The sequence below is a fragment of the Papaver somniferum genome, chromosome 10, assembly GCF_003573695.1.
Source record: "Papaver somniferum cultivar HN1 chromosome 10, ASM357369v1, whole genome shotgun sequence".
Taxonomy (NCBI): domain Eukaryota; kingdom Viridiplantae; phylum Streptophyta; class Magnoliopsida; order Ranunculales; family Papaveraceae; genus Papaver; species Papaver somniferum.
The window spans coordinates 61,879,255-61,951,343 of NC_039367.1; the positions used below are offsets into that span (position 1 = coordinate 61,879,255).

The window sequence follows — 72,089 nt, forward strand, 5'->3', positions numbered from 1 at the left end:
GCGGATTGAACACCAATTGCTCAACCCATAGGGTCGATGTTATATCTGTAATGGAGACAACTTCGGCATGTAAACCCCTTAGCAGATAAGTACACAATAAATATCACGTGAGTAATTTCAAAATAAGCGCAGCAATCAGTAACAGTCACGCGTGCACGCGAATATTCATTTACGGCGAGCCACCGACAAATAAAATCAAATGTCCAAATTAGTCCTCCAACAGAATTTAACTTTAAGCAAAACAAGGTGAAATAATAGTCAAACTTGGAGGTCATTTATACAGTTTAGAAAATATTTTCCTAATCTAACACGCCAAGTTCCTCAACCTCATATTATCACTCCCCTCAGTAAAAAAAAAACAAAAAAACAGACAAACACAAAATCTTCTTTCTCTCTCTTATCGAACAGAAAAATAAGAATAGGAGTTGGAAAAAAAATGGCGACTCCACAGTTTCCAGAAGACTTCAAATGTCCAATTTCATTAGAAATAATGACAGACCCAGTAATCCTTTCATCTGGACATACTTTTGATCGATCTTCAATTCAGAGATGGTTAGATTCTGGAAACAGAACTTGTCCAATAACTAAACAACTTCTACCTCAAAATCCATCTCTTATACCTAATCATGCTTTAAGAAGTCTCATTTCTAATTTCTCTTTTACTTGTTCATCTTCACAATCAAAATCATCACCTCAAGAACCAGATCCGCAAACCCTTATATCTAATCTCACTTGTCGTTCTTCAACTCCTTCTCTTCACTCGAAAATTTACTCGCTTGATCAACTTAATCGTCTCTGTAAATCAAACCCTTTCTTCCGCCAAAGACTGACAGAGTCTGGTGCTGTTTCAACGGTATTGAATTTTGTTGGTTCTGAAGATTCGAGATTACAAGAGTCAGCTTTACTGTTGTTATTGAATCTTAGTTTAGATGATGATAACAAAGTTGGTTTAGTAGCAGAAGGAGCAATTGGTAGAGTTATATCAGCTTTAAGATATGGGAAACCAAATTGTAAAGCGTATGCTGCGACTATGTTGACGAGTTTGGCTATGGTGGAAGTAAATAAAGGAACAATTGGTGCTTATCCGTTTGCTATTGAGACCTTAGTTTCTCTTCTTAGAGAAGGAAAAGGTAGAGAAAGAAAAGAAGCTGCTACTGCACTGTATGTACTTTGTTCATTTCCTGATAATAAGAAGAGAGCTGTTGAATGTGGGGCAACTCCTATTCTGATTGAAATGGTTAATTCTGGTATGGAGAGAGCAATTGAAGTTATGGGTTTATTGGCAAAATGCAGGGAAGGAAGAGAAGAAATGGGAAAAATTGATGAATGTGTTATGGTGTTAATTCAAGTATTGAAGGAAGGGAGTAGTAGGAGTATAATTTGTGCTTTAGCTGTTTTGAATTCACTTTGTTCTCATAGTGAAGAGATTAGTTTGGAAGTGAGGAGAAAAGGGGTTTTAGAAATTTGTTTGGGGTTGGCTGAAGATGATAATGATAAGATTAGCAGAAATGCTTCCAATTTGGTTCAAACTCTAAGGAGGTGTTTATCTAGAGCTTGATTTTGTTGCGAATTTTAACAAGAGAAGATTAAAGGAATCAATTTTCTGTTGTTGTTGTTGGTGGTGGTGGCGGAATCGTCTGTCGAGGTATGTTTACGGTTCATTGGTTTTGTCTCCTATGTTGGGTAGTTCATGTATATAGAATGGTTAGATTTGGTTGGGGGTATGGGGACATGTTGTAATCTTGTACATTAGGGAATAAACGAGAATGGGTTCTCTGTTGTTCTGTTCATAGTGAATTTTTCTAATTGGTTATCTGAAATATAATCATGTTCATTCGGAATTTCAGATCATATTACCAATTATCTATTATCAGAAACTTTAGCCATTTTTAATAAGGGCTAGAACTTTTTGAGTACATACACTGATTTGCAAAGCTCGATACTACCAACAGAAGGGGACTTCAGGAAAACAACAACTTAGAGCTTAAGTGTTAATTGCATAGGTTACAAATATGTGAATTACCTCTATCGCTACTTATGAATTAACATAAAACATTTAGAATTGTTACTTCAGTTTTGTGGTTGAAAAGAAGGCATCCTACTACTATATATTCTATTCTTAGTTTGTACGTATAGGCTATAGTAGTGCAGTTGATTAGGAGAAGAGAATGCCATAGAATTTTGCATATTCAATATGTATGCTGGAATCAGTCACTGGTTGTGATCAATATTGGACATAGTTTAGGAACTTCTATGAATTTTGACAGCGTGATCTTTGGTTTCTTCTTATGTTCCTCTTAAGGAATATAAGCCTAGGCCACTGGTGGAGAAAGCTTAACAACTTGATGAGAGTGCTTTCCGTAACTGTTTGTATTATATGTCGCATCTTGCAGTATAACCTATAAAAAAGTGGAATATTCTCCTTTTCTTTTTCGAATTTATTGCTGCTGACATTTATTGATTTAGACCTTCAGCTTGATGGGCAATTATGATTATGAAATAACAAATAGTCTAACCAATTACCCTTTGATTGGTCTTTCTTACTTTGTTTGTTAGTCAATAAGAGGAAATTGATATCATCATTTTCATATATATGTAGATGAGAGTATCTATGATATTCTGGTGACAGTTCTTTTTTAAGTTAGGTTATAGTACGATTTTAGATTGGAAACATGGAGTTAACTTTTTCAAAGAGTATGCTTTTAGTTTCACCTAACTGAGCAATTTTGGGAGTTTTTTCTACTTCTGATAATGCAAATTTTAGCATCTCGTTCAACTTAATCATATGAATGGTTTATGTTCACAAATGTTAAGAGAACAAAAAGCACTTCTGGAGACACGTAATACTCGTAAGTGCTATTGTAGCAACATCTAGAAGTAAAACATCACCTTGCTTTTCTGAATTAGAATTTGAAACATACAAATTGAGAATATGGTAAATTGGTTTTTAATGATGTCATATGTAGTCTAGGTTTCAGTACTTTTGGCATCCTCCTTTCCTTTTGCTGAAGGGAGGAATCAGACATGGAATTGATATGTCGAATGACTGCAAATAGAACAACCTCACATATTGAATTTATTATAACCTTAACTGTTTTAGTATTCCTTTCAACACCTAGCATCGAATCTTTTCTGTATCTGAATAGTATTGTTCTCCAGTATATAAGGTATGTGATGTCGATACAACTGACACTGCCAAATTGTATGCTAAGTAAGTATATGTCTTACAATAGAATTTGAATCAGGACAGCTTTGATCAAATTTGATGTAGACTTAAAGTTATTATGGGGTGTTTAGGCAGATCCTCTGCTTAAGGAATATGTTGATTTTTCATCGGTCTCTGTCTTTGTTTTTTCTAGTAAAAGTAGACAAAATAACTTTATAGAAGATTCTCATTTATGTATTTGCAAGTCTTAATCTAGTATTCTAGTGTTCGAATGAACTTGATTTAATTAAACTCTATGGGAGGCAAGCAGTTCAACTTCTAGAGCTCCAGAAAAGCTCATGTAAATTCCGGGGATGTAACCCGCAACATATATAAAAAGTATGGTTGTTTTCTTGTGTTGATTAGGTCAGGAGGCGGTTGCCGGCAGATGGTCATTTAGTTTTTTTTTTTCTTTAATTTAATTTATAATGTCTAAATCTTTGATTAGGTACAGGAAATTGAGGTCAATAATTCAGAGATTTGGTTATTAAAAGTTGTTTTCAAGTGATAATTAGGTGAGTGCCTGTTGCACTGAAACTTCCCCTCTCTGCAGTTTGGTTTGTTCTTGCCTACCTGACTTTGTGGGTTGAACTTGGACTGAATATGATATAATGGTGGTTGAACTTGAACTACGGTTTTGTGCATGGCTGGTGATTAGGCAAGGAAAAGCCTTAGATAGTGAAGTTTCATACTGTCATACGTCCTAACATAGTATTAGGAGATAAAGAAGAAACAAAGAAACTGCATACAAAATCCTTATTGTATAGTGTATTATAAGCAACAAATGCACGTGCAGTGTTGTTGGCTCCCCGTTTTCCCTCGCCAATAAGAGAAGAACGAAAGCTGAAGCGTGGATGATTGGATGATGGTGGAGAAGAAATAAGTGGTAGGCGACAGGAAGGAAGTATGGGGCATCCCAGAAGATATCATGGCGTTATTGGACTCGTATGAGAGTTAGTGAGGGAGTAAAAAATAAAAGAAAAAGAGTCGTATTCCTTGATCATTTTGTTTGTAACAACACAATCATATCTTTTTAACTCTTTCCCCCAACTTATTCGTTCCCGTTCTGTAGGTTCATTTCTTGTCAAGTTTTAGAAAGTGGCTGACAGAATATGCACAAGCACACCGCGAGATTGTTGGATCATATACGTTGGTTGTGCAGTCCATTGATTCTATGGATGCCCTCAATGTGTACCGCAAGCCTCTCTCATGAAACAAAACAAGGCATGGGAAGAATCGGAAGATACACCAGGCTGGATAACTTATTTCGGACAAAATTTAGCTCATAGATGTCTTATGTTGCCCCAGATAACTTCGGAGTTTGAAGAACTATTTTATTCCCTCACGTGCAACATTTCAACATTTGGTTTTGCACACCCATCCACGAGTCTACCACCTTCCTATGCTCTCCCACTCCAACAAAATATCGAGTCCAATTACGAAGTTAAAATTGGCAATCGACAAGCTCACAATGTGAATTAACTGTGGAACCGGCTCTACTGTAGCATTTTTGTTGGCTTTGGGATCACTACGTCACCGCTCAAAAGTAGTAGAGGGTAGAGAGTTAAAGACGATAAACAAAAGTATCACTTTGGAGGTCCGAGATGCATTTTTAATGGCGACTAATGAGCGTGAGTATTACGTACGAAAACTCAAAATGTTTTTCATTCGATCTGTCCTTTGTAGCAATCTGCATGTTTCCGTAGATCATGATCTTCTTCTTATCTTTGGCAGCTTTTTGCATTTTTTTGATTCATTTGGGAATTCACTTTCCTTTTTATGTCTTTCATCTATTTGTGGCATTGACTAATGCGTTCTTGTCAGGATACCAGTGGCCATTTTCATCGTGTCGGTATCCTCCTCAGATTCGTAATTTCTCGGTTCTCACAAATACAAATATCAAACTATAAAGTTCAAATCTAAATGGTAGTTGGAATAGGGTTGTATCCGAATAGCTGGTCAATCAAATAAATCGGAATCTTTCTTGTGCCCTTGAGGGCTGAGTGATCGTTTGATTATACTGTTAGAGCAGACAGTTGGTGTCGAAAGTCCTAGGCGAAGATCTTAGAACATTTTTTAAGAGGGTTAATACACGTCGTAAACATTTAATACGCGTCGTAAATATAAATTTTTGTGAACCATCTGTATTAGTGTAGGGTTTTGATCTTAAGATCTTTTTATGTAGACAAAATTTAAATGTTTTAAGGAACTAATACGCCAGCTAAAGAGTCAAATCCTCGATAAAGTCTAGCTAACCTCAAAATTCGGACTTATACAACCCGAAGTGCAGCTTAAATTATTATTCACCTCACAAGTATAAAATTTGTGGAATCAACAAAGTTCGAGATGAAGAAAACTTTGATGATTTCTATGTATCTTGGTCGAGTGTGCAGCCAACAATCGATCAAGATACACGAGTTATCAAGGAAAGATAACTGGACCTGGCTTCACTAATCCCTATGAAGTCTTTGTAGTCGCTAAATCCTAAAAGGATTACGAAAAGGACGACTCTAGATACAACTAGGACACACCAAAAAGTAGTATCGGGATTCAAAGATCCTAGTTGCTTGAAGTTACCCTTTTATAGACGTTCAAAGCATATGTTGCTTTAGGTTTAAGCTAAGATAGCTTTGTAACCAAGTAAACAATATCCACCGTTAGATGAATCTTTGAATCTGATTTTCATAAACAAGATGTACAGTCTGGTTAAGTGAAACCGTAACCGAACCGTGTACAAAGACTATGTTCAAGGTGGTTAGCCGAAACTACCCAATTTGAACTTAAAAGCTTAATACTCATCTTCATGAACACTTAAGACATTAATCTTGAATCATAATCATGTGATCAAATAAGTCTATTATTTTTAGAGAATTAATCAAATGTTAATTGTCTCGTAGAAATAATTTAATCGCACTTGAAGATAATCGACATGGTTAGTAAATGCACAAAATACAAATAGCATAGCCGTTCGTGACTCAGGTCAGTCAGAGTACGTGTACCGGTTTGTAAACATTTAACCAAACCAAGTTCCAGAGTTAACAGAACAGTTTAGGTATGCGTACCGGTTTGGAAACCTTAAGACTACGACCGGTTCCGGAGTCCACATAACTATTTTGGTTTGCTTACCGGTTTGGATACTTAAACCAAGTTCGGGAACACATAATTATTTTGGTATGTGTACCGGTTTGTAAACTAACCCAGTTCCGTAACCACAGTTCCTAAATGGTTTGCATACGAGTATGCTTACCGATCCAGTTCACGAGTTGACCAGATTTTTCACATGATATACATAAGAATATGCGTACCACAAATCTGCAAATTGATATATAGTTACCCCGCTACGTGTACGAGTACATGTAATACGGGTTCAGACTTATAACAATTTTTCCAGTTTGTAAGACTGACAACACTGACTTGTATCCGAATCGATAGTAGTTCTATATTTTTCTCTAAATCGATTCGAAACATTCCCGAATAACATCAATGACACATATCATTGTTCCGGACTATTTTCGAACGATAAAACTTGAATCATGATTTTGATTCCGAACAATAAATTTTGCTTAACCGAAATTCATAAAGTATGAACAAATGTTCATTAAGCTTAGTCATTATATTTCGAGAACTAATTATCAACATAAACTTGACTCGAAATTCTTGTCTATGCATAATAGTCTAATTAGTTATGCGACATCGTCTCAATGATAGAAAAGTGAATATAACTTGAGAAATTGGTGGTCCAGTCTTCACTTACCTTTGTTGATGAAGTTCTCCAAAAGCTTCGGTTGATCTTTTCCTTCAAACGGTGGAACGCAATGATGATTGCCGTGATCCACTGTTTCTCAACTACAGTTCTATCTTAGTCCGAGACTTAACTAATTGTAAACTAGAAATCAACATATACTTTTGACAACTAAATTTGACAACAAGCTTGAGATAGCAACACTTGTGAGTTCGACCGAGCAATGCTCCAACATTTAAGATTTTATTACTTTGATACCAATTGGAATGCCGAGAGTAGCGAGTACACTATAATCTTTTCAATATCAACTTATACACGCACGCCTTGTATAATCTTACAGAAACAATAACTTCCAAAATATTATTTCAACAAGGTGTACTAGCTATATATATAGTTAAAGTCTAAACGGAATTAACTATGGGATCGTACCAAGTGGATCATACAAGTATATCAACTTTAATTATAAAGATAAATAACATACTACAGAAGTAAACTAAATCACGCAAACACGCAAGATTTTGTTAACGAGAAAAACTGACTGGCAGGTCAACCCCTTGACCTAGTCGAGATTTGAATACTCTCAGAATTAAGCCTTTATACAACTCGACTACCGCAACTTCGTATGGTTGAGACCAAGTAAACACTCATTCGTTACGCCGTCCCTTTAGTGTCCATGCTCTTAGAAGAAATCTGGTCCACACACGTGAATCCCAAAATAGACTCCACTATCTTGGGTTGCTTCACCTTCTGTGAAGACTTCCTATCTCAACTCCTTTGGATCGTAACCCGAAATCGCATACAACTAAATCTGTTTCAGTAACCAGCTCACTTATCAATCTCCCAAATTAAGATTTCAATCAAAGCTAAAGTAGAGTAGAGGATCTTCAATTTAATCAATATAAACTCATTTGGTCAAAGATCAAACCAAGACAAAGATTATCGAATAATCAATCTCAGCGAACAAGCTCTATCCAAGCAACTAGACAATTTGTTCGATCGTTACACAAGTCTGGTGTCTATCAAGCCAAACTACTTGTTTGGATCCCAGATAATCAAGTTTGTAATAAGTAACACAAAGATCAGAAAACAGAAAGAAAAGTCTTCAAGTCTCCAATCTTCAAAGTAACTGTTGCACAAACACACTTGAATCCACTCACACATAACAAAGTCTGTTAAAGTTAATTGGTCAACATTTCCATATACAAATATTGAATCACGAGATCTCTAATAGTAAAATCCTCAAACAAACTTGAGTGACCTTATATCATAAGAATATGACTGCATAATAAACAAGCTTGATCAATCAAGGATAACTATACCGTTAGTTCTTGATCAAATCACTTCACCGAAAATCTAAAATAAATGATTTAGTTTCCCACCAACGATACTGATAAAAGTCTTTTGATCTCAAAGAAGACTTTAAAACAAGGCAACACAAGATGTTTCATCTAATTAGATTACTCTCCTCTATCAACGGGTTGGCTTCCTACACAAACGGTTATGCAGTGTGTTAAGGGATGATTTAGTAAGAATTCAAGCTCCACCATTTATAATGTTATGACCAAGGCTTGATTGGAAAATAAGGTATTATCAATTTCGAAAATCTTTAAGATATGCAATGATTATTTATTTTCGAATTTGACAAATACCAATTCTATTCCAACTATTAAAATGATTTCAGTCATATTTGACAACTAAGATTAACTGCCATACATCCATATAATTCACTAATATACTAACTAGAGATATGCAAACTCCTGGGATATTGTAAGCATATAATTTTGATATCTAAAATGATATTAAAAAATCGGTTTCAGGATCATGTCTTTAGTATCAAAATAAAAATACTTGAACATTAAGATATTAGGGTTTATCAAATTATCCAAAGAATATTCCCAGTCGAACACATATCCACCTCGATATATCTAGAAACCTGAAAATAGTATTCATATCGATAATGTAAGTTTTGGTCATACATGTATGGATCGATCCTAACTTAGATCCTTCTAGGGATCGGACCATACTTAGATCCTTAGTATCGATCCTTATTAGGGATCAGTCCAAGTTGACATCCTTACATGGGATCGGTTATTAGAATAGATCTTTATTGTCCTTATAATAGATTCTTAAATCACCTTTTTAACCATGAAACAAGTTTCGCAAGTTTAATTCCTTAAACTATGTTTTTAAACATAATTTCAAGGTATGGATTTATCTGGTTGTTCAACACATTAAATAATAATGAAGTATCAATTAGTCAATACTGGTACTACGAAGTCCGTCGATAAAATATACTTCGTAACTCCATATACTTAAGTTATAGAAACAACTAGTACATCATTCCTTGATACATTGATCTTAATATAATGACCAAGCCACCAATATTAAAGTCATTATAAACAAAATTTACTTCTTATGTATGTTTTTAGTAAATACTGACTTGAAAGAATAAATGATACAATTGGAACAAGTAAAGTCTGTAGTTTTTAACCTCAACTAAAGGATGATGTCTTCGTTGTTGCTGATACGTCTTCAGGTTCTTCATGAATAACAAGAGTAATTCTCAATATTTTTATGTTCCTAGTCTAACCTAGCAGAGTTGACTCTATTAATCAAATCAAGTGACTCCGAGTTTTAGAACTAAACTTGACATACCAACGGTTGGTGGGTTCAACCGAGCAATGCTCTAATATACAATTAATGAGTGTTCCTATCAAATTTCAAACACACTCTATGGTTTAGAGCCATTTGATTTGGAAACATAAGGTCACCAGGAACTTTTCCATATATCATAGTGTCTGGATCCCACAAAGATATGTAATAAGCACATACATATGCTGCATTTCATTTCTTTTGAAACTACTAATCTAACTAAGTTGCAGAATATTATGACGTTCATTACAAGAGAATAAACAATTCTAGGTATTTTTAAAAACCTCGCTCAACAAGGCGAGTCTTTATACTTGAACTTCGTTCTCCTCACTACACTTTGCGGCAAATAATCATATATGTCCCACAGATTTTACAATGAGTTGGTTAGTATTACCAGGCCAAATACATGTATATAGTAGAACCTCTATATAAGAATATCCTAGGGACCACAAAAAAACATTCTTATATGGTGGTTATTTTATATGGAGGTTTACCTTGAAAAGATCAAGAAAAATTCGGTATACATGTTCCTAAAAAAAATACGTAATTACGCACAATAAGTATCAAAGTGTACCTAGGAAATAAAAATACACTAAGTTTTCTATGTAAGACAATCCACGCAAAACGCAATCACGATATGGAAAATTCACAAACAAAATAATATGACCAAAGATAGTTGTATGAGTCGTGCAAAGAAAAAAAAACATCATACCCATTAAAAAGTAAAAGGATCTTGAAAAATGGTTGAAAGAATATCTTTGTATTAAACTTTGACGTATGGTAAGACCTATATTTATTTATATAATAATTTCGATTGTTCTTATATGGAGGTAAGTTCCTTAAGACGGGACTGGAAAAAAAACATGACTTATACCAATATGGAGTTTATTCTTAAATATACCTGGCCCAAGTTGGGACCATAAATTATATTATTATATGGAGTATTCTTATATATAGGTTCTATTGTATTTCTCTAAGAACCAAGTTATACTTGGATCGTTTAGGCCAAATTGATCGGCCATTCGTTGTCATAAAACAATAAAAAGCGTGTTCGATGTCATCGTGCTTTACTTTCTTGAGCAATTGTATACGCAAATATGTCATCAGTATGCACGCATGGTCTTTCTATTAATTCGTGCACATTTTCATAATCCATTAGAATTTCATTGTTCTTCAGAATTATATTAAACTTCTGAGCGTTCTCCAGTTTTGATTCATGAACATAGTCGGATACAATCTTATAAGATGATTTTATTAATGATATGAATTAGGTTGTGGCTTACTCACTCTCACTTCCTTGCTAGATGAGCATCGAGAATGATCGGTGGTTTCTAATTTTCCTTTGTGGAACCAAGGCCTCAACCACCTTTCCACCGAGTGTGTATACAACACCTTAACTTATGGTGATGAAAATCCTTTATTAGGGATTTCTAATCTTGTAGGTACATTTTGTAGCCGGTATGTGTGATTTCGTCACTTTAGCGATATCAGTATACATTCTGAAGATCGATTATTCATTTTCACTTCACAGTGAAGTATGAGATCAATAAGACACAAACACAGGAAGACAATTTCTGTTTCTAGAACATCGCGTTCGATACAAGATTTTGAATGCCAAGAATTGGATTTAGGGGTAATCTTACTCCTAGAATTGGATTCCTTACTCATAAATATAGTGATTGGTTGGAATAATCGAATTGAATCGTAATCTAAACCTATAGCATTACGTATGCACCCTCAATTCTCTGAAATCTAATTCAATTCCTCCGGTGGACCAATGGAATCTAAAAAGGATATTTTGTGGCTATTGAATTCCAGAGGAATCCGGTTATGAGCGGGCGAGTACTGTTCGGTTGGTTGTATTGGCCCAATTACCCTGTAACCGGATTACTGGACTTGCAATTCTCTGAACCGAACGCGGTAGAACTGTAAAGAGGAAACCCAACAAGGATTGCAGTTGGAGATACACCACAAAAACGTATGATTTCAAAATAATGAATATTCTTAACCTTCGGTTTTTGTTCTACTTCCATGAAATATTGGCATCATAAGATTTTTCTTTTATCCTTTTTGGAAATCAAACTCTAAAGTTTCAGATTAGTTAGTATTACACAATTAGCTAAGGACTTGTAGCTTCAAGAGCTCGAATTATTGGAAAGAAATGTATGGGCCGATGCCACAACGCCATTTCGGTGCATAATTTTGTGATTCTAAGAGCTAAGACTTAAGTTGTAACACCTCTCACTCGCCCTTTTTTTTGAACGATTTTTTGGGGACCATGATTTTTTTGGGGGACCATGGTTTTATTTTGGGTAAAGGCATTAGAAGTAATTTTAGGTCACCCCGTATCTAGTTATTTATTTAATACCTAATCTACCCTCTTAATTAATTTTAGGTTATGATTAGTGAATGATTTAGTTAAAAATAATTAGTGAGATTAAATTAAAAGATGGGTTTATTATTAGTTGAGTAGAATTATTGAGAGAGTAGAGTTAGAGAAGATGAAGGAGAAAAACATGGAAAATATTTTTTTTTTCCAATTCACTAAGTTTGAGTATTCAAATGATGAAAACTCATCTGATTCTTCATCTCCATCCTCTCCTAGAATATTTGTTAATCTTCAAAATGATCCGAATTTGACCTGGATTTTGAACAGTTCGGTTACTTTATATGAAGAACAAGTAACCGAACTCATTTGAAGCTGTAGTTCGGTTACCCCGTGAGATGAACAAGTAACCGAACTCATCTGAAAGTGTAGTTCGGTTACTTGTTCTAAACATGCAGGTTACCGAACTCTCTAATAATTTCTAGGAGTTACAACGTTATGTTCGGTTGGTTCTCAACTAACCGAACTTTGGTGTACAAAGTTCGGTTGGTTCGCAAACTGCATGCACTTTTGATCTAACCGAACTTTACGCAATATAAGAGTATATAAGTTTACAGAGTTCGGTTCTTTCGCAAACTTGAACCTAACAGCTAACCAACCGATTTCTGAGTTCGGTTTCTGCGATAAAATTGTGAAGTTACCGAACTTAACAAACAAAAAAAATGTGAAGTTCCAGCGTCTATTGGCTAAGTTCGGTTACTTTGTAGTTTTAAAATTTTTTGCGAACAAACCAAACTCTATTGGCTAAGTTCGGTTATTTTGGAACTCAACATAGTGGCCACAACAACACAGTTCGGTTAGACTGGATTTGTTTTTTTTCGGTTCTAAGGGTGGAGTTCGGTTACTTTGTAATTTTAATTTTTTTTGCGAAACAACCGAACAGAGAGTTCGGTGACTTAGTTTTAAATCCAATAGAACCGAACTGTTCTTCGTGTTCTTCATTTTCAAGAAGTTCGGTTAGTAAACTAGGGTTTTTTGGAAAATCGACCTAACCGAACATGGCTCTGTAACTCCTATTAAAACCCTATTTTGATGATTTCTATTCGATTAAAGCAATCAAAATCAAATTAAAGCGAAGGGTTTGTTGGAAAATACCTCCGAAGTGGTCCCATGGCAGAATCAGGTTGCGGCTGGCGTCTTTTATACTCGATAAAATTATTATGTAACCGAACTTAATTGTGATTGCATTGATGTTGTTACATTTCTTAAATAGGCGGTGGTGGTGGGAAGAGGTGGTTGGTGGTGGTGATAATCGGAGGTGGTGGTGGTGGTGATAATCGGAGGTGGTGGTGGTAATCGGTGGTTGGTGGTGGTGATAATCGGAGGTGGTGGTGATAATCGGACGTGGTGGTGGTGGTAATCGGCGGTGGTGGGGGGTGGTGGTGGGAGGAGGTGGTGATTATATATATATATATATATAAGTGGTTATTAGGTTGGTTTTAAATTAAATTAGGTTAAGGATAGGTTAGTCATTTCAACGTTTTAGGACACCCCTTATCACTATAGGGAAGGTGGCCTAATAAAACCATGGTTCCTCGAAAAAAAAACCATGATACCTAAAAAATCATTCTTTTTTTTTTTTTGAAAATAAACCTCCCACTCACCCTGAAGCCCAAATTTCGGAGCCCCTAATCAGGGGAATCGATTGACCCATAGCGAACACATTATTGCTCTTTTATAAAGGATTCCTTCTCTTGGGATTTTTTTGGGCAGGATTGTGGTGTACGTCACAGCAAATGATGGTCATGAAAACATATGCAAGCAGGTTGAGAAATATGGGTAGCTAAAATGTCGTGCCTTTGTTCCACGAAAGACGTAAGTGCAGATGTGCAGATGCGGCATTAAATGCTGGAAATTTTACTGACTACGAGTCTGCGATACGTATACAAGTTATTTGTGTTGGAACGACTACTTAACAGACGAAATTGGATCTTTAACTGGACAATAATATTGACAATTAGATCAAAATCTTGCTTATGAAGATAGGAACGGAGTACTTAAAGTAAGACTAAAGACTAGACTACAAATAAAACTCTTTCAAATCATTCATGTTCTTGTTATTATAAATAACAACAACGATGCTGTGATTCTTTTCGATATTTCTTTCTGTCTCTTTTAATTGATTAAAGCTAACTTTAACTACAGAAAAAAAAAGAAAAGAGAAAAGCAACTAGAAATCAAATTCTCTAGCCTGCCCGTCATCAAAAGCAAGAATATAGATTCCAAGGTTCTTAATTAGATACATGGCATATTAATGCAGCTCTAAAGATCAACTCTAATTAAAGTTAGCAACTTAGATAATGTATATTATAGGATGTTAATCAAGCAAATCATCCTCATTTTCAACATACTTAACTACTTTTACGAAATCATTATCAATACTTAATGGTAGGGGTGCACATACCCTACCCATACCCGCCAACCCTACCCTACCCGCCATTTTTTTAACCGTATCCTATCCTATCCACTATTTGGCGGGTAGGGTGGCGGGTAAAGATTTTCTTAACCGCCAGTAAACGGGTAGGGTGGCGGGTAAAGCTCTAAATTATCCTATCCTACCAGCATACCCGTCTATTTATACTATTGATCTCTGCCGTTGGTCGTTTAATCTCTGCCGTTGATCTTTATACTATTGATCTCTGCCGTTGGTCGTTTAATCTCTGCCGTTGGTTTTCGTTTTCCTCAACCTAAAAAGTAAAAACTAAAAACTGAATTCATTTCTCAAACCAGAAGACTCTATACGCAGAGAAACTCCCAGAACGCAGAAGCATAATCAAATCAAAATCAAATCTGTTAACAGATCTCGTTTAGGACCCTTTAATCGGTTGATTCAAGGTAAGATCTAACTTCAAAGTTGATTTTGTTTCATTTTTTTGTGTGTGTTAAATTGATTGAAAAATCATAGGGTTTCATGCATGTTGCAGGATACGAGGAATCTGAGTTTGCAAAGCTAATGAAGGGTTTAGTGAGTGGTTCTTCCTCCTAATTTAAAATCCAAACTAATTTTCAAAGGCATGAGTAAAACCCAGATTCCTTTTTTTACTTTCTTTCCCAGTTTACCTCTTATATCACAGATTTTTAATGTTTATTTGAATCTTTTGATGCAGAGGGGTCAAATTGGAAACCTTGCACAGATAGAGCAAGAAGATAGAGAGAATGGGTATGCTTCTAACAATCCAATCCCAGTATCAGGTTTAGGGAGTAGTACGAATTCTCAAACAACCAAAAGAACAACAACAACTACTAATAAGAAGCTTAAAAAAGAAACCCCACCTTCAGTTGGAGCACCTGTCAAGGTAAAAAAATTCATCTTTGCATGTCATCAAACTCTTTGTAATTAGTCTCATTAAGGATTTAGATTTCATAAATAGATATTTTATTAGTGATTTTGATAATGAATCGACAGGTGAAGAAAGAAAAAATCGGAGAAAGAATTGCAGCATTGCAACAACTAGTCTCACCATTTGGAAAGGTATAATCAATTTTTATTTTTTTTCAATTTCAGTAAAAGATAATAGGAATTTTGTTTCATTTTTTTTTTGTGTGTTAAATTAATTGAAAAATCATAGGGTTTCATGCATGTTGCAGGATACGAGGAATCTGGTTAAGGACACCGATTGATATGGATCCATCTACATTTGGAGCTGAAGAGAAGGAGGATGACGTCTTAGAGTCAGGTATACAACTTTCCTACATTGATTCTCCTACATTTGTCAAGTCTCTGCTGTTTTCAGTTTCTTAGAATATAGTATAACCATATGTATATTCCCATTAGTAAGTATACTGAGACCTCTTAATCAACATTTGTTGGTTCTCCTTCGGTGCAAGGATTTCTATTTTATCATGTTCTTGTAATCAAATGCCATGTAGCTTGAAGTCAGAATTGCTTTACAGTTCGCAGTGCCTAAATCAGATCTTTTGATGACTGTAAAGGATGATTCAAGCATATAAATGCATTGTATTGTATTAGGTATTGTAGAACTACCTGGCATGTATCTCATTAGGAAACCGTGAAGTCGCAGATATAGCTTTGGTGTCTTTTTATTGATGTAGTGGTGATATATGAAAAGAGATGTGAACTCAGAAAACAAAAAATACAGAAATAATTGTTCCTGATAGATCTTAACTTTTTAGCAACCTGATTAATAAGTACACTCGACCTTCTAGATATTTCCATGTCGGACAGCCAGGTGCCTCTTGGACACTTCGACGTCTACTTGAACATGATTAGAGTTAGGTCTCTGTCATTATTCCTGTGTATGCTTGCACATGGTTTTGTTTGGCCATAATATGTTAAGTGATGAGTGCCAAATATTGTATATTTTTATCTCTTTTTGTTGGCATTTTAACTCATCTTTTGGGCATTAATTCTACATTTTATCCCATATTCTGTATTTTCATTGTTTTCAAGAATAAATATTTTTATTAATTAATTTTACATTTTTAGGTAATAAATAAAGTTCGGATGAGTCGCGAAGCGAAAAGAGCAGAAAAGTAGTGAAAAGCCGGGAGAAATTACGCAAGGAAGCCGCGAAGAATGGTGCGCACAACCTCATTTTCTACACACAAAAGCGCCTCCGTTCTCAGCCATCAGATCGGTTCTCAGGAGCATCCGACGGTCGCTCCTTCATAGAGCATCAAAATCTGAAGTCTCTGCCAAGCACCACAGCGCTGAAATTCCAAGCCTTCAGATTAGATGGTAGTTGAATCCAACGGTCGCTTCCTTGCTGTGCATCGAAGATTGATATCTCCGCCTTACACTACAGTACCTAATTCCATCAAGTACCGTTCGTTTCGTTGTATCCATTCATCCGACGGTCGCTCCTCGCTTGCCTCCGCGTCACCGTCCGATCTACCTACCATCTTCGCATCTCGCAGCTCAGAGTCACAGAACATCAAGACTCGATACGCCCGTCTAACACCCTAGCAACCGAATCATTTAACCTCAACCAAACATCTCCTCCTTCCTCTCCATCGACCTCACCCCCTCTGCAGAGACACCATGTCCTGCCACCACCAGAACACCACCTCTGCCACTGCCGCTTCACCACCACACTTCCACCATCATCACCCCTATCCTCCACCATCATTACCCCCTTTGTTCTAGCCTCCTATTATATAGTTTTCTCCCCTAATTTCTCTCTAAAAACCTAGGGAAGAAATCAATAAAATAGGACGAGTTGGAAAGACGTAATTGAAGCATGGGAATGGAGCAGGAGACTGAGGAGAAGAATGGGTCGAAAGAAGACTCGTCAAATCACATGTTAGGTGAGTTCAATTTCAATTCCTAATTTCTCTGTAATTTGGGGGTTTTTTCTAGAAACCCTAATTCATGTTGGAACCGTACCAGGAGAGAATTAGAGTAGGGGAATGGGCTCAAATTAGACCCATGACATTAGATAAGCAGTAAACCTAATTGTACTGTTATATTGTGGCATTTTGGGAAAATGGGTGATAACCCTAATTTGATGTATTGGGTAATAACCCTAATTTGATGTATTGGGTATAAAAGGGAATTGTGGGTGTTTTTGTAAGACATGCTTGGAGTAGCCAACATCCAGGACTTTCATGTCCTGTTAAATGATAATGTGTTCTGCTTAATATTGTTTCCTGTTAATTGTTATGCTCCTGTTATGTTTGTTATGTTATGCTATATCCTGTTGTGTTCTGTGTGTGATTGTATTATCCATGTTATGTTTGTCTTAATTAGTTTGTGTGTTTGTTTCTACACATGAGCTTGTAAGTCCCCTGTTTAACTCACATGTTCTTATTCTGAGTTTTGATGCTTGACAACCATGAGGACTCTTAACTGCAACATGTTCTAATTCCCCACTAGGGTGAGAGAACAACTGAACCATGATGGTTAGCTATTAGGATGGTTTTTGCTGAGCTTAAAATAGCTTAGGCTAGTTAGACTCCTAAGTGCCCAACTGATTTGTGATTAGTGGTGCTGTAAGAAGACCACTAATGCTAGGGGTCAGTGGTGGCTCTAAGGAATTAATTAGCTACATTAGTTAGTAAACCACTGCCTAGTTAGTCTGTGATTGGTTGTGCCTTAAACAGACAGCCAATACTAGGGTTAGCTAAGGCTGTAAGGTTGGTTAACTAGATATTTGACAAGAACTTAACCTAGGTGAACTGGCTAGGTAAAGGAAACTCTCATCCATCTCCCTGCACTTCCCATCCACAATTTCTTTTCTATGTTTGTTCTGTTAGCTTCACCACAACCCTGCCCTTGGCCTTAGGCCTTGGTTCATTCTTGTTTTGTTTTGCTTTTGTTTGTTTTTGTGTTAGTTCTTCCATTGCTTTTGCCTTGTTGTTTCTTCCTTGCCCTGCAGCACTTCTCCTTTTGCTGTTGCTGTTGGCCTTGCTGTGCAGCTCTTGCTCCTGCTGCAGCTCCACTCTCCTGCTACAACTCTGCTGCCACTTCTTCTGCTGCTGCTGCCCTTCTGCTGTGCAGTCCTGCTACTGCTGCTGTTGCAGCCACAGTTCACTAAGCCACAAACCCTCAAGTCCAGCCACAGTCCACGTAGCTCAATCCCATTGAGCCCAAAGCCCAGAGCACAATTTGAGCTCATCTGAAGACCAAAACCAAAGCCCAAATTCATTACTGAGGCCCATTTCATTAAGGCTCAAAGCCCAGTTTAGGTTAAGGTTGAAGGCCAATCCAATCCAAATCAACTGAGGGCTTAACCCAAAGCTCAATCGAAGGCCCAAAGCCCATTTGCATTTCAAAGACTAACTGAGCCCAAGCTCAGTTCATTTTATTGTGAACAAACCCATTAGTACTCAAGCCCAATTTAAGCCAAAAGGCTTCTAAGCCCAAGCAAATCTAGGAACCCAATTAGCTAAATCACTTCCAAAACACCCGATCTCTGTGGATCGACCCGTACTTGCACGAGCTACAACTGACGACCGTGCACTTGCGGTATTACTGTAGGCCCCCGTTTTTATCGCTTCAATATACACATCTCCGGGCCCACCATTAAGGTTATAAGATAATGTCCTGCTTATTCAGCACTTTTAGATTTAGGATAACATTATTTCTGAAATATAAAGCAACGTAAAGCACATGGTTACCAAGTCGTGTAGCATGTACCACTATGATCATGTCTGGGTTTCTGCCTTTTCTAGCTCTCCATACTGATACCGGCACATGTAACGGTGTCATTGTTACAATGTGGAATACAGTGCTCTGAGTTGCATGTTAGTTCTAAAACTATCAAAGGAGCAGTTTCTTCTTCTTCTTCTTCTTTGTTCTGTACTTTTTTTTGAAGTATAGTTGCTATCTCAAACTCATAGAATTTAGCAATTTCCTAGCCTCTTATTTTGTCTTTCAAACATTAACAGATACAAAACTTGTTGTGATATTATTACTTGATGTTGGTATTATGACTGGACTTTGCATCAAATCATTCACTATTATGACTGAATCTAACAAGAGATAACTTGTATGCAGATTTATTTGGTGATCTTAGTACTTATTCCATCATCGTAGATGATGATTGAAGAAGAAGGTCAATATGAAGAGATTTTGGTGATGATATTGTTATATGAAGAACAAGGTCACGTGAAGAACATGGAATTGGGTTAGGATTCATCGTCTATTTCAAAAAGAATAGAACTCTTTTCTTGAGAATACTTTTGTTTTATCTGTGTTTTTCGTAGCTATTTTGTATTTCATTGCATAACATTTGCATCTGCATCTGCTTCATTTCATTTGTTGTTGGACCTGCCGTTCTGAACCTGTTTTTCCTCTGCTGGGACGCCACCAAGGAAAAGAACCAAAACCCAACTGGGTTTTTGCAACAATATCAGAGCAGCTGGGCTGTGCTAAAAAGGTAAGCCTAAACCCATTCCATTGAGAGAACCCAACCTGTGGGCTTCCAAATTTTTAATTGTGGGCTTGTAATAATTAACCCAATTTTTTGGGCTTTTTATTTTTCTATTTTGGGTTTGTAATAATTTATTTGTGGGCTTGTTTGTTTAATTTGGGGGCTTGTATTTATTTTGTGTGGGCTTGTTTAAATTCTTCCATTGGACTTGTATTTTGGACTCTGGGTTTAAACCCAGCTGAGCTTATAACTGGTTGTGGACTTGTAAGTGGACCTCGAAACCAAAGTTTTAAAACAAACGTCGGGCCTTAACCAACTGGGCCAAATTAAACTTTCAAAAATTAAAACTTGGATTTTCGTAGGCCGCAGCCTTCATTTCATTAGAGGCTTGCACAGTGGGCTTGCTCCCATTTCAAAAACCAAATTTTTATTTTCTTCTTTTTATTATTTAAAAAAAAAAAAAAAAAAAATTTACTTGCTCCCAGATTTTAAAAACCAAATTTTATTCTGCTCCCACATTAAAAACCAAAATTTTTCTTTTTCCCATTAAAACCAAATGTCTCCCGCCAAAACCAAATTTTTCCCAACAAAACCAAATTTTTCCAAAAAGTCCAATCCCTTAAAAACCAAATTTTGAGCTTAGAGCCCAATCATGTATAGATCTTTTTCTACTGTTGGGGAATACAACGAATCCCTTAGAGAACTTGCGTATGGACAAACTTCACGTTATGAACCTCCCACAGACCATGATGTCAATAGTTATAGGAATTATTATGGACATTTTCAAAGTCCCGAGCCGCAATACATGAACCCTAATGACTATTCATACATGCATCATTTATCGCAACGTGAAAATGAACATTTTGCTAGTGCCTCACTCACACAATCATCTCTGATGGATCAATTAGAAGCTCGAATCGCAGCTTTAGAAATGCAATCACATGAGGAATCTGTCACATCTAATTTTCTTAGGCAACCTGAAATCTATGCATGTCCCGCATGTGGTAGTTTAGACCACCCTGTTGAGCATTGTCATATTTTGCATAATTTTAGGCCATCAAGAGAAAATCCAATGTATGAAATGCCCATGAATTGTGAGAATGGTAGTCATTGGGACCATAATCAATCCTTTGAGGGTTGCGATCAATATTTTGTAGACCCTAATGACCATGCATACATGTACCATTCACCACAATTTGAACATGAAGAATTTTGTACTCCCATGAATTTAGACTCCACCACAGAAGCTTTAAGACTTAGTGAGCAAAACTTCGATAGATCTACATCACGAATTCAGGCATATTTAGATCAGATTTTGCTTCACCTACAAAAGGAGGAAATTCATGAGGAAATGTATGTTGTCCCTAATGAAGTGTCTAGTCCCATTCATGTAAATGATGTTGAATATGAACCTAATTTAGAGGAACATGAATTGACTAACGACACCACCACTGTTAATGAGGACCAATATGCATGCTACCATGATGATGATTATGATATGATATGTTAGAAGAACATGAAAATATTGTGGAACCTGTTGGTTCAAAAACATATGGCTTCTCGCCCTCGACCTTCATGAATGTTGTTTTTTCTAATACTCATTGTAATTCATATGATTTTGATATTGACATGGGATTCGTACAATTATTCTGTGAAGATGAACATGACATAGGAATAGTTGAATCTTCTGTAGACACTAATATGCATGAAAATATATTTGATGTGTCTGATTCTCTACCTAGGTCACATTGTGATATTTCTCCTGATTTGCCAATGCATGAGAATGAATTTATTGATGATGTTGATGATTCTGAGTGTGAACTTGCTAAACTGTTTGATGATTGTGAGCATGTTGTGACACTTGTAGAAGACTTAGGAGATGTTGATGTGATTAGTAATGATGTGCCTATCCTCCTACACGAGTCACAATCTGTTGGCCTTCCACCCAACCTAGATTTGGTTTGTACCAACATTGTAAAACCAATTTTTCTGAAATTCCCAACCTAGGTTTGGAACTGTGTGCTTCCCAAGTCCTCTTGGACTATTTGCTTCTAAGTATAATACATCTGAGGAACCACAGTTGGAATTAGCATGTTTGCCCGTCCCTAGCACAGTTCATTTCGAGCTAGACCTTTTGCATGATGAACCCCCGAAACTGCGCGATTTTGTTTTCAAAATTATATCTTCTGTAAAATCCAGGTTTGGGGGTAGCTCATTTTGTTTCACAGTTTCACTTGCGTTTTTTCCTGTTATATTGTGTGAAGCTGTTGAAATGTCTACACTTTGTCTTTTGGGTTGATCCTCAACTCTTTAGATTGTTAGTGTATGGTGAATTTTTTGTATATAATCCAGTAGATAAAATTTTAAAAACCCTTTTGTTCCTTTTGTATATATTTTGCTAATCCAATATGATCTCGGCTGAAATATGTTGGATTTTTGCCTTGAATAAACGGAGTTTTAATTCTGCTTTCGCCGAAATCGGGTATTCTCTCTCCTTTTACTCTACTCAGCATGTCCCTTTCCATATGTTGCATTTTAATTCTTTCCATATTTTGAAACATTGAGGACAATGTTTAGTTTAGGTTTGGGGGTATAGAGTAGATACCGATAATTTGCCATAATTAAAAACGAACTCCTTCTTCTTTTTGAAAAAATTGAAAAATTCCAAAAAAAAAAAAAAATAAAATTCAAAAAAAAATTAAAAAAATTAAAAAAATCATAAAAATGGAGCTCATTTACCTTGAAATGTTGACTCTTGTGCAAATATGTATTATTAGGAGTCTTAGTCTAGATATTATAAGGCACCCTGATTCTAGCACAATTCACATAGTGATAAGAAATTTGCACGCGCACGATCTACCAATACATGTATGGCCTCGATCTTCAAGGTGTTTGATAGGAAGTTACGATTGCCAATCACTTTAGAATACTGAACGAAACTGGACTAGCTTGTTCTTTGGTTGGTTGGGATAGAAGGTGGAGGTTACATTAAGAAAACAACCATCGAATTTAACTGGGTGCATCAAAAAGGGCTACCTCTTGCAAAGTGTCATGTAATTTTTGTTTCCTTTTGTAATGTCAAAAGTGTTCAGTCAAAAAAAAAAAAAAAAAAAAAAAAATCGATGTATATATTCAGAAAAAAATATCAGAAAAATACAAAAAAATCAAGTATTGTTCAATTCCATCCTCTCTTGTTCCACAAATAAAAGAGTAGTCAATGTAAATAAGAGTCATGTAAATAGTCATCTTTTGTTGTTTCGTTGTAATAAGCAAGGAGGGTGTATGCCATTGATGTACAACGCGAGAAATTGTGAAATACCTCCAACTCATTCACAATTCTCGTAAAGTCCGGACAGCTAGCTAGATTTCGACCTCAGTTCTTAGCCTGAGAAACTATCTCTTGGTGATTAGTAGTCATGACTTCAGATCTTTCTTTACACATGTGTAGATACACTTTACACTCTTATCACATGTCCTTATTTATTATCAGTGCTAGGATTGTGCCTTCGATAGCTAGATTGACATCTCCATTTTGCTGTGAGCTTAAACTGTTTTGCACATGTCACGTTTGATGGAATCTGAGCTTATATTTGTCCTTAGGTTTTGTAGGCACACCTCTGGTAAACCTTCACGAGACTTCAACTCGTCCACTAGGGACACTTAGTGGTTTAAAAGGCTTAGTGCATACGCTAAATGCATTCGAGAGACCAGCGACAGTGGTATAGTTAGGATTTCCTTAGTTTTGTTTTACTTGAGGACAAGTAAAATTCAGGTTTGGGGGTATTTGATGAGTGCCATATATTGTATTTTTATCTCTTTTTGTTGGCATTTTAACTCATCTTTTGGGATTAATTCTACATTTTATCCCATATTCTGTATTTTCATTGTTTTCAAGAATAAATATTTTATTAATTAATTTTGCATTTTTAGGTAATAAATAAAGTTCGGATGAGTCGCGAAGCGAAAAGAGCAGAAAAGTAGTGAAAAGCCGGGAGAAATTACGCAAGGAAGCCGCGAAGAATGGTGCGCACAACCTCATTTTCTACACAAAAACGCCTCCGTTCTCAGCCATCAGATCGGTTCTCAGGAGCATCCGACGGTCGCTCCTTCATAGAGCATCAAAATCTGAAGTCTCTGCCAAGCACCACAGCGCTGAAATTCCAAGCCTTCAGATTAGATGGTAGTTGAATCCAACGGTCGCTTCCTTGCTGTGCATCGAAGATTGATATCTCCGCCTTACACTACAGTACCTAACTCCATCAAGTACCGTTCGTTTCGTTGTATCCATTCATCCGACGGTCGCTCCTCGCTTGCCTCCGCATCACCGTCCGATCTACCTACCATCTTCGCATCTCGCAGCTCAGAGTCACAGAACATCAAGACTCGATACGCCCGCCTAACACCCTAGCAACCGAATCATTTAACCTCAACCAAACATCTCCTCCTTCCTCTCCATCGACCTCACCCCCTCTGCAGAGACACCATGTCCTGCCACCACCAGAACACCACCTCTGCCACTGCCGCTTCACCACCACACTTCCACCATCATCACCCCTATCCTCCACCATCATTACCCCCTTTGTTCTAGCCTCCTTATATAGTTTTCTCCCCTAATTTCTCTCTAAAAACCTAGGGAAGAAATCAATAAAATAGGACGAGTTGGAAAGACGTAATTGAAGCATGGGAATGGAGCAGGAGACTGAGGAGAAGAATGGGTCGAAAGAAGACTCGTCAAATCACATGTTAGGTGAGTTCAATTTCAATTCCTAATTTCTCTGTAATTTGGGGGTTTTTTCTAGAAACCCTAATTCATGTTGGAACCGTACCAGGAGAGAATTAGAGTAGGGGAATGGGCTCAAATTAGACCCATGACATTAGATAAGCAGTAAACCTAATTGTACTGTTATATTGTGGCATTTTGGGAAAATGGGTGATAACCCTAATTTGATGTATTGGGTATAAAAGGGAATTGTGGGTGTTTTTGTAAGACATGCTTGGAGTAGCCAACATCCAGGACTTTCATGTCCTGTTAAATGATAATGTGTTCTGCTTAATTGTTTCCTGTTAATTGTTATGCTCCTGTTATGTTTGTTATGTTATGCTATATCCTGTTGTGTTCTGTGTGTGATTGTATTATCCATGTTATGTTTGTCTTAATTAGTTTGTGTGTTTGTTTCTACACATGAGCTTGTAAGTCCCCTGTTTAACTCACATGTTCTTATTCTGAGTTTTGATGCTTGACAACCATGAGGACTCTTAACTGCAACATGTTCTAATTCCCCACTAGGGTGAGAGAACAACTGAACCATGATGGTTAGCTATTAGGATGGTTTTTGCTGAGCTTAAAATAGCTTAGGCTAGTTAGACTCCTAAGTGCCCAACTGATTTGTGATTAGTGGTGCTGTAAGAAGACCACTAATGCTAGGGGTCAGTGGTGGCTCTAAGGAATTAATTAGCTACATTAGTTAGTAAACCACTGCCTAGTTAGTCTGTGATTGGTTGTGCCTTAAACAGACAGCCAATACTAGGGGTTAGCTAAGGCTGTAAGGTTGGTTAACTAGATATTTGACAAGAACTTAACCTAGGTGAACTGGCTAGGTAAAGGAAACTCTCATCCATCTCCCTGCACTTCCCATCCACAATTTCTTTTCTATGTTTGTTCTGTTAGCTTCACCACAACCCTGCCCTTGGCCTTAGGCCTTGGTTCATTCTTGTTTTGTTTTGCTTTTGTTTTGTTTTTGCTGTTTAGTTCTTCCATTGCTTTTGCCTTGTTGTTTCTTCCTTGCCCTGCAGCACTTCTCCTTTTGCTGTTGCTGTTGGCCTTGCTGTGCAGCTCTTGCTCCTGCTGCAGCTCCACTCTCCTGCTACAACTCTGCTGCCACTTCTTCTGCTGCTGCTGCCCTTCTGCTGTGCAGTCCTGCTACTGCTGCTGTTGCAGCCACAGTTCACTAAGCCACAAACCCTCAAGTCCAGCCACAGTCCACTGTTAGCTCAATCCCATTGAGCCCAAAAGCCCAGAGCACAATTTGAGCTCATCTGAAGACCAAAACCAAAGCCCAAATTCATTACTGAGGCCCATTTCATTAAGGCTCAAAGCCCAGTTTAGGTTAAGGTTGAAGGCCCAATCCAAATCAACTGAGGGCTTAACCCAAAGCTCAATCGAAGGCCCAAAGCCCATTTGCATTTCAAAGACTAACTGAGCCCAAGCTCAGTTCATTTTATTGTGAACAAACCCATTAGTACTCAAGCCCAATTTAAGCCAAAAGGCTTCTAAGCCCAAAGCAAATCTAGGAACCCAATTAGCTAAATCACTTCCAAAACACACCCGATCTCTGTGGATCGACCCGTACTTGCACGAGCTACAACTGACGACCGTGCACTTGCGGTATTACTGTAGGCCCCCGTTTTTATCGCTTCAATTATACACATCTCCGGGCCCACCATTAAGGTTATAAGATAATGTCCTGCTTATTCAGCACTTTTAGATTTAGGATAACATTATTTCTGAAATATAAAGCAACGTAAAGCACATGGTTACCAAGTCGTGTAGCATGTACCACTATGATCATGTCTGGGTTTCTGCCTTTTCTAGCTCTCCATACTGATACCGGCACATGTAACGGTGTCATTGTTACAATGTGGAATACAGTGCTCTGAGTTGCATGTTAGTTCTAAAACTATCAAAGGAGCAGTTTCTTCTTCTTCTTCTTCTTCTTCTTGTTCTGTACTTTTTTTTGAAGTATAGTTGCTATCTCAAACTCATAGAATTTAGCAATTTCCTAGCCTCTTATTTTGTCTTTCAAACATTAACAGATACAAAACTTGTTGTGATATTATTACTTGATGTTGGTATTATGACTGGACTTTGCATCAAATCATTCACTATTATGACTGAATCTAACAAGAGATAACTTGTATGCAGATTTATTTGGTGATCTTAGTACTTATTCCATCATCGTAGATGATGATTGAAGAAGAAGGTCAATATGAAGAGATTTTGGTGATGATATTGTTATATGAAGAACAAGGTCACGTGAAGAACATGGAATTGGGTTAGGATTCATCGTCTATTTCAAAAAGAATAGAACTCTTTTCTTGAGAATACTTTTGTTTGTACATTTTTTATGGTTATACTTTTGTTTCTTGAGAATAGAACTTGTTCAGAGTCTGAACTTCAGACTTCAGAAAGTCATGGAAAAAAAAAAGGTTATACCCGCCACCCTACCCTACCCGACCCGCCAGAGAATGGGTTGGGTAGGATCTTACCCTTTTAATGGCGGGTAGGGTGGCGGGTAAAATTTTTCTTAACCGCCAGTAAACGGGTAGGGTGGCGGGTATAGGCCATATCCTACCCACCCTACCCGTTGTGCAGCCCTACTTAATGGTATTGCTTAAAATTTAAGTGTCTACACTCATCGTCATATAATCCCTCGTCTGTTTAACCGTCGTATGTAGCACTGTATTGTTACCATTTGGGGTCCCAGCTTTTTGAGGCTCCAAAAGAAAATCGAAGGGATGAGAATGTTTCATAACTTTCCAAACAAAAAAGAAAAGGGAATATTTATGGGTAAACTCCACTGTGGAAGAAAATATCTCGAATGTTTAGCTTTTAGAAGGTATACTAGACATAACGACTCTTTTCTGGATACTAGCAAGCTTATACATGTACCGAAGAGGTTTGAACCTCTTCCGGATGGAAGGTGATGCTGCACGCAGAGCCTGTATCGGTGGTTCAGTACAGAACTTCACCTCCTCATCATGTATTAATATTGTAGTACATTATTAATCATAGATGTGTTGAAGGTGGAATCTACTCAAAGATAATTATTGACATCGTACATCGTATTAGAGATATACAAGTGTGTCAGTCAAGTGTTATAGTCTATCTGTGTAGATAATCTTCACATATCTTTCTGTGTACATAATCTTCACATATATGTCCTGGTCTAGTAGTCAAGTGTGTGACAAGTCAATGAGTCAACATTGAATTGACTTATGTTTGTGTGTCATGTAATGATAAGATAATAAATACCCTGTAATAGCAATACAAAAAGTAAGTCTGAAAAATATTTTCTTTAATCAATAATATTTTTTTACGAGCTTTCTCATGGTATCAGACAGATGATCCTGAGCTAAAACTCTTCAAACCCAATTTTTTTTTTCTGATTCATCTTTTTCATCGTTCAACAAAGAATCAATCAATATTTCATATACACTTTTCAACAATTCAATACTTGTTCTCAGCAACTTTATTAATATTCTTTATCATCAGATCTGGTTCTTCAACAATTTTGTTTTCAAAATCTTTACGGATCCAGTTAATGTCTACTACAACAATTGTACAACCGAAGAAAAGATATGGGTACTAATTCGAATTCCGCTGCTCAAATGGGTAATTCTTCTGACTTTGTTTTTCCATTCACCAACATCTCTAATTTTGTGTCTACAAAATTAGGACCAAATAATTTCTTGTTATGGAGAGATCAGATGGAAACTATCTTGATTTCCACTGATTTGTATGGTTATGTAAATGGTGAGATTCAAGAACCTGCTAGACAGGTTGAAATTGATGGAGATTTAAAGATAAATCCATAATGGATTCTTTGAAGAAAGATTAACTGTTTTGTGGTTAATTGTATGAAGGCAACTTTTACAGATTCTGTTTCTGGTGATGTTTTAGGATTGTCCTCTGCTAGGCAAATTTGGGAATTACTTGAAATAAACTTTAGAATCCAATTCATGGCAAGAAAGAATATGCTTAGAAATCAACTTCATAATTTCAAGAAAGGCAACTTAACTATCTTGGTCTACTTACACAATGTCAAGAATATTGCTGATTCTCTAGCAGCAATTGGAGAAAAAGTTAGTGATATAGACTTAGTTATGTATGTCTTGAATGGTCTAGGAAGAGAATTTGACACTTTTGTTATAGCTGCTCAAAATAGAGAGAATCTTTTTTCCTTTACGGAACTAAAACCAAGACTGTTAAATCATGAGCAATGGCTTCTTGAACAGCAAACTACTTCTAATAATATTTATGATACTCATCACCAATATGCTTTCTATAGCAAAAATGGAAACACTAATACTTTTAGTGGAAATGGAAGAGGAAAGTCCAAGAATAATGGAAATTTTAATGGAAATTTTAAGCCTAATTCTGATTATAGTTCAAGAAATACTGGGAATGGTTATTATCAAGGCAGTACTTCATCTCAGGGAAATGGATTTTATCAAGGCAGTACTTCTTCACAGGGAAATGGTTCTTCTAGTCAAGGTAATGGAATTGGTTCAAATGGAGGAAGAAGATATTTCTCTTCAGTTGATTGTCAGATTTGTCGTAAAAAGGGACACTATGCTAGCAAATGTTATTTTAGATATCATCCACCCACTTTTTCAAATTCAGCAAATGAAGCTCATCGTGCTAATCCTCAACAGGCATTTACTACTTTAAATTAAGAAAGTCCTTACTGTGATCCCTCTACATCAAATTCATCCCACTGGATTTCTGATTCTGGTGCAACTGCACACATGACTGGAGATGAGCATCTGTTGAACAATACTTCTAACTATACTGGGAAGGATCATGTACAAGTTGGTAATGGTAAGTCTCTCCCTATTACTTCAATTGGTACTTCACATATTAATACTCCTACAACTAGTTTCATGATGAATAAAGTCTTGTTAGTCCCTGTTATGAAACACAATCTTCTTTCAGTAGCTAAATTTACAAAGGATAATTCTTGCTACTTCAAGTTCTATCCATATGGATATGAAATTAGGGATTTATAATCTGATGCCGTTCTTGCTCATTGTAAAGTAGTTAATAATTTGTATCCAATTCTGCATATGCCCAAACCTCAATATTCCTTTGCTGCTACTTTATCTGCTTCTCCTTCTCTGTGGCATTCTAGACTTGGTCATCTATCAAATCAGATTTTGCAACGGTTACATTCTGACAATAAAATTGTTTTAAATTCATCTCCTTCTTCTAATTTGTGTCATCCATGTCAACTTGCTAAAAGCAAAAAGTTACCTTTTCAGCTTTCAACTTCTTATACACAAATACCCTTAGCTCTAATACACTGTGATGTGTGGAGACCAACTATTCCTTCTCTAAAAGGTTACAAATACTATATTTTGTTTGTTGATGATTTTACTAGGTTTCATTCGATTTATCCTATGGAAATAAAATCTGATATCTCTCAATGTTTTCAACATTTTAAAGCTCATACTGAAAATCAGTTTTCCACAAAAATCTTAGCTTTTCAAGTTGATGGTGCATCTGAACTTGTTAAAGGGCCATTTCAGGCTATATTACAATCCAGTGGTATTAATGTTAGAATATCCTGTCCACACACACCAAAACAAAATGGCCTTGCAGAAAGAAAGAACATGCACATTACTGAAATGGGTAATACACTCTTGTTTAACTCCTATTGTCCTAAAGAATTTTGGTATGATGCATTTCTTATTGCCACTTATCTCATAAATAGAACTCCTACTAAGGTTTTAAATTTCAAATCACCTTTTGAGGTCTTCTTTGGTGTTTCTCTAGATTATTCTTTTCTAAAACCTTTTGGTGTCATTTGTTATCCTAATCTTGCTCATTCAAGAGCAGATAAAGTCTCTCCAAAATCAGTCAAGTGTGTTTTTACTGGTTACAGTCCCCTGCATAAGGGTTATAAATGTTATAATCCTTTAACAAAAAGGCTTTATATTTCCAGGCATGTTGTCTTCTCTGAATCATAATTTTATTATGCTCCTTCGACTGATGTTTTAACTTTACCATCTTCTTGTTCTACTGTTTCTGAAGTTGAGTCTCAACTTGTCACTTCTCATGATATTGTTCCTTCTTCTACTATGGTAACTAGGTCTCAAAAAGGTATTTCAAAACCAAACATCAATCCATATTTTGTTAGTAATTTTTCTGTAAAACATCCTATATCTGCCAATCATACAACATTGTTAACTACTTTATCTGAGCCTAAGACTTTTAAGGAAGCTGTGAAGATTCCTGAATGGCAATTCTCTATGAAAGATGAATACACTGCATTGATGGATAATGATACATGGAAGTATGTTTCTCCTGAACCTCATATGAACATATTGGGATCAAAATGGGTTTATAGGATTAAACAATAATCTGATGGCACTATTGATAGATTTAAATCCAGACTGGTAGCTAAGGGGTATAATCATGATGGTATTGATTTAAATGAAACTTTTAGTCCAGTGGTTAAGTCTCCTACAGTTAGAATACTTCTTTGTTTAGCTATTACTTACAATTGGCCAGTCAAGCAGTTGGATGTAAGTAATGCTTTTTTACATGGATTTTTGGATGAAAATGTTTACATGTCCCAACCTCAAGGTTTCTTGCATCCTGATTATCCTTCTAATTATGTGGGTCATCTTCAAAAGAGTTTGTATGGACTTAAACAAGCTCCAAGGGCTTGGTTTCATAGGTTCAGTTCTTTTCTTATCAAGCATGGTTTCAAGAAATCAGTATCTGATACTTCAATGTTTGTCAAGTCATGCTCAACTAGTATTCTTATTTTGCTTCTATATGTAGATGATATTTTATTGACTGGTAGTTCTGCTCAGTTGATTGATAGTATCATTAAATTATTAAAACAAGAATTTGCTATGAAAGAATTAGGAGGTTTAGCCTTTTTCTTGGGAATAGAAGCAGTTAGAGATAGTGATTCTATCACTTTAACTCAAAAGAAATATACATTGAAATTGCTATCTAAAGAAAATTTATTGGATTGTAAGCCATGTGATACACCCGTGGTTAAGTCTAGTAGACTTTATGTTCATGATGGTATTAAGCTAGCAGATCCAAGTACTTATAGAACTCTGGTAGGTGGATTACAGTATCTCACTGTTACTAGACCAGATATCTGTTTTGCTGTGAATTATGTATCACAATTTATGCACTCTCCTTCTGATCTGCACCTTCAACTAGTTAAAAGAATTTTAAGATATCTAAAAGGAATAGTTGGTATGGGTATTACTTTAAGAAAGTATGATGTTACATGCTTAAAAGCTTATGCTGACTCTGATTGGGCAGGCTGCCCTGATACAAGGAGGTCAACATCTGGTTTTTGCAGTTTTTTTGGGTAATAATTTAGTTTATTGGTCTTCTAAAAAGCAGCCCACAGTATCTAAATCTTCTGCAGAGGCTGAATATAAGTGTCTTTCTGCTGCTGAGTTAAAATGGTTCTCTTACTTATTAGTTGATCTGCAGATTATTGTAAATTATATTTTGTTGTTGTGTGACAATACTATTGCTTTGGCTTTGGCATCTAACCCAGTTTTCCATGCCAGGACCAAACACATAGAAATACAATATCACACAGTCAGAGAACTTGTGGAAGAGGGTTTCTTGAAGCTGCAACATATTTCTTCAGAGGATCAACTGGCATATATCTTCACTAAAGGATTATGCTCACCTACTTTTTCCAGATTACTACATCAAATACTACAGACATCTTCAGCTGCAAGTTCTAGTTTCTCTACAGTTCAGTTACAAGAACTTTCTTAGTTTTTCATCTGTTTCTTGTTCTTTTGTTCTTGTTGTTTGTTCAATGTGATTCTTTGTTTCTCAGCATCACATTGAAGGGGGTATATTAGAGATATACAAGTGTGTCAGTCAAGTGTTATAGTCTATCTGTGTAGATAATCTTCACATATCTTTCTGTGTAGATAATCTTCGCATATATGTATTGGTCTAGTAGTCAAGTGTGTGACAAGTCAATGAGTCAACATTGACTTGACTTATGTCTGTGTGTCATGTAATGATAAGATAATAAATACCCTGTAATAGCAATACAAAACGTAAGTCTGAAAAATATTATCTTTAATCAATAATACTGTTTTACAAGCTTTCTCACATCGGCATGTTGAGCCCCCATGGATATGCTACATATTATTCTCGCACATATTTCATTGGAGAAGTTATTAAAGGATTTAGACAATCCATGTCATATTAAGAAGAAATATTGTCAATATTACTGTAGTACAGTAGTAAAACCATTAGGTAACGGTACCACTGACTTGAGTCGAAACTCGTAAGCACTAAATTTTTTACCGATAAAAAAAAGAATTAAAATTTTTAAGAATAATTGTAAAAAAAAATGTATTAATTACATTCTAGGAATCGCTGATATTTCAAAAATGATGACGTATCCGTATCGGCGCGGTATCAATATTGGATTAGAATATTTGGAGAATCAGAAATTTCATTTAAAGTATTCCCATCTTTTAATTACGATAAGTAGGAGATATCTTGGAATACCTCTCGGATATTTTAGGAGGAGATACTTCCTGTAACTTGACATATATTTTAATTTACAAAATCTATATCTTTAATTTTGTATAAAAAACTAAATACTTATAGATATTTGTACTTACCACCACAATATCATATAATTATAAAAATATCTAATCCTAGGAATTTGTTGATTATAAAGAGAGAAAATTTGGTAGTTATTTTACGGTGCTTCAGCTCCAGTGTTATAAAATTTAACTTCTTAAGGTTGCTTGGGCAACCATGTTCCTCTTATTGTTCAGAGAGTAATTGGAGTTGGAGCACCTATAATTTATCCATTCGGTAAAGAGAAATAAGGTTGAATCCCAACGTGCTTAGGATCTAGTGTTTGTTTATAGTAATTTTATCTCCTTTCACGAAAAAGTAAAAGTTATACGAAAGGAAAAAGTAGAATATAGGATATTAGTGGAGATGCATTTGATCCACTTAACGATGTAGGAGAACTTGAAGTTGCAAATCTCTTCACTTGACGAGCCAGAACTAGAAGAGGTGTTATTTGATGAAAATAATATTGAAGAGTAATGGGTGAGCGAGATGTCAGATAGTTAATTTTTTTTTATTTTTTTTAACTAAAATAAATTCAATATTCATATTTTTATTTCAAATAACTTGTAGGTATCCTTGTCACCAGCTGGGCACCAACACCCTTCTGGATGATAACACCTAATCTATGAAAAAAGAAATTACATTTCTTAGCGTTAACATCAAACCTAGACAAATGGTTGTGCAGTCTTTTCAAAAGTTCCACCAAATCCTCACCAAGTTCCCCAAATGTCGTGAAAGCCAAAGTACCAAACTCAAAACCTTGAGCCAAACACTTGTCAAAATATTTTTTATGTTTACGCATAACGACATTGCTCAAGGCTAATCCTGGCTGAAATGCATGAACCCCTCCCCCAGTAAAAGACGACACCCCAGCCACATCTAAACAGACGTCACGACTATTGTCCCAGTTTTACACCATAATATCTGCAGGTCTCAAGGCCTCACCATCGTTAGACAAGAAACCCAAATCAACCTCCTTCCCAGCCGGCACACCTGCAGGATTACACACATCAGGGATGGTGTCTCTGACAAGATCATGTCGAAATTTGAGTCCGACTTCATGAGCATAATGTAAGGCATGGTCCCCAAAATAATCCATATATCGATCACAAAAGATACAATGACTATCCGCGGAAAATAGAAGGATACCCAGCCGATAGAAAAGAACTGCACTAAATTGGCGCGCACCAATCCTCTGGTTGAGCCCCTCAATAGGTAAGGCTTTGAGAAAATCAGAGGCATGATTGGACTTATTACATTTCCAGAGGGCACATTCACGAGCATACATGGAAAACTTCTAGGGCATTTCTTTCATGACAACCTCAAAATACTTAATATTCCGAGTAGTATTTATGTGAATTTTTTTTACTAGAATGAATTATTATTAATTTTTTTTTAATAATGCATGTATCCCATCGTATCCCATATCTCTATTTTTTAAAATTTAGAAAATTCCCGTATCAGTGTCTGCGTATCACTGTCCTCATATCCATATTCGTGCTTCATAGATACACTTACTATTATATTTAATCGGCCGGAGATATTTTCTTTAACTCCCTAAAATTAAGGAAAACTTGATTTTTGATCAATAAAGGTTGTCTTTTCAAAACATCCACATAGGAAGCATGCCGATGTTCCACCATAGATGCGAAGAGTAAGTTTGATTATTTCTATATCAAGCATATATAACAAGACAAATATAGTTACAGATTATCTTACAAACTTGAATCCTACTAATTCTTTTGTAAAGGATATAAAAAAAATTTATAATTGGGTCAAATGAACGAAAAACTTTAAAACAGGTTACAACGGATAATTAAGGTTTGTGTTGGTTTGAATGGACGTGCACCACGTAATCATTATAACGATTACCGACTATTATACCCCACATATTCGCCATCAAACACCAACGAAAAACATATTTGTATCTCGCTCTCTTTCTTCACTATCTTACTTCATCGCCGGTACAATAACATCTCGATTTCCAGATTCTTCCACCACCATTGACATCGATTATAACCTTACCCATGTAATTACTGTTCAATTTTTTATTTTTATTTTAGGTTTTTCTGAATTTTTTGATGGTTTTGAAATTAGTTTTATCTGATTAAAAATCATGGATTTTAGGTTAATCAATTCCGTAATTAGAGATAACTGATTACATATGTCCTTTTATTTCATTCTGAAACCCTAGATTTTTTCCAAATCGTGTTTCATGTTTACTTCATTTTGATTGCACTAACAACTAGTTGATTTTCTGCTTAACATTTCAACTAAATTGCTAGGACACATTGGCGCATCCAGTTAAAAGTACCGCTTTTAACTGGATGTATTATTAATTATTTGTGTTAATGCACCTGTATAAAAGTAAATGCAAAACCCTATTGTTTTATTATTGAAATTGAAATAAGAATGGCGATGGAAGCACTAGATGTATCGGCGCATCATGTGTTATTGCTAGATGTATTTGAGTGCATGTTGTGTTGATTGTTGAAACTAAAATAAAGATAACAACAGTTTCGCTAGAGTTGTCCAGGTGCATATTGTTTTATTACATGTTATATATATAACTAATACGGTCCGCGAGTTATAACCCCAAATGTGTCACTATCCATCCACAAAAAACCCGCCAAAACAAAAGTAACACAAAACCCCCCAAAAAAATAATTGATGAAACCTCATAAAATTTGACGAAACCAATTTTTGGTTTCATCATAAAATTTGATGAAACCAATTTTAAAATTTGGGGTTTTTATATCAATTTAGTTTAAGATGGAGTTTTAATGAATCCCAACATTTGAGTGGGGTTTTTGTACCACAAGTTTGGTCACCTTGGGTTTTTATGACTAGTTTTGTAACTAATATAAAAAAAAGGCATTTTCATCAGTTTACAGTGAACTTCCAAATATACCCCTATGTGTTTCAGGTTTTGTGTTGGGTTTCGCAATAATGAAAAGGCATGAAGGAGAAATTTATAAAATAGTTAAATTAAGGTGGGTGGTCTCGAATCCCGCTAGCCTCAGCTTCACGATTTTTATTTCGAGCATTTTCCCATTTGTCTCTGCATCTCAAAAACTAGATGCGATTTTTAGACTAATCAGAGCGATGGAGTTTTTAGATTAAGAAACTAGACCTTTTAAATTTGTGATCCAACCTAAGGTACCAAGTACCAACAAAATCCTTAAATTCATTTTAATTTGGTTTTCTCTTTTAATGATTGTTGGTCCAACAAATGAAGATGATGAAAAACAACGATACATCAAATCGGGGATAAGGAAGATGGTTTAATCGAAAACAAAACCAAACCAGAAGAAGGAAAATAAAAACTGCTGATAATTTGGGGAATTCGTATTTATAGTAAAGCGTTTTTTCTCTCCTAATAATCTGCTGCTAATTTGGTTTTATTGGATGTGGGAATTGAGAAATGCAGAGCTTTTTTTAGAGTTAATAAGTTAAAAAAATGATTAGGTATATCTTATTTTGATGGAGAAGAAACTAATTGGATTCTAACTCAGGGTTTGATTAGTGTAAGATAATGGAGGATACAAGTGGGTTTATATTTGGGCGTTTAATATCAATTGTAAATGAAGTGATACTGGAGCAGGACTACGAAGAATAAGGACATTTTTGTAAATGTTGTGCAAAGGAAGAAGATAAAGGTACAAATAAAGGAGGAGGAAGAATTTGTGTTATTAGGAGAGGGGTTGAAAGATAATGAATTTTTCTTAAGATGTTCTTTAGAGGTATATCTATCCCTAGCAGATGATTCGGGTCTAGGTTTTCAGGAAAAAACTTGATTTTTCTTTGGAGGAATCATATTGGTGCAGTTGTATTTGTGATGGTCGACAGTAGGTTATCCTGATGAGTTGTGCACATGTAATGAACGACAGGCGCATCGTGCATGTGTCTACACTAGTATATATATGGGAAGGATCTGATGACATGGTTAGATCGACGTTATCATGACACGATGGCGCCATTTTTATAAAAAATCCAAATGAAGATGAGTTTGAAAATAAAATTTTGGTGACATGTTTATCATATAAAACTCCACATTCTTGTCAAAAATGAGAGTATTCCGAAGTACGAAACTTCACAATCCACCAATTTTAATTTCAACTATTAATCTTTAACGATGGATATTAAAAATGGTAGATAGTGGTCTTATAAATCTTGGAATGCTCTCATTTTTCGTTGGAGTATATATATTTATAAGAAGAACATGTCACCAAAAAGTTAGCTTCAAATTCATTGCCGGTTGGGTTTGGCAAAAAAAAAATGACGCTAAAATGTCAAGATTATATCATTCTAACCATGTCAAGATCCTACCCCATATATATACATATATTTCCAGGTGCAAGATGTATATATTATTATTACTTAATGTATCCAGGTATACTTGCAACCTACAGGGTTAAATATTCATATGCTTGTATCAGGTGTTGTCATTTTTTATCCTCAAGCCCATTAAGATTTTTGTTTCATCAGAATCGACTCAAGTTCCAAAAGACCAGACTTGAGCTGCCTAAAGACCGTCATCTTGTGTTGGTTGATGTATCTGAGTGCACCTTGTGTTATTACTGGATGCATCTGAGTGCATCTTGTGTTGATTACTAAAAATAACAATAATATCAGTAGAGGTATCCAGGTGTATCTTGTGTTATTGCTTGATGTATAGAGGTGCATCATGTGTTATTACTTAGTGTGTCCAGGTATACTGGGAACATATAGAGTTCCAGATTCATATACTTGCATCATGTGTTTCTATTTTCTATGGTTAAGCCATTGATATCTCTGTTTTATCTGAGTCGACTCAAGTTCCATTGAAGGAGTAGACTTAAGTTCAAAAAGACCAGAATTCCGCCACCTAAAGATCGCCATCATGATCAGAAGTAATATGAAGGTCATTTTTTATATCATGTATGGCGTGTCGTTTTATTTCAAGTAGCTCATTCGATGTTGTTTTTATACGCATAGTACATTACTGGTTACGAGAATGCTTTCTATCTTCACACCCTCGAATTTTATTATTTTTATTGTTCATATGTTTAGTGAAAACCAGCAATGGTATCTGGAGAACCATTGATGAAGGTATTGTGGTTTGTTACCTTTAATACATATTGGAGCTTAAATATGACAACCTCTAAGTGTTGTGCATCTCATCATGTATTAATTTAGTTGTAAGCACTGCATAAATGAATAATTGGAATTCGTTTCTCTATCAACTCCTCAAGATAATGGAGGTGATATGAATTGTCTATATGGAATAAATGAAAAAATAACAACTATTGGTAGTATGGACTGTTAATATGGATGGTGGTACTTTAGGGTAATGAATTATTGTGCAGCTCGAGTAGAAGTTTGTGTTGTTATTAGACGTGAAGTATTGGTGGTCATGGAAGTAGGTGGACTGGTGAGGGTGGCAACTGGACTCAATAATGAACTAAAATTGTGGTAATTAGGAGTAGTTTCTAATCTCAGTATTTAGTAATACACATTTACTTGTTTTAATAGTTTTTCTGGTTGTCGTACAGACGCGTTTTTCATCTTGCAAGTTCTCAATAGAAAAAGTCATAGATAACGTGTTTTTATCGTTTGTAGTATTAATATCTAGAGAACCAATTCTCAAATCTCAAATAATTGAATCATTTGTTATTTCGCGTTAGACACATTCAGTTTTCATGTGGGTCCAAGTTTCAACCCCATGTCTAATAACTGATATAAGTATTTGCATTAAATTCAGTTATACAAAAGATAAAACATTAGGTGAAATATCCATTTTGTGAAATTTAAAAAGCATCTTAGAGGTTCCTGGGTATTTAAACAATATCATTTTTTGCTTATCGTCTAAACCCAGGAATTCAAATCCTTGGGTTATTGAACCAATTAAGTGATGAAAAATTTGCTTTTGATGATACGTTTTGAAAACCTTATCTAAGATGTAACGATTGATTATTGGTTTTTGTATTAGTTTCTCGGGTGTTATCACCACATCCAAAACCCATTAAGTCATGTTCGAGGACTTGAAGTTAAAGTTTTGATCTTACGATACTTGTGAGGCAAAATGGGAATCACCTAAAGTAATTAAAATCGTTTCTCGGTCCTACTCGGTTGGGGACCTTGGAGCGAGGAGCAATAAGTTCGGACTTGGAAATCGCTAAAACTCGTCTTAATACTTGGAATCTATTTATTAGATACTTATATATTTTTGCATATAAGTCATGATTTATACCTAATTAAAATTAAATTTTTTAACACTACATGTGATTAAGTGTGTAATATTGTTATATTGAACCTATTTATCATCTTTTTAGAGGTTTTCCCATTTGGTAACTCCCGTCTAAGGGGTTAAGAAATTTTTTATTTTTCAGATTTTGGTGCATGGAAGGCCAACTCAGAAAATCGCCAACTCTTGCTACACAATAATCGATCCAAAAAGGAAAAATAGGCCTTGTTAATCGCTAAAAATCGGAAATGGCTTGGAATCAGAAATCACATCGGTCATATAGCTTGTAGCGATTACTCGGCACAGTTGCTAACGTCGAGGAATTTTCAACACAGTTGGCTCCAAAGTTGGAAAAATGCTCTGTAGTTAAGTGTGCTCGGGCGGGAATAATCCATGGATGAGTGACCTCCCTGGAAACTGCTAATGGATGAGCGTTGTGGTGCCCATTAAAAATCCCACACCGCTGGATAACCGCAGCGGCTAAGTCGAGACAACATCGGTGTAAGATCAGGTCATTAAAAATGGTATCAAAGTCGATGACGGGTCTTCTGCCGGTGGTGGGAAGGTATGTTGGACGAGTTGGGCCAGATGCTTGTATCATGAGGGGCAGATAACGTTCTAGATCTAGGCTTGAATATATTCCAAAATCGAGAACGACTCCAATTTAAGGTGGTGGTATTATAATACCCCGATTCAATAGGTAAGGTTTTTCGAATGGAATATATGTAATAGTATGTCCTTTCCTAACTCTGAGGAAGTTTCAGTACAGTTGGCTCCAGAGTTTTCAAAAAACTCTTCAGTTAAGCATGTTCGGATAGGAATAATCCAGGATGAGTGACCTTCTGGAAAGCTGCTACTGGATGACCGTAGCGATGCCCGTTAAAAACCCCATACTACTGGATAACCGCAGTGACTAAGTGGAGACAACATTGGTTGAAGGCCGTGTCATTACAGAACATGTCACAAAAAAATCAGTTCCAAATTCATTGTTATTTAGAGTTTATAAAAAAAAATGTACCACAATGCAAGATAGTGTCATCACGTACGATTTTTGGTCACATCATCCGAGAGGCTCTGAACTCCCTTGCCTATGCGTGGAAAAACCTAACAAAACTCATAAAAAACCTTTTGGCTAGGGGTCGAAAAAGTAGGGGGCACCAACTACCCGCCCCTGTCATTCCTGTCATTTTTCGAATAGGAAAGAAACCCCGCGTGCCATTCATGTACCAATTGACTCAACCAATTACTAATAACATCGTTGAAGATTTTCAACAAGAACAACCTTCAAATTGAAGCTCATCTAATATCTGAGTTGAGTTGACTCTACCTAGTTCACAAACAAGAATACAAGATAGTGACAAGATATGACAACATAAATTGACAAAATATAAGCACATTATATGTTTTTTTTTTTTTTTTTGAAGGTTTGGTTTTTCCCTTTACCTTTCAATGGATTCCTCTCAAAGTGACCCCATCCTAATAAAAAGCAGCAAAAAAGCTTCTGAATGGCTAATGGACTAATGGCTCCTACATATAACACATCTCAATTTGGTTGGAAACTTGGAATAATTTTAAAACCCTAAAAAGAGAATGTCACTGGGCCAACTTCTGACCTCCACTACTCATATACATTCCCTCCTAACATTTTAAAAGTTGGATTTCATTTATAATCTCCACACGTTTATACATACATATATATTCAAGTTTCAATTATCAACAAGAATATATAAAAGATAGTTTTATTAATTCATTTCATGTAAAAATCAGACACTAAAACAACAAATAATCTCTTCCAAATACTGTACTGATAATCTTATTAGCTTAAATTTCCATCACCAATTGAACTCATCTTTACACATACTATGTACTTTTGATATGTTATTATTATTATTACACCATAAGCATTCCCTCCAATGATAATCCTAACTATACCTAGCTAGACTAGCTAAAATCATTTTTGCTTCAAGGTGACTGTTGTACATTTTTTAAAGAGTTATGATTCTAGAGATCATTTCCCTTTACTTGATTAGAAGGTGATGATTGTAATCCTTTCATGGTTCCGTTGGCATATATTGATTCTTTTGCTATCGACGTCGATTCCTTTCGAAACCGCAATGGATTCTTATTTTCCTTTCCTTTCCTTTCCCTAACTCAACTACCTGTAAGTTCCTCCGAAAGTTGGTGTCCAAAAATCTGTACTAGTCTCGTTAGTAACTGAGAAGGTGCTCGACATTGGAACCAAACATAAACCTCGGCTTCTTAGATCTCGTCTTGTTCTCTCTCCATCCTTGGAATTGTCCATATTCTACATTCGATGTTTAAACAGTTCAATTATTTGGGTGTGAAAGATAGTAGGAATAATCTTAGAAACCGTTATTTTATGGGAATAAAATCAAGAGAACTGTGTAGGTTACCTGTTGGTACTGCATGGGAGCTGATCCATGTTTCATATATGGATTACTAAGAACCTGAACATAGCAAAAGCAGATGATTATTTAAGGTGGAAAAAAACTTGTTCGTAATTTTATTTGCTAAGTATAATTTCATGGTTCGTTTTTCTGCATATAACTCACAAGGTAATAACTGAAAACTTACTGTAACTTGATCATGGAGGAACTTGATGTACTCGATGGCTTCATAAAGCACTGATGCGGTATCAGTCTGTAGATAGAACGTATATGTATGTTATGATAAAAAAATGAAAAAAGTAAGAAAGCTTTTGCGAATTCGGTTGAAAAGAATAAATGGATTATATGTATTTCTAGTAGAGAAATCTTTGAGAAAAGCAATAGGATCAAATGTTAATTATACCTTCCCAAAAGGAGAACACAATTGCTGTAGTGCGGTAATCCGGTCTCCTAACTTCTCTTTTCGAACCTGATTAAGAGTAAAGCCAAAATATGTTAACCCATAATTCCGCAAACACAAAAACTACTCAAAAGCTTAGCAACCCTACTAATTATTAAGAGCGTGGTACACAATTGATCATCCACAATAGTTCGCGATTTTCTTCTTCTTATGCAGGGAAAATTGGAAAACTGTCACTCTTCTACGGTGTGTTTTCCGAAAGGCAAAAATGCGTTGATGATTGTTACGGTCATATTTGAGTCGTACAAAATTCTAATGCAGGGTGCGTTTAATTTAAAAGAGTGGGATGCACGAAGTCGAAAATGAAAAAATCAGCTAAAAAAATGGACATTTGAAAATGTATGACATTTTGATCGAGTGCAACTTATTAATATCACAGTAAAATGTACATGCAAGGAAGAGCCAACTACCAAGCCGGTAATACTCGTACGCACCTTAAACGTTGGTAATTGTGATGGTGTTTCCATTCGAGGCCTTTTGTAAGCGGGTTCGCTACTCTTACTTTTTTTCGCTACTGAGCTTGAATCTTGAACTTCTTCTATGCTTGGCTGAGAATATGAGACAAAACATGTTGAAATTAGAACACGGCAAAGACATGCATATGTCTATGTATATATATACTAGCTTTGGCTAACCACAATAGTAAAGAATAATATTGTACCTTCAAGCAGAGGCTATTGTTGGAATTAGGTTTCTGATGATCATTGAGTGTGGGAGTTAAAAATTGAGTTTGTGGCGAAGAGAGAAGACGAGAAGGGTTATCGCCAGTTAATATGCTAGTAGGAGAAGGGTTCCAAAACTGAGAGTTATTGGAGAATTGCAAATGATTGTTAATGTTAGTATTACTAGGTTGTTGTCTGGATGAAACTGCAGTTTTAAGAAACTGAGGGAATTTTGATGACCAATTTGGATGAGAAGGAGATAACTCATTTGGATTCAGTTGGTAATTCGTGGACGTCGTAGAACTGGGATAACTCATCCGATTATCCTCATCGTAAGATGATCGTTGAAGTTGTTCCATATGATTCTCAGGCTCATATAAACTGTGTAATAACGTAGATGTTGATGGGCTACATTCATATGAAGCTGAATTCATAGAAAAACTCATGGGTAGACCTCCTGTGCAGTTGTCGCTGTTGTCAATTTTGTTAGAGCTGTAACAGTACTGTGGGTCTAAACTGAAACCCTGATTTATTTGTTGTTGCTTAAATGAAGAATGAATTGATGATGAATCTTCACCGCCACTACTACCAGAGCAATTTTTAGGACTCCACTCCTTTTGCTGATGATCTTCGCTACTTCTACTACTGCTAATAAATTAAAACACCAACATGAACAAATAAGTATATATTCATCATCAAGACTTAAATAAAAAACAAAAAATAAATAAAAAATCACAAGGATTAATTGACTCTAAAAGATTCACTTACAGTAAGGGTTGGGACCAATCAGAAGTTGTTAAGGGTGATGAAAGATCAAAACCCATCATCTGTAAATTAGAATTATTATCAAGTAAAACATCATTGGTACCAGCAATAACGGAAGTATCAGATGGTGATGCAGCTTGATGATTAAGTTTAGGATATTTCATATCAACTGTTTGATCATCAGTAATAGTACTAATAGGCCAAGTACTGTAGCTTCCAATATCACTAAGAGTAGTTGAACATGCTGGTGATGATGATGATGATAATCCAATCTTCATATTATTCCACCAATTTCCACTACAAATTCCTCCTGAACTTTGGTATTCATCTGCCATATATGCGCACAAACCTTCCTTCTCTCTTCTCTTTGTATCTTTTCTCTGTGCTATCTGCTATGTGATGACTCTTGATCTTCTTTTTCTTTCTCTTTTCTTTTGCGTAAGAGAGGGTTAGATGGAATGAGTTGATACTACTTTCCCATATTTATATACGACTTTTGATTTGGTACGGACGGTCTGTAATAACCCGAATCAATCGGGTTTGACAATATTTTTTATTTTTTATTTTTCAAAGCAGGTCAGATTAGACAGAAAAATTCTTTTTTGTTTGGGTGGGATCCGTTGACATGGTTATATTGACATAATCTTCACATTTTAGCACCGTTTTTTCTACTGACCCCAACCGACAATGAATTTGAAGTTAATTTTTTGGTGACCTGTTCCTCATATAAAACTCTACATTCCTATCAAAAATGAGAGTATTCCGAAATACGAAACTTCATCATCCACAAATTTTAATTTCAACCGTTAATCTTCAACGGTTAATATTCAAAATCGTAGATGGCGGTTTTGTACATCTTGGAATGCTCTCATTTTTGGTTAGAATGTAGACACTTATAAGAAGAACATGTCACCAAAAAATTAGCTTCAAATTCCTTGCCGTTTGGGTTCAGTAAAAAAAACTATAACCATGTCAAGAGATTATGTCAATATAACCATGTCAACGGATCCTACCCCTTTTTGTTTATCAATTCTTTTGGTAACTCAAGATATGATGTTTGTTCGTTATTTTCCCATGTTATTATTCACACTTTCATTTACACAAAATTGACCAATTAACCCAATAATGACAATTTCTGAGTGAAAAAGACATGTAAAATTTGATACTGTTTCAATGGACGAGAATGTAAAAATAGTCAGGATGTAAACAATTTCATCCTACCAATTTTCAAATACTTTTTCTTATTTTTAATTTACATCAGGATGCATCCAGTTTCACCCTCGCTATTTTTTAAGTTTAAGCCAAGATGAATCCAAATTCATTCTTGCTATTTTTTTGGTGTCCATTTCACTCATACTAATTTTTACTCGTCCATTAGAACCATGTTTTAAATATATTTGGACAATTGACCCAATTCTCTTTGATTTACTGTACCACATTAATTATTAATTTCTTATAATACAAATCATGATTACAGTGGAAAAAATATTCATTTAACGAGGTTATTTGGTTATTGATATATGAATTATTCATTTATCGGTAAACGAGTATATAATATTTAGAGGATATTTTCAGTTTTTTGCTTATATAATTTTGATATTTCTGAATCAAAAATTGGTCAATCAAAAGAAGATATTAAAGAATTAACTGATATCATTTCTAACTTACGGTATAGAAATGTGACGGATGTCGAACATCTTTTGAACTATCGTAACGAGAACGAAGCAGTTATGGAATCGTTTACGGACGAAGAAATTATCGAGTCGGTAATAATCGATGAGAATCATCCTAAACAATATGATAATAGCACTAGTATGCAAGATGTGTCATCAAAAGAGGTATTCCAAGCAGTGATCACTATAATAAATGACTTGTGACAACACAAGCAAAATGCTTCAGAAGTTATTCATCCAAACAAAAAGTTAAGGGTGGTGTGTATTTTGGTTTACCTGGAAGGAAAAAACCCTAAACTTTAGATGCATATTTTGAGAAGAAATGACTTTTTATACGAACAATGTTGATTGAATGAAGTATTTTGGTTTAGTTATATTGTATAAAATTTAGTGATTATTCATTTATATTTCGTTTTCCTTTTAAGAATTCAATTTTTTTATCCATTAATGCATTTAGCAAGGTTATTTATTTAGCCCTTTCCCCCAAGCCGGGACCGTAGAAAATTATTCATTTGACGAGGTTATTCATTTATCAAACATTCATCTATCCAGGTTAGACTGTACACTTAATTTTTAAAAAAAGTTGGTCATGCACTTCTTGGCGTACTAAGACGTCTAGGATTCATCAACATGGACCTCTGCAACAGCTCTACGCTTATTAAGATAGAGTGGAGAATGATTCAAGACAAAAGCTCCCTTTGGCATCAGATGATATCTGAGAAATATTTCGATGACAGGAATATCCTAAACATGAATATAAAATCAAATGCAGAGGACTCATGGATTTGGAAAGGTATTCTACAAGGTATTGAGAACATTCAAAAGTAAAACAAACGAAAGATTCGAAATGGAAACTGCATCAATATATGGGATGACAAATGAATATCTGACGCAAACATCCAACTCCACAAACCAGCAGACTGTCCATTGGATCTGATGTTTGACAAAAATATCATAAGTGACATAGGGGAATGAGACATCAACAAGATCAATGAATGATTTACTGATAATATTCAAGCAGGAGAAGATGACCAAATCATATGGACTCTAAATGACAGTGGTACTTTCACTGTCAAATCCTTATACAAAGAAAAAATTGCTTAAAAGTATAACAATGATTCTCATAGTATGGATTAGAAAAAGATACGAAAAATGGATGTCTCTCCAGTCATTCAAATGTTTGTGTGGAATATTCTCATGGAATTCTCTCAACAGATACAAAAACAGCAAGCTTATTGCATTACATTGATCCAATATGCAATCGTTGCAAGAGTGGGAGGAAACTATAGATGACACATCTATTAATAGACTGCCATTTTTTTAATGGGTTATGGAATGGTTGATTGGTCCAAACCATGCATAATTTCAAAATATCAATAACTTTGGTGACTTGCTTAGCAGCTGGTTTAATAGCATTGTAAATAATATGCATGAGATAAACATCTATGCTACTGGTTGTTGATTTAGATAGGATGCACGATATGACTCCATATTTAACAGTACAAAGACGGATGTTAATTAAATTTTCATTAAAAATCAAAATCACATAAGTGATTATTATAGAGACCACAAATTCTAGGATCACATTCTGAATAATGTTCATTACAGAATAAGTGATATTATTCAAAACAACAACTTATGTTTCAACATGAGAGAGAACTTCAGAATTACAATTAAAGTGTGTACCCTAAAGCATTTAATCTCCCTAAATATCTATACTGTTTTCATTGCTTTTTGATTTTAACGGAATCTGCATCGGGGATAGAGGATATGCCAGACAATATGGACAGGATGAATGCTGGACATATGGGTGTTAATGGATGTCTAAAATTTCTGATATTCGTTTGAATTCACATTCGAAATGTCAAATTTTGTACGAAAATAATTTTCGGATTCGAATATTTAAAATTTTTATCCGAAAAAATCTTTTACAAATATTTTCATCCTAATTAATTTTTATTATATAATATTAATGTGTTATAAAAATACGAAAGTTTTATCTATTTTTTAATAATTTCGAATCGGATAATTATTCGGCATCTGGATAAAAGTTCATATACGAATTCGAAGTGAAAAATACTATATCTATTCGGATTTCGCATCAGATACGATTGTATGTGAAATTTTCGGATTCAAATACAGATTGTTCCCTATTCGCATCTGTATGCATCCATTTACACCCTAAACTGGACATGAACAACCCTAGCCTTCTAGTGGGGAAAAGAGATAATGCAGACAAATATAACAATTGAAGCTGAAAAATTGGCAATTCTTAGAAGCTTCAAATCTTCATACCAGTACGCGATTCAAGGAAGATTCGTGGTGTGTTACCATGCTACCTATTAAGGAAACAATGGTGACACACCAGACATAGTTTCTTTTGTTTTAGTTAATCTTAATGTAGTAAGTAAAACACTAAACTCGAAAACTTTTAAGCTTAAGTCCATTTATCAGGATTACAATCTCCCTTCTCCGACTTACTGGCATGGAAATATTTTAGATACTTTATGTTGTAACTTAAACCCGGACCAAACCCTGATTTTCTTTAATATTGCTTAGGCTCTTCAAAGATGTATTCGGCATAGGCTCTTCCTATTTTTATTAAAATAAAACATCGACATGTTAGTGAAAAAAATGTGCGTGATTGCGTTTCTGGATTCAGCGAAGGCTTGAAGCCAGTGACATTGACATGAACATGGTAGAAATAATGTGCATGGTGTCATATAGATGGCAGCACAGATATGGAGATTGTAACATATAATTAAGGATTCTTTTATGTTGGGAATATCAAAGAATGCATGTTTAATATTATACTATAAATAAATTACGTCCCCTACAAACTTTGTTACTTAGATTTGTCACTTAGCCTAAGTTGGAGAAACTAAGTCTTAGAGGAATTCTAAATTTTATCTCCAAATGGGGTAATAGGTTCCCGTCAAATAGAATAATAAATCGCAAATAAAAGAATGAATAGTGGAATCCAAACCCTAAAAGACTTAGTAGTTGGGAAAAAAAAGGTCTAGCGAGTAATGGTTTTTACTTTCAATTCAAAAATTCATTCGTCTATGCAAGCAATCCTTGCGTAGTTAATTTGGATTCCATCAATATAATTACCTAAGATCAATTTCGAATATGTAAATTATTTAATATTAAACGAAATCAATTTTAAATTTTACAAAAAACTACCAAATTTAGCGAATGAAATCATTGATTATCCCGATTTATTTTTAAAACAACAATTAATAGTTATTACTTATTTGGTTCAACCTTTGAATCATGTCAACATGAAGCAAATAGTATTTACATAAGCAAACACTGATGTTTTTCGGGTGGAGATGTCAAATCTTCGGGTCTGAGTTTTCAGGATCCTTACCCATATACTTGATATATAAATATTTTAACTCAAAATAAATCTAATTTCCAAAATTAATGGGTTAATAAATGACTTACGGTCAAAATTATGTTATTCCAAAAGATTTGCCTTTTGAATATTGTTCTTTAAAGGAATGCAAGGATATATGAAGCACTGAAACTATTTGGAGAAATGAAACTGAAAGGCACATCAATAGCGAATTCATTATTTAGGTTCAGTCGATAATGGTTGATTTTACGTAAGTTCATTTGTGCATACCATAATCCAAATGTTCTCCTAAATCCTTAAAGACTAAGGCTGGGTTTGGTAATGCTTTTATTTTTCCAAAAGCACTTTCAAAACCTATATATGTTAATAATTTTTGAAATTGGTGTTTGGTAAAAAAAAATCAAAGTGCTTTTTACCCAAAGCACTTCCCAAAATCCTCAATTTTCAAAAGCTGGGGAGGAGGAGCTTTTAAAAGCTACAAAAACATAAGCTTTGGTCCCACCAAAATTTAATGTTTGATTTATCCTTTTTGTCCCTATTTTATTTTGTAAATGACAAAAATTACCCTTAAATATATATACAATCAATTTTTATATCATATATTTTATTCTTTAATATTATTATATATTATTTTTAAAATATTTTCTGATACAATTTCATTTAGTTTGTCGAAAATAAAAATAAAAATAAAAACAAATATTAGATAATAAAATATTTGTTTAATAAAACAATTGATAATAATATTAAATAATTACTTAATTTTAGTTTGATTTTTTGTTTGAAAATAATATATATATATATATATATATATATATATTAAAAAGTGGTTCAGTAAATTTAATATTATATATGTTAATAGTAAAAAAATTAATTATTTTTAAACCCAATAAAATTGAAACAAAATTATTTTCAGATATATGTCTGTTTTTGTCATTTGATACAACAACAATAGTTGCATATGATATTTTACCAAACACACTTTTATTTCTTTTGTTAATCAGTTTTAACTTTATTTAATATTTTACAAACGTCTAACTGTTTTTTTCTCACAGCACAGCACAGCAACGCACAACAGAAAAGTGCTTTTGCAAAAGCTGCAGCAATACCAAACTAGGCCTAACACTAGTGTAAAGCGTAAAGCGTAAAGCCTAAGTTCACGCCTAAGAATACTCTAGAAAGTATGTAATTTAGTAAATGTACTTCCTTAAGGAGCACCGGATCATTGACGAGGTCTATAAGTATGTTATCTTAGCCTCAAAGTTAAGGATCTCGGATAGGATCTCGTCTCGAGAGGTTGGATCTCAATTTTGAAGCCTATTCAATAAAGTGCAAGTCATATTCTTAAGTCTCTTTACAAGAGAGGACCATTGAAGGCACAACCGGATGTGACATATTTCGGTATCATACTTTCACCGATAACTGCAACAATATCCTTAAAGATATCAACACTTAAGAATAAGAAAGAGAAAATCTCGGCCATATACCTGCCAAAAAGAAGAAAAATCAGAAAACTATAAGATATATCCAAATAAAAAGGGAAATAAAATCAACATGAATACTGATTGAAGAAGGAGACTCTTCACTCTTAGAAAAGATGTCATTTGGAAAGGATTTACGAAGAAATAAATTCAAAGACAATAAATACCACCGAAGACAAAGAAGTACTTATATACAACATTATTAATGCATAAAAGATGACTCTATCCTCGGCAGCCGAACAAATGCAATGCCTCGACAACTTTGTACCAATGTATCAGCACCTTCGACAATCCTACCAACATAACGATACACCCTCAATTCCACACCAATGTACCATCAACAACTTCCTCTCCAGCTCATTGAGTTTACACCGCCAAAGATTGTCTATAGAAGAGCTCATCCAAGATTATGTTATTTCCTCATTTTCTTTAGGCTTAACAAAAAAAAAAGCCAAATGTGGATACCTTATTCCATATGTTATAGCTCAAAGGGTTAACAATAAAGTAAGGCGCCAAACCTAAGTTTAGAAATACTCTAGAGTGTATGAAACTTAATAAATATACTTTCTTGGGGAACACCGGATCATTTAGGAGGTATTTTCTCAAGGCTATAAATATGTTATCTTACTAAAGAACTTTGTTACAATTTAAGATTCAGTGCTAGCCTCTTTCTCGTCCTCCTAATTTTATAAGAGAATCTTTCAAACCCTCGTCGTCTGCTCAAATTTACTCATCTCATCTCTTTCATCACTCTCTAACTTTTTTTTGTTTAGTTTTCGTTTTCATTTTCTACATTTAGGGCTTCTTTAACCCCTACTTTTCTTAATCCTAGTGATTTTGTTGATATCTTTTGTTAAGGGTTTGATCTATCTCTTTGCAATTTCGATTATCAGATTTCAGCAAAGTATATAGGGTTTTAATCATGTGTTAGATCTGGGTTTAATTTTAGGTTTACTTTGATTTATTTCTCTTATTCATTTGTGGGGTTTGTTATTTAGAGAATATTGGTTCAATAGTTTGCTTTGGTATGTGTCTGCGATGTTGTTTAATTATACTATATATGTTGTTTCTAATAAAACACTAACTTCAGTATAAAAAAATTTAACACCAAGTTCCTCAACAGTAGTAGCAGTGAAAGCACAAACAACACCAACAACAACTTCAACAATAACAATAACAACAACATCAACCGCATCAACACCAAATTTTAAGATCAGACCGTTCTGGACCGATTCAGACCGCTTCCTATGACTTCAGACCCAGATTTTTACTTCTTGCTACTTTAATTTAGTTTTAGTTTATTACTTTAGTTACTTGTTTATGAAAACCTGTAGAAATGGATGGATCATTTGTTGATCCTAACTTCACTGCCTTGTCCAGTGTTGTTAAATAGTTTGGTGTTGTCTTCTACAACCCAAACATGGTCATTTAACTTAGGATGAATCTTTTGTTGATCCTAACGTCTATGCCTTGTGCGGTGATGTTAAATTGTTTGGTGTTGTATTCTACAACCTAAACATAACCATTTAACTTAGTTATGGAAAACCTTATAGACGGATGGATCTTTTGTTAGTCCTGACATCCCTGCTTTGTGGAATAATGCTTTGTTGTTGGTATTGTTTCTAATTATCCAAACATGGCCATTCAGAAACAATATCAAACATGGTCATTTAACCCATTTAACCTTGTCCTGTTTAACTGGTTTTGGCATCTAAAAATAGTTGTAGTGGTTGAATTATCTGATCTGTAGGGAGTCCAAAGTGTTGAAGGTGATAGCTTAAACTTTGTAACTGCTGTAATGATTATAATCTCAATTGTCAGTCGACTCAGTCCTGTAACACTTATGAAGCAGAATAATGTTAATGTATGATGTTCCCCTCCTTTTCGAAGAAGAAAAAAACCTCAAAGCTAAAAATTCTAGATCGGATCTCGGCTTGATCGGACCCTAACGTAAATACTCTTAATAAAGTGTAATTTATTCCTCTTAAGTCTCTTAATTTCGGTTTTAATTAGTAGTGAGTTTATATCTTTGGATACTGTTGTTAGCTTTTTAACAACTCCATGGGTATTTGGTTATTTTGGGGTAAAACATCGGTCATGCATGCTTGACCTTCTTGGTCGACGTGGGTAACTCCAGGAAACACAGTATTCATTACACTTGCTTCTACCGATCCTGAGCATTGCCTCTTGTTTATTGTCATGTGTATCCATCGAAAATATCTATTTCGCATATGATGTCACAATGATGCGAGAATGAGGTGTGTAAGATGACAAAATTCCAAGTTCTTTAGAGAAGAAGATAAAGCCAGACGTGTTAAAAAAGATAATAGTGATCCCTGAACACCGATCTTTTAAAGTATCAGCTCACATGGTAGACTCCTGTAAAATCTAATCATTGAAGTTCTTGAAAAACATTGTTTAGTGAGGGTCCAAGTAATCTAGTACACTACTTAGTGCGTTGACTACTTCTTGGACGTCTTTGCTATATGCTTCATTTGTCAAAGCGCATGTGCACAACACTCCTAGTCAAAAGCTTCAGAGGTCAATTTGTTAAGAGGCAAAACCATAGTGCCACTGCCAAGTAAGTTTATTTTGTAAACTAACTAAATCTTTAATATCCTCTCATTTTCAAAACTTTAGTTAATTATCTCTGTCGCCTCAATCTTTAATATCCTCTCATTCTTGGTGTTATGTTACGTCTTGAACTTGCAGTAGGTTCAGTTTAATTACAAATGGTTTGAGTTGTTCAAACTATTCAGTCAACTAATAGAATATTCATGTATATCCATGAAACCATTGAGACAGAATTAGGGGGTAGTTAACACATTATATACTAAATGTTAAGAAGATTAGCAAATGGTTAAGTGCCACCAACTAAAATACATCAAATTTTTATATCAGCATTTTACCCACAATTAAAGTTCGGATAAAGATTAATATACAACAAACAAATCTGTATCAGAAAGACCTGCAACTTTCTTTTCCGACCATATCTCTTTAGTTTAACTAATCATGCTTTTAACTAAGTGGTTTGTGTCAACGGCTTACTTGTTTTATTATCCTCACTAACTCCCCCTAAAACCTAATTGCCCCCAAATTTAGCGGACTCTTTGGATTTATGGGTCTGTTCTTTACAAAAACATCTAATCTTTGGATTGACTAAGTACTTAAAATTTAATTCTTTTAATCATTCCTAAGCCATGGAGCAGATCATCCGAATATCTCATTTGACTTTCATATCCTTCGGTTCCTTTCTTTTTCTTCTTATGCTTCTCGAAGAACGGATTATGTAGAGCAGCACTCCGAACGGGTGGTTTTGTCGAGCGAAAGCAAGACCAACGAAATTATCCAAAAAATCGCTGGCTGCGCGTGAGATTATGAAGCGATCTTTCACTTAACAATCGAGTAGGCATTTTGGGCCTTCTTCGATGACCTCATTTTCGCATTTCAACTCATTGAAGAAACGAGGAACACAACAAGAGTCAATGCTCTTTTGATAATTGATAGGATAAGATTTTGACTCTAAGAAGAATCGTATGAGAAAGAGTTATATATAGCAGGCAAAATAGTGGTTTACACGCTGACACTATCACAGACAGACATGGCGATGGAGATATGGGTCAACCCTGTTATTGTTGTTTCAAGTTTCCATTAGTCATCATTGGATCGTTCACCTAAATACTTGTGTTCATATTTTAGCCACAAACTAACGCGTAACCTAGATGCTGACATAAACAGCACGAATTATGAGATATGATGGAGGCACATTTCTGGCACAACTTGCTAAAATTTGGAACCTTTTATAACTCTTTTATTATCAACAGCTACTACTCAATTAGGATCTGACTAGTACTACTACAACTAGTGGTGTATTGGTACGGGTTTGGAATAACAAACTCTAAACTAAGGTGCTACTTAGGATTGTTAAACATGGGCAGTCAAACCTTTTACTAAAACAAACATTATATATCACTTAATAGTGATAGTACCGTGGCTTTTAAAAGCTTATGCTTTACGTTTTGCTTCAAAAATTTTTTTCAGAAACACTTTGAAGCATATCTATGGAGTGTTCTGATTGTAAAGCGTGTAGTCATTGATTTTGACCAAAGTCAGAAGCACAAAATGGTCAAACTTCAAGAAATAAAAATTAAAAAAGAATGGTGGAATTTAAACCTACCACCTCATGTGTGGTATGTGAATGCTCAATCGTTGTTGTACATGGTTGTTTAGGCTAATATTTGGATATATTTTATATTTATAAATATTTTCATACCTATTTATAATATATCAAATTTTATATTTGACGATTCACCGCCAACCATGAATCGCCGTTTCACGCTTCAACCTATGCATTGCTTCTCAAAAATAGAAAACGCTTCACGCTCCGCTTCACGCTTTCAATACCTTGGATCGTACCACTGTGAAATGAAGAAGGGAAATGTTATTAAGTTTCTTTCTCTGTGTGGTTGCACTCAAGGGTACCATCAACCGAATACATTCAAGGTCTATCTATAGACTGATCATAAATGACGTGTGGCAAACAACATTGTGACACTTATTGGACAGGTGTCATTAGTATGAAATGTTAAGCTTAACTAGCTGTCAACCGGAAGTTTATATTAATCCAAATAGAATGTTCGGTGAGCTCCTGGTGTTGTCATGAATAATCTAGAAGGTGGATCATCCACCAATATCCATATCCATGTAACACTCTTGATGACCATCGATTCTAAGTATGTTGTCTCGTTAAAACTTTGCTGGTAAAATCGAACGAGACAAAACTCGGTCGAAGGAAAAAGAGTACAACAAAAGACATCTTAGAATAGTGTTGGACACGCATATGCTGCCTCGTTGAAACCTTGGCAAAGAAAACACAGTGGGACAAAAACCTTGATTAAGGAAAAAAGAGTACAGTGCGTTATAGTCCATATCTCCTCCTCAACAAAATCTCTATCAATTTGTCTGCTTGTATATGTGTCGCATTCCGATTCCTTAAACAGCTTCCGGAAGAGCTTTCTCGGTAATGACTTGGTGAACAAATCAACATAATTCTCACATCTTCTGGAGGTGATGTCGGGAAAATAATTTTGGCAAAATATGCTTCATTCTATTACCTTTAATGTAGCCTTCTTTAATTTGTGTTATGCAAGCTGAATTGTCTTCACTAATTACTGTAGGTGTGCCGGTAATCAAAATAAACTTGACTCGAATTTCTATTATGCATGTAATGTCTAATTTAGTCATACGACACTGTCTCATATATAGAAAGGATAAAACTTGAGTAATAGGTGGTTCAGTCTTCACTTACCTTTTGTTGAAGAAGTTATCCAAAAGCTTCGGTTGATCTTCACCTTCAAACGGTAGAACGCAGTGATGTATGGTACTCAACTGCACACTCTATCCAAATCGAGACTTGACTAAATGTAGACTAGAAATTAAGATATAGTTTTGATCAACTAAATTTGACCACAAGCTTGAGATAGCAACACTAGTGAGTTCGACCGAGCAATGCTCTAACACATATCTTTACATGTGGGTAATACCTCTCCTGCCATAGGAAATAGTAGAGCAAGCACCATTGATCATTAAACTGGATAATTAGAAGACTCTTGGGTGGTTCTCAGGATATTGTATTTGTAAATCAAAAATAAGCCTTGGATAAACATTTTATTGGTTTAGTGTTACTCTAGGATTAATATTTTATTGGTTATTTTCCTTTGGTGTTTATTGTCTTTAGGCCAAACCTTGAGGGAAACTGCAGGTAATTCTCGCTCAAGGAATATGAATAAGAGAACCGTTTATGGTCTAGCATCAAGACTGGATCACTTTTACACTTACTGTTATGAGCTGACATGTGATCTTGTTGAAATCAGAAGGTGACTAACTATTAGACAATTGAAGTACATATGAATTATTTATCTCATTTTTATTGGAATTACAATCTCAATGGTCTTTTCTTACCAGAGACCTCTTGAACTTGCATTGGATTGTCACTTTGCGTCTCGATGAGCTTGTCCAGGTTTCTTTCCAAATAATTAGACACTCTATGTTATGCCAGGTTCCTTGAGTTTGAATCTAATTAAGTATATGACATCGAAATGTAGGAAACACTACCCATCTTGGATCTAATTTTCGGAGCCTTTAAGTCAACACCTAGTTTCCCTGTTGAAAAAGTTGGGACAGTTGAATTGTTGTACATGAAGGTGAAGGGAATAATTTGTATTTGAAATCTTTGTATGAGTTTGGTACCTTTAAAGGATCATCGATATAATTTAAAAGATCATTTTAGTTCAAGTGTTTCAAACATCTAGGTTTCCTTAGTAAGGATGCTGGATATGTTCATTGTTGGGTTTTCAAATGCAGGTTTTTGAGTTTTTCTCGAGCTGCCGACTTTATTGGATGCTCTTAGTTTGAATTAATATTTTTTTGTATGCAAAGGCTAGTTTATGTTTACATGTCTAGGTTGAGAAGTTTTGCCTACATGATGTGATGTTAGGTATATGTTTCATAATATACTTGTATCTGGTCATGAAAATATTTTCCTAATGGTGATGTGATGAATCTGCTCTAAAAGAGCAGAGACCTTATGTATTATATTTATAGGTTGTATTAGTATTTCCTTAGAAAATTTATTTTTGGATTTATATTCCCGTACTTAATTGATTTGAGTGAAAAAGGAATTATATTTGAAGTACTAATCCTTTTATAAGGTAAAGCTTCAATACAATAAAGGTATACAACACATTATCTTGGGGCTGGATTTTGCATTCGTTTCGGTCGAGCTGCTAATTTATGGGTTAGATGCAGAGTTGTTTGGTGTTGCTTTACTCTGTTGGTGTTGTTTTCCTTTGTTTTGTAGGTGTTGATGCATGGTGATTGGTGAGCCAGCTGGTGCTTATTGTTTAAACACCTGTTGTGATGCTTCTGGTAATAAGGAGTTTATAAAGATAGGTTATGGCATTATTTATGTATCTTCTGATGAATAAACTCAATCATGGAGAGAAAACTTGACATGGAAAAATAGATCGACTTATTATCATTGTTGTCTCTTTTTAAGGTAGGTTATATTTGGAAGAATTAGTGTAGGATCAGAATCCCGCAACGATAATGTCTCAGCGAAATTATCAACTACACAACACAACAGCGTCGCAGAACAATTTCAGAAATGATACGATAAACGACGTCAGCTAGAATCACGAGAAAGATATGATAGTTCTGCGAAAATTAGAAAGTTTGCAAAATTAACATTTGTAAGGTGGCGAGAATATCGCAAGCCATATCCGAAAATAAAGGACAGATTAGCTGTCATCCACTATGTATTTCCCTATAAATAGTCGTTCAAGTTGTAAAGAAAGGAGAGAGATCTTTTTGAGTAAGAAATAAGTAAATAGGAGAGAGAAAGTCTAGAGCAGAGGTCATTCTTGATTCCATTATCTTTTCTTGTAAGAACATTCAAAGATTGATCAATAAAATTAAGACTGTAAATCTAAAAATGAGTTGAGTAATAATGAAATCATATGAGAGATGTAGTGTAGGATTTCCTACAACTACATAATGGCGCTAGAAACAGGGAAAGGTATTGAAGATTATTCTAGAAAAAATTGAAGATTAATATTAAGATTTGTGAAGATTTAGAGTGATTTATTAAGAATTTTACATAATTTCTTGCAATATTGTTAACATTGAAGAAATGGCTAGGAGAAGAAATACATCAGAACAACCAACCACTGTTAGAAGAAGCAAGAGAATTGCTGGAAGAGAAAGAAGTGAAATGGGAGAATCTACTATAATGAGAAATAATGGAGAAAATCAAATTCAACCACCAATTCAACAAACACTAGTACAAGGAAGGAATACAGATTATGATAGGGTGAGTATACACACTTGGCAATCAAATTCGGAAAAAGAAGTAGAAGAGCAACAAAACAGAAACCATAGACAGGTAGAGAGAAATCAAGAAGCAGATGAAGGAATAATTCATGGAGATGAGGAAATTGGAGCGTTAGAAACGTTGAGACGAAGAATACATGAAGAAAGAAGAGCTGAGGCAGAAGAACATGCAAATCTAACAAGGCAAAATCAAGAATTAAGGATGGAGAATATAAAACTACAAAATAGAAGATCGAGAAGTATTACAAAATCATATTCAAGATCGACTATAAGAGAAATGAGGCGAAACTCACCCACAGTCAATGCTGGAAACAATATTCAAGAAGAAATATCAAATCTTAATGAAGAATATCGCGAAAATAGAGAAAGAACTGATGATCGTTACGTTTCACAAAATGAAACTTTTGATGATGGGAAAAATGGTGGAAATCAAGAGAACGGACAACGTCAGGGACGAAATGACCAAGATGGCGAAGGAAATCGAGAGGAAGGAAGAAGAATTTTACATGAAAGAGAATCTCAAAGAAATCAACAGACGATTGAAGAAGAAATTGAAAGACATTATGCTGAACAAGCACGTTTAATCTGCGAACGTGAAAGATTGAGAGCGGAAATGGAAGAACAAGAGCTTCAGGAGACAATTCGCCAGAACAATCACGGCAATCGAGAAAGAAGGCATACACAAAACCAGAATAACAGTAATCTCAATGAAGAGTATGATAGAGTACAGAGGATGGCTGAAAGACAACGAATGGAATTGATAAGAAATGAAAAAAATCATGGAGGGGAAAATGAAAGGCATAATCATATGAGAATTCAAGATAGAGATGAGGAAGAGAATCGCAGAAGAAGACGAGATGAGGATAATGAAGAAGAAATGCAAAATTTCGCGAGAGAAGAAAGACATGAACGCAGAAGAAGAGAAGCGAAATTAAAAAGACCAATGGATCAAAATTCAGGTATAAATAAACAAATCTTGAAAGAATTAGAAGAAATGAGAGGAATGCTAAATAATAGAGGAGAATTAGGCAGAAGACAATTGGATGAAGCAATAGAAGAAGCTGCGAAAACTCCATTTACAAGGGAAGTACAATTAGGAGGAATACCACCGAAATGCAATTTGCCCGCATTAACCAGCATTTTAGATGGAACAACTTGTGCAATTCAACACATTAAAGCCTATGTGAGGTGCATGTTGCAATGGGAAAATCATGATGCCGTATTGTGCAAATATTTCGCATCCATCTTAACAGGAGAGTCGTTAAAATGGTTTGAAGGTCTACCAAAGAACACAATAACATCCTTCAATCATTTGCGGACTACATTCCTAGGGGCATATATAAGTAATAATTCTTCGCGACCTGGTATAGAAGATGTGTTTGGATTAAAACAGAGGATTGGAGAAAGTTTGAAACACCTGACTAAAAGACGGAGAACAATGCTATGTTTGCAACAAACCTATTGTATGTCCAAATTTTCAGAGTCAAGAATACGATCACAATGAATGAATTGCGAGAACTTCAAGAAGAATACATTGCTCTAGAGGAAAGGAAAAATGAAATGGAATCATATCCAGTTGCGAGCACCAACTCACAAACAGCGAATGCAAGCCTATTACCCAATCTAATAAACACAGTAGCGAATAATTCGCAAGTACAACAAGAGAAGGTGACGGGTAACAATCAACAAAAACTGATGGATATGGGAAGCCGAGATCAAGAGGAGTATGAAAGAGAAAGAAATTTCTACAATCGTGGTGGAAATAACAAGATTTAAAGACTCGATCAACCACAAGAAACTTATGGAGGTCAAACACAAAACTATAATATAGGACAAGGAGGTCACAAGGTAGTATGGGAAGAAATCAAGATGACACCTCTAAATGCAAGTGTGGAGAAAATATGGGAATCTATAATTTTGATGGAGAATATACCAACACCATGGAACATAGGAACATAACCACCTCCAAACCACAGAAGCCATGAGTTTTGTTCTTATCATCATTTTCATGGACATACAACAAATGATTGTAGAAATGTAAAAAGAATTATTTTGAGAATGATAGATCAAGAGGAGTATGAAAGAGAAAGAAATTTCTACAATCATGGTGGAAACAATAAGATTCAAGTATTTGATCAGCCGCAAGAAACTTATGGAGGTCAAAGACAAAATTATAATAGAGGACAAGGAGGTCACAAAGTAGTATGGGAAGAAATCAAAATGCCACCTCTGAATGCAAGTGTGGAGAAAATATGGGAAGCTATAATTTTGATGGAGAATATACCAACACCATGGAATATGGGAACGGAACCACCTCAAAGCCGCAGAAGTCATGAGTTATGTTCTTATCATCATTTTCATGGACATACTAAAAATGATTGCAGAAATGTAAAGAGAATTATTCTCAGAATGATAGATCAAGGAAAACTAAACCACTTTTTGGTAGGGCATCCACAATCTCAACCACTGCCACCACCACCAGAGCATCACAAAGTCAACACGATGAAAAAGAAGGAATTATTCTTCATAGAAGTTGGTGCAGAAGCAAAAAATCTATTATGTCACTCTATCGTACATTCATATAAGACAATTGAAGATTTTCATGATAATGTTTTGAGTAGAGTGTTCGCAAGAGATAATGATGGAAGAGAAATTATGAATATTGCGAAAATCTTGCCACTAGAGGAATGGCAGAAAGAGATCATTTCTTTTACCGCAGAAGAAATTCCCGAAGGAGAAGAAGTGCAGGATAATCCATTGGTAGTAAAATTAGAAATTAATCCAAAACCTAAAGAAGATGAGGATGATGAAGCTGGAGATTCATGGGCAATTAATCGAATTCTAATCGATACTGGAAGCTCTGTGAACATCTTATTTTATCATACTTATAAAACTATGGGAGGAAGAGATGATGATCTTATACCATCAGCATATAAGATATATGGTTTTAATGGTACTGCTAACAAGCCTAAAGGGGTGGTTACTATGCGAATTCCATTGAAGGGAATATCTTCCGAAATCTTATTATGTGTCGTTGATGTAGAATCAGCCTACAATGCGTTAATCGGTCGACCTTGGCTACATGGGATTCTAGTTGTAGCTTCAACTTTCCACCAATGCATCAAATTCCCTCACCCCAGTGGTGTAGGAATCATAAAGGGAGATTGGATTGAAAGAAAGAGGTGTTACGAAACTGAGATAGAATCTTGCGAAGGGAGAGAAAACAAGAAGGAAAACTGGCGACACAAAATCAAAGATAGACAGAGAAGTGAGAGGTCGATGGTGGATGCAATCGAAAGAAAAGAAGAAGAGGTGTTGCGAAACTAATGCTAGTTTAGAATAAAAATGATGAACATACCACTACCAAGGAAGCAGTAGCAGAAAATAATAAAGAAACAGAGGATGGCAAAGGTAATAAAAACAAGAAATGTATGAATGATTAAGTTGTTGCGACACTCTCGCAATAAGTAAAATTCTCAAAAATATATTTTATCGAATGACAAAATTGAGATTGCGAAATCCAAATACAATATGATGATGTGCGAGACTCTCGCAGAGATAATGAATTTTACAGAAGACAATCAGAGAAAAATGACAAAAGAGAAAGGGGCAAACCTTTATGGCGTACACCTTAGTTCGCGAATGCAATTTCGCAAGAGGCAAATGTAAGACCTAAAGTACGTCATATAAGGGGGTACCTGTTGCATGGCTCAGGGAAAGGCTACACCGCCACCGAAACCTGAGTCATGGATATTTGGGGTCAATAAAACCCATCCGGGAGAGGCACCTTGGATTCTCAGCTTAAGCATATGACTTAGGTTGGGCGACTAAGGTAATAAGGACTCTCCCAAGGAGTGCATATATGATCAAGGCGCCGAGGTACAAGGTTGAATCAAGAGTGCCAGGGGCGTTTGAAGTGCACCTTGCCATTCTTGACAAGTCTTGTCTTATACTGCACTCGGCCTGAAGAAAACCCCACTTAGGGTGCAGTCTCGTAACATAAGCCCTATAGGTAAAAGGGATAAGAGGCTGCGAAAACAACTGGTTTTTGTTAAGAATGGATGGGAGGAGCTAACCTTGTATGGTAGAAGTACGCCTCCTTGAAGGGGCAACCAGGGGGGAGATAAGGGCGGCACCCTCCATTAGGGAGCTGATAAGTGTCTTAAGACGCAAATGTCATGAGGCTTTTTATTCGCAAGGGTATTAAGGCTTGTCATATTTGTGCAACAATCCTGAAGAGGCAATAATACAAAAGAAAAAGATAAGACGAGATCAATGGGTTTTCGCATGAAAGTGCGAAGACGTCCTGCGATTTCGTCGCAAGACGGCAATGTCACGGGGCTTTATTTTCGCAAGAATATTTAGGCATTTCATATTGTCGCAACATTCCTGAAGAGACCATAATACAAAAGAAAAATTTAAGGCAAGATCAATGGGTTTTTGCATGAAAGTGCAAGGACGTCCTGCGATTTTGTCGCAATGACAAGAGGTGGCATAATAAGACCTTTAATTAGGAAGGAAAAATAAGACCACACAGGAATGAGATTTTGAAAAGAATCAAAATTCACTTCGCATAAGATTGCGAAGTTATACGTAATTAACTGCGAAATTGAGGCATAAAATAAGGAAAATTTATAAAAATCTCTCATTTGGATACAAATAACAGAGGCAAGTATGGGAATGAATGAAATTAGAAAATGTTATTTGTTTCCATATGATAGATTTACATAAAGATTTAAAAATTAATGATTATATTGATTAACTGTGTTGCAAGGAAGAATTGTTTTAATGAATGCAGGTCAAAATGAAAGAAACACAAATATACAGAAAGAAGATGTACAAGTATTACAGAGAATCAAAGAAAGAAACAAAGACTACTTCTTAGTTGATCCTTCATTATCTTCATCAGACTTGTTCCCTTCTTCGTCTGCGTCAAAATCTTCATCACCATCAGAACCTTCATCACCATCAGATTCTTCATCATCAGCTTCGCTATCAGAAATAATCACACTGGGAGTATTCTGTGGAATTTCTTCTAAGAGACAAGGATAATCAGAAGGAGGGATATTATGATCGTCACAAACCATTTGGATAGTTTGATTGCGAAAATGCATATCATCATTCTTAAAATTCGCAATAGTGATCTTGATTTGATTCTTTAATCTAGAATACTTGTCGTTGCGAGAAGAAAGATTCTTTGCGAGCTCCTCCTTTTCAGCTTCGAGTTCCTTAATCTTTTCACGATATCTACTTTCAGAATCTGCGAGCAAAAGACAATCAATTATTAACTTGATAAAAATTCATAAGAAGCAAAAGATTAGTAAAGAAGAGCAGTTAGTAACCTTCTCTGTCAGAAATCATATCTCTAATCAAGGTTGTATGCTCAACTTGGAGACTAACATTTACGCCTAAATCTTTTCTAGCATCGTCTAAGATTTTCGCAGCCCAAACAAATTCATCCTCATTACTTATAAGAAGACGAGAACGAATTTGATTTTCCCTTTCGCAGAGTTCGATGTTCTTGTGGTTAGCTTCATCTCGTTCAATATGAACTTCAAGAAGAGTCTCTTGGAATTTCTCCAAAGCCTTAGCACCTTGATCAGAGATGCGATCCTTATCATCTATGAGACCGCTAATTTTGGTTCTTAACTCATTGGTTTTCTCTTTAGAATCAAGAAGGAGACGCTTAAATCGGTTGGCTAAACTAAACTAGATCTATGGTCAATCTCTAAGAGTCGAAATTTGGATCTAAGCTCATTTAGAGAAAGATATGAAATTCTATCATTTGAGAAACTATTTAAGGAATTGTTAAGACGCTATAGAAGGGTATCATTATCCAAGGCATTAGGAAATGAACGAAGAAGGGTAGCTTCATCAGAAAGACCATAAATGTCTTCAAAAAGGATCATTTAAATAAGATAAAACAACAGGATGAATGAATGAAGAGAAAAGAGAAAAGTAACATACCGTAAAGCTGATTATTAGCTTGCTGAAGACTAGAGATTTTGTTCTTATACGAAGAAGAATCAATTTCTAATTGTCTATTTTTCTCTTGAAGACCCTTAACTTCAGCTTCCAATTCTTAATTCTTTGTGCGAAATTAAAGATTCTTTTTTTCAACATTTTCGCGTCTCCTCTCTAGATCCGAGGCAATAGCGAAAGAAGCTTTTCCAGCCTGCGAGAAAATATAAAAAAATATTAATATAGAAAGAAATTTTGAGTTATGACAATGAAGAAATAAAAGGATAAAAATATACCAAACTATTGAGGGAATGCAAGAAGTCAGGAGTCACTGATCTAGAAACTCCACGAAGAGAACTATCACCATCCAGCAAAGGGACATCGCAAATTGTAGCGAGAGCCTTGCAGGTGTTAGAGAATTGGCTATCTCCCATTCCTTGCAGAGAATCATAAAAGAGGCCAGAGAGCTTAGCCATAGAAGATTCAGGTGGAAAATCTTCACTTGCGGCAAGAGCACCTTTACCTTTATCACCAGTCTTTGCAACATCAGCAGGATCTTCTATTTCAGCAATAATCTTCACACACAGATAGAAATAAGAAATGGAAGAAACAGTATACAGTTTAAAATCATAAGAGAAAATTTCTTACCTCATCTGTGTATGAGCGAAGAGCTAACAGAGTACTAGCTTTCCCAGTCCTGTTATAACTATCTTTCAGTTTTTGGATGTGCAGAATATCGCAAGAGTTAGCGAACAAAATAATAAAAACAAATAAAGAAATATAAAGTGATCTAAATGGGAAGAAACATACCTCTTTCTCCTTCTCGGGCCAAGAGAAAACCCAAGGTTGATAAGCAGCGAGATTCGCAGGAAGAACATTTGACCTAGCAATGTAAGGTCCTTTTAGCATTAAAGGAAAAACACACCATTTATCATCTTTGGATTGGCGAGGAGTTGTGTTTTTACCAGAATGCCAGTCAATATCTTGCATGAGAATTTTAGCTTCATCAATGTTATCTTTCCTTTTTAAGCGAATACCCCAGCGAGTATTCTCTTTCTTCATGGAGATAAGTTCATAGTTCTCAAAGAAACTCGCTACTGTGTATTTCTCAGCAATTATCTATAGGTATGCGAATTTAGGATCCCTAAGTTCTTTGGAGTACAGAGGTCCTTTACCAGCACCACGGTTAGCGAACTCTAGCATCAAACGGATGCAGTCCCCACTCAGTTGGAAGATAGCTCGCGAAAATCCTGAGTGAGCGAGAATTTCATACAATAAAGGAAGATCTGGGTCATAAAGAGGAATAGGGAGACCTGCGAGAATTTGACCTAGCAAAATTATGATTGATTGATCATTACAGTACTGATCAGAGAAAAGTTTGACAGAAAGAATTGATTTGGCATTTTCACCAGGAATGGTAGAGAGTGTGAAACCTTTATCAGCATGATCTTTTTGGACATCTTTTAAATTCTTCTCATGTCTATGACCACTTGGAGCCATATTTGAATATAGAGTATGGGAATGAATAAAAAGTAAGAAGATTGAAGGGAGAAAAATTACAGTAGCAGAACTTGCAGAAGAATAACAGAGTTGCAGAGATGAGAGAATAAAAAGAGAAGAGAAAGTAAAAAGAAATTGGAAACAAGAGTAAGAAGAGTATATAAAGGAGATTTTTTTTACTCTAAGAAATAAACATCATTAAGACGAAAAGATGTGAGCGGTTGAAAAGCAGCGGTTACAGAAGACGTGTCAAGAAATAAATGGAAGAAAGAATACGTGTGATAAATGCAGAATATGAAGAGATGAACAGCTGCGGAATTTCTCACAGCATTCTCTACTTTGCAGAGAAGATATGAGAAGAGGAAAGATGTAGGATCAGAATCTCGCAACGATAATGTCTCAGCGAAATTATCAACCACACAACACAACAGCGTCGCAGAACAATTTCAGAAATGATACAATAAACGACGTCAGCTAGAATCACGAGAAAGATATGATAGTTCTGCGAAAATTAGAAAGTTTGCGAAATTAACATTTATAAGGTTGCGAGAATATCGCAAGCCATATCCGAAAATAAAGGACAGATTAGCTGTCATCTACTATGTATTTCCCTATAAATAGTCGTTCAAGTTGTAAAGAAAGGAGAGAGATCTTTTTGAGTAAGAAATAAGTAAATAGGAGAGAGAAAGTCTAGAGCAGAGGTCATTCTTGATTCCATTATCTTTTCTTGTAAGAAGATTCAAAGATTGATCAATAAAATTAAGACTGTAAATCTAAAAATGAGTTGAGTAATAATGAAATCATATGAGGGATGTAGTGTAGGATTTCCTGCAACTACAGCTAGAGAGATAAAGACATCGATATGTGGTTTGTGAGGAGGATCTAGCAAAGACATGAATCAGTAGACAAGAGAGATTTTCAAGTTAAACCACTCTTTTTAGTGGTTCTCTTTATATAACTATCATTGGTTACATCTGTTAGAGCATAACTCGATTAACTCACCAAGCGTTGGTATATCAAGTTTGGTTGTCATATTTTAGTGCGTTAAAACTCATCTAGAGTCGCTTGATTAAATACTAGATGAAAAAGCGGGGGTCTAATAACCACACCCAATATTTCGTTTAGGCAATCTGTATGGACTAACTGCAATATAATTCCAAGAGAATCAACTAGACAGTCAGACTCAATCAAGGAAATATATTCGAGAGTTATATCTTAATTTCTCAAATCAATCTGCAATCAAACAGATAGAAATCTGTGAGACAGATCAATATGAGAAATAACTTGGATGATACCAAAGACCAATATCCAAGCGTCAATCAATTTCAATCAACAACCAAAAGTTGGATTTACCGACTGATTGAACTACGCACAACCTGTGATATTTCAATTATATAAACAAATATAATGAGGAAAATAAATGACACTGTTGATGGTGGTTTTTAGTTCAAGGTTAAAATTGTAAAACTTTACATCTAATGTGTTGTCACTCTGCAAAGAAACGGAGCCATGCAAAAGTGATGAGTGTTCAACCTCTCCACTGGCGCATTTATTGAGCAACTTAACATATTCACATGAAATTTATCCAGAATGGTGCATGTAGCAACAATCCCAGATATTCTGTAAATTTCGGCACCCTACCTATATTATTCAATTAATATAAGTTTATTTGAATGCTTTCTGTGCTATGTTCTCCGTCTGAACCCTTAATATTGATATGGCATGACAATTTGTGTTCACTCGCAGCAGAGTAGCATGAATTTCCAAGTATCAAGGTTAAGGTCCTTGCATAAAAGTATTTAATCGGAAAACATACTGCTCTCTGGCAATAAACTTAAATAACTCTTTGTCAACACACAAAATTCAATCAATTTTGTGATAATTCACAAGATTCAAATATTAACCCGATTTACAAAATTTAGGGTTTTGCGCCCTGCGCAGTATATTAGACCCCGTTGGTCGAAACCAAGCTTAGGTAAACTAGACAATTAATCCGCCATGGATTAGTAGGTGCAAAATCCTACCCAAAATCAGAAATGAAGGAATAAAAGGATTAGCGGAATAGGAGCAGCAACAAAGGGAGGTGTAGCCATGCCATAGGCCAGCCGGCGCCACTTGCAAGTGGTCACACCCCATGTTGCCCGACCGGCCCCTGTTTCCTGTCGACCAATCAGGTCGCCTTAAACCCGCCACACGCACACGAGTTGTGGCTGGGCCCATACTTGTCGGCCCTATTTCCAATCGACCAATCAGGTCGTTTCAAATCCGTCACGCGCGATGGAAGTGTGGCCACTCCCATGCTTGGCCGGCCCCTATTTCTATTGACCAATCAGGTCGCTCTAAACCTGCTACAGTGTTAAAAAAAAGGCAAATGGCGCCAGATGGTCACAAAGCCAATTGTCTTTCCAAAAACCGCGCCAACATGCTAATGGCATGCCAAACGTGCATGCCAAATGTACCATTCCGCTCCGGCGTGCTAGTGGCATGCCAAACATGCCACGCCGTGCCAGTACGCTAATTGGCATGCCAAACATGCCAAACGTGCCACTTTGCCGCAGCAGCATGCCGAACGTGTCAACGTGCCATAAATAGCGCCTACGTGCTACCCCACCTTATGTTCGTGGACAACGCCATAACAGACTTCAATTAGGGTTTCCTAATCAGAAACACGACTTTGCTTTAGTGGAATTAGTCGAAACCCTAATTTCCAGTTATGGCCCAAATTACGCCACTTTGGCCCCCACAACATGCCCCGAGCCATGTGGGACCCGACAAACCCTAAAAACGGCGCCATACTATAATTACCCGTGGCCATCATTGCACCTGTGGTTATTCCCATATTATGGCCCGCCATAATTCCTTTAATGTGGCCATGGCACAAATTGCATGAATACCCCACCGTACCGCGGCCATGCCACACGCGCTAATTTGGGTTTCGACATGCCAAACCCTAATTTAGCTAAGGTTGCCACGCCAACCAAGCTAAGTAATTCTCCTAAGGCCCTAAGTTTGATATAGCAATAGGGGCCAATGTTGCCTGAGCCATATTTGGGTCCAACACTAATATGACAAAATAGCTGTCGCGGCTACGCCAGGCGCCACTATGCCACTGACATGTGTTAAATATGCCATCATACATTGACATATGCCAATGACGCCACTTTTCTATTATCATATGCCAATGGAATGTGGCCATAATCAATGACCACCCTTTCTCACAGGTCACAATCTCAGCCGTCCAAATTCGCCACAAAATTGACAGGCCTGTGGCAAGTTTAGGTGACCAGTCGAGACAAACCTAATAGCATCACATGCTATTTTCCCGTGAAAAGTCTCCTAATTTTGACTTGCCACACATAGGAATTTGTCACATGTTTTCCACTAAAACACTCGAAACATCAAATATGTCACAAACTAGGGGATGATCATCAGGGTATTGGTCAGGCGGTTTACAGCGTGTGGCGTGCAACATGCCCATTATAAGAAAGTGTCAGAAAGCAGGGCAGTTGCAAGAAGTAGCGGGTGTAAAGTAACTATTTTCCTCCGTAGTGAGAACGTGGTTTCTGGCATTTACACACGACCCCACTTCTCCATCACTCAATCATTGCCACTTTCTACGAGATCAGGGTGCGTTCAATATGACTTGTATAAATAGGTTTTACCTATTTTCAACCAAACAACAAGTTTTGGTTAGAACAACAACATAGTATCCAGAAAAATATAAAAGAATTAATAGCTTTCATTCCGCAAGCCAGTTCCAAGTTCTGATACAAGTCATAAAATAGCCACACCTTCAGAATTAACCATCTGGTCTCAACACCTTCTTCGCTTCCCTCCCTAAGACCAACCCTTCTCCTTCACTTTGTGACCGAAGCAATACTGGAACGGCCATTTCTTGGTTTAGGCCAGGATTGTACAGATTGATCTCTCGAATCTGAAGTACTCTTGTGCAGTGCATTTGTTTTAATTTTAGATTTGTTTCTCATCCACACACCCAAATTTACCAAAACCAGCAGAAACAGTTTTTACCCATAAACAATTGGCGACCACGGTGGGAAATTAATCTCTTGGTTGGAATATCGAATCCCAATTTTAATTTCATTTTTCCAATCCCAATTTCAAGATGGTAGAGCTCAGGTCCGGATCAACAACAAATCCTGAGGCCACCGGCGCTGAAAACGTCCTTGCTATCAACGTTCCTTCTAGTGACATCAATGTACCACCTGTCAGCATGATCAACACCAGCAGCGCAGGAAACGTTCCCTCAGGCGTTACACCTCCAATCACCAGAGCCAGAACCGCTTCTGCCATCCCCAATATTTCTTCAAGTGTGACACCCCCATTTGTCACCAAAGACGTTGCCACTCCACCATCAAGACGAGAGACCGGAGGAACCAGAGGAGGTCGACCCCCTATTACCATTGCTGATTTGATGGAAATACATGAAGTTCTCGCTAAGGCTCAGACAAATATGGCTTCAACTCAGAAAGAGGAACTTACTTTCCTCAAGACACTAACGGAGCGGCTACCACATGAATCACGCCAACCAGAGCCAATGAGGAGCACCTTTAATACTCCTGGCGCCAGTACCTCAGCATGACGCACCTTTGTAGACGAAGAGGCCCGTTTTTCTCCTGAGCGTCCATTGGAGAGGAATCAACCATCCAGTTTCATCACGCGTGAAGATTTGGAACGACTTCTTCGAAATCGAGACAAAGGAAACTCGGTGGACATGCATCAACATCAACCCCCATATCCTCCTGAAGTGCAAATAATTCCTCTTTCAAGGGGGTATTCTTCTCCTCAATTCTCCCTTTATGACGACACTGGTAATGCGCGTGAACATGTCTCTCGATTTCTGGAATCCTTGGGTGAACACGAGTACAATCATGTCCTCCGTTTAAAGGAATTTTCGAAATCACTTACCGGAAGAGCGTACACCTGGTAAAACAACATCGCACCGAACAACATATCCAACTGGTGTGACATGGTTACAGATTTCTACAAGAAGTACTTCTTTGTATCTGAGCAAATCACCTTCTCAGATTTAGGAAGGATGTTTCAACGAAACAACGAACATCCAAATGATTATGTCAAGAGATTCAGAATTAAAGCACTGGATTGTCACGACCCAAACGTGGCTGAGCAACAATTGGTGGAGTCTTGCATCAATGGCATGGTTCCCATTTATCGCGCCTTAGACATTCTCTGAACTCCATGAAGCTGCTAAGCGGTCGGCCACAACCGCACCGACATTGTTAAAAAGAACCAGGCCATCCAGAGATGAAGACGCACGCGAAACTCGAGGAAACATACGCCTCATCAACAAGCAATATAACACTGTCCCCTATGTAAGCGTGGTAAGTGAAGGAGGAAAAAGGAAAGCTCCAGCGACAGAACAACAACCCAAGCATGCAGCACCAGCACATCAGGCAGCTCCACCTCGGAAGGTCGCGACTAAAGCTCCTACGCAACACCAAGAAGCCGGAGAAGCTTCTCTATATTTCCCATTCCCAATCGAAGAAGTAATTGAACTCTTGGAGGCATGGATCCAAGATGATACTGTCAAGCTGCCTCCTATCAGGCACCCGCCAACTGAAGATGAAATAACAAATCCCAAGTATTGCCGCTACCACAGGTTCGTCCATCATCCAACCAATGAATTCAATAGGTTAAAACGCATTTTCAAGGAAAAGGTGGAGGCAGGAGAACATCAACTGGGCAATGAGGGAGTTCACAGAGATCCTCTTCTAGTCAGGAGCTGCATGCTCTCTGGGGACTTTGTTCACAAAACCGTGCAGTCCATGATGCAGCGTGTGTGTGAAATCCTATATTTTTCCAAGGCGCAGCATCAAGACATATTTACAGCCCTCAATCGTGTTGTGTCGGGCAAGCGACTCTTTGTTGTTGAAGAAGCCACTCCGAAATCCCAACCTCTCTCAGGAAGCGCTGTTGGAAAGTGCAACTGGGGACTGCTGACCACGACTTACCTGAAGAATGTCGAGTTCGATGGCACGCTGATTGACGCGACCTATGACTTCAACATTGTTACCGTCAAGACTCTGAGAGATGCAGGAATTTCAAAGCAGGAGGCTACCCACTCCCCAATTGTAGTCAAAAACTCGGAAGGAGAAGCAATAAGCGCGTACGGATACATTAACCTCGAAATCAAGGTGGGAGATGCTCTAACACATGGCAAATTCCACATTGTCAAGGAATGCCCAAATTATGACATGGTTCTGGGACGCTCGTGGGTGCATAACAACAAAGCGAAGTTAGGAGTATGTCCTCTGCCGGTGTCAGTACCTGAAAGAATCTCCAACAAGCCATCTAACCCTGAGGACTATATGCTGCCGTATCTGCAACTTGCCAATGTAACTCAATTTCCTGGAGAGATCCCATCAACATACATACGCAGGTTTCAGACACAAGTAAGTCTTATTGAACAACCCTTTCTGCAATCAGTCACTTCTCCTCTCGTCCAGGCCTGGGGACTCGATCCAATTATCA

At 36.1% G+C, this 72,089-nt stretch overlaps 3 protein-coding genes across 4 annotated transcripts; 2 read left to right on the top strand and 1 right to left on the bottom strand.

Annotated features, from left to right (window-relative positions):
• Window positions 1-358: 358 nt before the first annotated feature.
• LOC113319734 (U-box domain-containing protein 8-like) lies at window positions 359-1,841 on the top strand. The gene has a single exon (XM_026567982.1). The coding sequence runs from the start codon at window positions 437-439 to the stop codon at window positions 1,556-1,558; it is 1,122 nt and encodes a 373-aa protein (XP_026423767.1). The 5' UTR covers window positions 359-436; the 3' UTR covers window positions 1,559-1,841.
• Window positions 1,842-28,178: 26,337 nt separating this feature from the next.
• Window positions 28,179-29,276, top strand: LOC113315711. The gene is made up of 2 exons (XM_026563968.1): window positions 28,179-28,379; window positions 28,464-29,276. Exons 1-2 carry the CDS (start codon window positions 28,179-28,181, stop codon window positions 29,274-29,276), a joined length of 1,014 nt encoding a protein of 337 aa, XP_026419753.1.
• An 11,931-nt stretch (window positions 29,277-41,207) lies between these two features.
• LOC113319265 (transcription factor bHLH112-like) lies at window positions 41,208-44,157 on the bottom strand. 2 transcript variants are annotated; one of them, XM_026567530.1, is made up of 7 exons: window positions 43,720-44,157; window positions 42,951-43,596; window positions 42,724-42,837; window positions 42,233-42,298; window positions 42,017-42,082; window positions 41,836-41,889; window positions 41,208-41,726 (listed from the first exon to the last, which is right to left on the bottom strand). In XM_026567530.1, exons 1-7 carry the CDS (start codon window positions 44,049-44,051, stop codon window positions 41,577-41,579), a joined length of 1,428 nt encoding a protein of 475 aa, XP_026423315.1. In that variant the 5' UTR covers window positions 44,052-44,157; the 3' UTR covers window positions 41,208-41,576. The 2 variants fall into 2 exon arrangements, with proteins under 2 accessions (XP_026423315.1, XP_026423314.1); XM_026567529.1 differs by having other exon boundaries at window positions 42,951-43,599.
• Window positions 44,158-72,089: the final 27,932 nt, after the last annotated feature.

What these genes read in the sequence shown, in the direction of transcription:
- LOC113319734 (XM_026567982.1), top strand. Translation starts at nt 437, where the DNA reads ATGGCGACTCCACAGTTTCCAGAAGACTTCAAATGTCCAATTTCATTA.
- LOC113315711 (XM_026563968.1), top strand. Translation starts at nt 28,179, where the DNA reads ATGGGTACTAATTCGAATTCCGCTGCTCAAATGGGTAATTCTTCTGAC. An exon ending in TTCAAGAACCTGCTAGACAG is followed by an intron (nt 28,380 to 28,463) that starts GTTGAAATTGAT and finishes AATTGTATGAAG; the next exon opens with GCAACTTTTACAGATTCTGT.
- LOC113319265 (XM_026567529.1), bottom strand. Translation starts at nt 44,051, where the DNA reads ATGGCAGATGAATACCAAAGTTCAGGAGGAATTTGTAGTGGAAATTGG. An exon ending in GATTGGTCCCAACCCTTACT is followed by an intron (nt 43,600 to 43,719) that starts GTAAGTGAATCT and finishes TTAATTTATTAG; the next exon opens with CAGTAGTAGAAGTAGCGAAG. An exon ending in CACAATTACCAACGTTTAAG is followed by an intron (nt 42,299 to 42,723) that starts GTGCGTACGAGT and finishes ACTCTTAATCAG; the next exon opens with GTTCGAAAAGAGAAGTTAGG.